This window comes from Helicoverpa zea, chromosome 19 (assembly GCF_022581195.2).
Source record: "Helicoverpa zea isolate HzStark_Cry1AcR chromosome 19, ilHelZeax1.1, whole genome shotgun sequence".
In the NCBI taxonomy this organism is placed as follows: domain Eukaryota; kingdom Metazoa; phylum Arthropoda; class Insecta; order Lepidoptera; family Noctuidae; genus Helicoverpa; species Helicoverpa zea.
The window spans coordinates 9,957,235-10,029,323 of NC_061470.1; the positions used below are offsets into that span (position 1 = coordinate 9,957,235).

At 36.8% G+C, this 72,089-nt stretch overlaps 5 protein-coding genes and 1 pseudogene across 12 annotated transcripts in view; 4 read left to right on the top strand and 2 right to left on the bottom strand.

Moving 5' to 3' along the window:
• The window catches only part of LOC124639275 (cytochrome P450 6B5-like), a 2,880-nt gene extending 1,346 nt beyond the window's left edge, over positions 1–1,534 (top strand). Inside the window, exons 1-3 of the mRNA XM_047176540.1 lie at positions 1–49; positions 367–791; positions 1,021–1,534. The exon at positions 1–49 is cut by the window's left edge and continues 1,346 nt beyond it. Coding sequence (XP_047032496.1) covers positions 1–49; positions 367–563 — 246 coding nt within the window. The 3' untranslated portion in view covers positions 564–791; positions 1,021–1,534. The remainder of the gene's footprint in view (positions 50–366; positions 792–1,020) is intronic.
• Positions 1,535–3,871: 2,337 nt separating this feature from the next.
• Positions 3,872–5,833, top strand: LOC124639276 (cytochrome P450 6B5-like). The gene is made up of 2 exons (XM_047176541.1): positions 3,872–5,273; positions 5,531–5,833. The coding sequence occupies exons 1-2, from the start codon at positions 3,902–3,904 to the stop codon at positions 5,725–5,727; spliced, it is 1,569 nt and encodes a 522-aa protein (XP_047032497.1). The 5' UTR covers positions 3,872–3,901; the 3' UTR covers positions 5,728–5,833.
• Positions 5,834–8,305: 2,472 nt separating this feature from the next.
• Positions 8,306–10,889, top strand: LOC124639274 (annotated as a pseudogene).
• Positions 10,890–24,407: 13,518 nt separating this feature from the next.
• On the top strand, positions 24,408–29,605 carry LOC124639900 (protein unc-93 homolog A). Its single transcript, XM_047177412.1, has 6 exons — positions 24,408–24,697; positions 24,989–25,720; positions 25,794–26,060; positions 26,293–26,556; positions 26,983–27,175; positions 27,512–29,605. The coding sequence occupies exons 1-6, from the start codon at positions 24,551–24,553 to the stop codon at positions 27,535–27,537; spliced, it is 1,629 nt and encodes a 542-aa protein (XP_047033368.1). The 5' UTR covers positions 24,408–24,550; the 3' UTR covers positions 27,538–29,605.
• A 1,632-nt stretch (positions 29,606–31,237) lies between these two features.
• LOC124639457 (proline dehydrogenase 1, mitochondrial) lies at positions 31,238–59,123 on the bottom strand. Its single transcript, XM_047176825.1, has 11 exons — positions 58,827–59,123; positions 44,236–44,357; positions 43,502–43,588; positions 37,969–38,150; positions 37,311–37,375; positions 36,847–37,025; positions 35,552–35,831; positions 35,227–35,364; positions 34,667–34,777; positions 34,206–34,368; positions 31,238–33,828 (listed from the first exon to the last, which is right to left on the bottom strand). The coding sequence occupies exons 1-11, from the start codon at positions 59,028–59,030 to the stop codon at positions 33,623–33,625; spliced, it is 1,737 nt and encodes a 578-aa protein (XP_047032781.1). The 5' UTR covers positions 59,031–59,123; the 3' UTR covers positions 31,238–33,622.
• A 5,921-nt stretch (positions 59,124–65,044) lies between these two features.
• LOC124639795 overlaps positions 65,045–72,089 on the bottom strand; it is a 16,075-nt gene continuing 9,030 nt past the window's right edge. For all 8 annotated transcript variants that reach the window (XM_047177271.1, XM_047177266.1, XM_047177270.1 and 5 more), the window contains 3 exons: positions 72,003–72,089; positions 71,260–71,420; positions 65,045–70,889 (listed from right to left, as the gene is read on the bottom strand). The exon at positions 72,003–72,089 is cut by the window's right edge and continues 90 nt beyond it. In XM_047177271.1, the coding sequence (XP_047033227.1) occupies positions 71,260–71,420; positions 72,003–72,089 (248 nt within the window). In that variant the 3' untranslated portion in view covers positions 65,045–70,889. The remainder of the gene's footprint in view (positions 70,890–71,259; positions 71,421–72,002) is intronic.

Here is a 72,089-nt window from a genome sequence, read left to right on the forward strand (position 1 = left end):
AAACCATACACGTACATGCCTTTCGGTGACGGCCCCAGAATTTGTATTGGTAAGTTTTTCACACTTCTACATAAAACATTGTGGGCAGTTAGCTAAGCTAGTTACTTAATGAGCACACAATGTCAGGGCCGTTGCTCAAGGTCTGAATACTTAGCATGTTTCATTACTTCTGATTATTAAATACTGTTTTACAATTTACCACAGCTAACTGCTGTCGATAACTGTTTTAATAAGCTTTCATTTATTTTTGCCTGAAGTTTGAAAATATAGTATAGATAGAATTAGGAGATGTTCGCAATCTCTAACTTAAAAAAAATATGCGCATTGAAATTATATAAAAATAATCAAACTAAACTTTGTTCCCAGGTATGAGATTCGCGAAAATGCAAATGGCCGCTGGAATAATAACGTTGCTGAAGAAATACCGCTTGGAACTGGCTCCAGGGATGTCGCCAAAGATTGAGTTCGAACCAAATTCTTTTGTGTCGCAAGTCGTGGGAGGAATCAAACTGAAGATGATTGAGAGAGAAGGTTGGGAGGGAAGAATGTTGAAGAACCTGTAAAGGCATATTTAAAATTGGACGTTGAGTTATATGATCTTGTTTGGCTGGTTATATTTATACTTTTATCTCTAGACGTAGGTAATCTAGCGGAAGGACTTATCTAGCGATATCAAATGTTTTCAGTGTTTGTTTCCTTTCTTTTTAAAGTTACATCAGACAATGTTTATCGGGTTTTTGCTAATTGCTTACTTTGGCCAGATTCGTAAAAGAGAAGGTATATTAAGAATTATAGTTCGGCCATTCAGAGAATGCGTTCCTGACACGTCGCGATTGAACTGACGACGTAACTACATTCATTGATTATTGATATAATAATGTTGTTTTAATGCTCCTCAATTGTTAAAACGGTAAACAACCAGCAAAAATATTTTTATCGTAACTGCAACGCCATTGCAAAGTTACGTCGTCAGTTCAATCGCGACGTGTCAGGAACGCATTCTCTGAATGGCCGAACTATAGTGTTTATAGATTTGGTATGATTTGATTCCGTCTATCGACCATGAGCTATCTATGTATGATCCTTTAGGGCTGGTTTAAGGTTTTTTTCAAAATAGTAACTGCTTCCCAAAGCCTCAAAGGGCTCCAGAAGTATAAAGGGTTTGTTTTACAATCGTCTCCATTATTTTATTTATCTGTCGATTTGCTTAAAGAGATAGATATATAATTTTGACATTAGCCCCATACAAATAATATCAAAATTCCTGTCTTTAATACAACAGCTAAATAAAATATTGGGAACGACTGTTAGTCAGTAAGAGTCTGACATTGCCTTTTACTCCAACAACAGTGGAAGTCAGAAGATTTTAATGAGGACCAATAGGAGTGGGTTCTTTGGTAGTAGAATAAGGAACATGTTATGAGTTTTTCAATCTGGTCATGACTACTATGCGTGATATATTATTATCTTTAATCATTGTGATATTATTGTGATAAAAATTTGTTTTTTGATAATAAATGAAAATTGTACATAATTAAGTGTTTATTTTTTTCTATGGACCATACCCTGCTACACAAAAGTAGCCTATCGCTCACTTTCTTTAGGGCACCTATAAGCATAGTTATTAGTTTTACTATTTTCCTACTTTACAGGCAAACATTAGCTTTTGTACCTACTATGAAATATGGATGCTATAGCATTTTTAGTGTTCTGAAGCAAAATAGAAAACTTCAGAAATGGTAAATATTTTATTTCAAATCTAGAAGTTAAAATAAAACCCGGCTTAAAATCACCACATGATCCTCATTTCTGCCCATAGGTACTTATGATGACAGCTGAGTTTTCACATAGTTTTTCGTAGTACAAAATACTCTAATGTAAACCCGCTGTTATTAGGTTAATTATACGCTCATTAATGACTTATATCAAACGTAACATTAAACAAATTAAGTAACTATGAAATAATAAGTGCTTATTCATCATTGATAAGGCTATTAAGTAAATATTTTCGAGAGATCAATGAAAACTGCCAATCATCATGTATAGGCGTAAATTAAGATAAACAACGATTTGTTAACTTGTTATCATAACCTTATTTTAATGTGAGATATTTATAAACATAAAAAAGACATATATTGTCACGGGACCGGTTTCTGACTAAGAATGTAAACAGTCGCTGTTAGCCATAATGTTTGCACATGTACTTATTTAGTGATCCTTAATAGTAGGTATAGTAATTTACTTAAATACTACTTATGTATAAAATGAATAATATTTTGTTTGTTTGTACCACATTGCTCGCAGAGCACATAGCCGATGGGGTCGAAAAGTGCTTGATCTGGAGGCCACGGACTAGCAAGCGCAGCGTAGGACGTCCACCAACAAGGTGGACTGATGACCTTATAAAGGTCGCCGGAAGACGCTGGATGCAGGTCGCCTCCAACAGGTGGAGATCTAAGGGGGAGGCCTATGTTCAGCAGTAGACGTCCTAAGGCTGAGATGATGATAATGATGACCGCTTTGTTCCAAAACTACAGAGACATTTTACTGTTCAAAGTCAAAAACGTTTATAGAAACTAGGCTAGTTTTTAGCACTTTCTCACGTCAAGTTTACAAAAGGACAGCAGCCCCAAAGCCCCGCTTTCACCACTGTCTCGTATTATGGCTGGGAAGAAGAAGCGGTGCAGAACAAACTTCCCAGCAACACAGTTGTTAGGAAGCTAGACTATCTCCAAGTAACGCTTGCTATATTTTATCCCGGTACAGGCAGTAATTCCCATGGTACGTGGGTGAAACCGCGGGAAAACAGCCAGTAGGTAAATTACATTTTTGAAAAGGCTACCTACGTAAATAGTGATCGAAGAAATTAGTTCTCATGTTCAGACGTTATACTACCCACTTAACATAAATTGTTTGTAAAGTTCCTTTGCGTAATAACAGTTATAATAAGTTTATTCATTTGTTGACAATTACATAGGTACCCACTACTTAAGAAATGTGCATAGTCATAATGCACGCTCGCGTTGTAATGCATGCACTGAAAGTACATTTTGAGACATTCCTGAACGTGTGTTGTAATTTTGTGGACATTTCTGATGAACAGCTTCTGGCTAAGTCAAAGCCGGAACGAAAGATCATAAAGTAAAGCACGTTCTTCCCACAATTTCCTCTGTGTTTCGGTATACACGATGAACTGTAGGTTCCGGCTGTCATTTGAACATCTTTAGCAGTCGTTATGGGTAGCCAGAAAATTAGTAGTCAGAAGCCAGTAAGTCTGACAACCAGTCTTAACAAGCGGTATTTGGATGGTGGTTTGCGGGGTTAGCTGGCTTGAGGAGGTCAGATAGACAGTCGTTCATTTTAAAACACTGGTAGGTACTCAGCATGATCCATTTAAATGACATAAAGGTCCAGGCACAGATTACTAGTCCATGTTTAAAAACTTCATATATAGACAGTATTTAAAAAAAACTGAAATTTATCGGTGAACTTGGGCCAAATAGTGATAAATATGAAGGACGAGTATTTAAAATACGATCTTCTTTTTCCTATCGCCTGACGGCCTTTGACGTGGAATTGTAACAACAACTGCTTCTGGGTAGCATTCTGGTATGCCGGCTTCATGTGTCCTCACAGGCACGGGGGTGTAACGTCTGTGGCATTAAGGTAGTTTTAATTCCAAACCTAACACGTAAACGAATAAAATTACTTAAGAAGTAAACAACCAATTCTTACTAACTCAATCAACTTCTAAGTGGCAATATTTGTGCAGTCATTATCGGGACTCGCCGCTTATCAATTACAGTGTTACATAAACACTCTGGCCTGCACCCCTTATCTTTAAAGCTATAAATACTCCAACGCACGATTAGCATCGTTACATCAAAACAAACATCCAATCATGATAGTCTTACTATCAATCGTGTTGCCTTTGATTTTCTACGCCTTCTATCTCTTTACCACGCGAAAATTTCAATATTGGGAGAAAAAGAAAGTGCCATATATAAAACCGGTTCCTATCTTCGGGAATTTCTCCGAATACATTCTACAGAAGAAGTTCATCGGAGAAGTTGTCAAAGAAATATGCCAGAAATTCCCCAACGAACCATTAATCGGTGCCTATTATGGCACAGAACCAACGTTGATCGTCCAAGATCCCGAACTCATCAAGCTCGTGATGACAAAGGATTTCTACTTCTTCAATGGCCGTGAAGTTTCTGATTACTCTCATAGAGAATTGTTCTCACGTAACCTTTTCGCTACACACGGAGACCAATGGAAGGTGCTGCGTCAGAATCTGACCCCGTTGTTCTCTTCCGCTAAGATGAAGAACATGTTCTATTTGATTGAGAAGTGCTCTCTTGTGTTTGAGAAAGTTCTTGACAAGGAAACACAAAAATGTGATGAGATTGAAGTGAGGGCTCTAATGGCTGCCTACACTATGGACTGCATCGGCTCCTGTGTGTTTGGTGTTGACACGAACGTGATGGAGAAAAAAGAGAATAATCCCTTCAAAAATGTTGGTGATATCATCTTCGAAGCTAACAAACTCAGAGCGTTAAAGTTAGTTGCTCGGTCTATTTGGCCAGCCATATTCTTCGGGTTGGGATTTAACACACAACCCGCAGAAGTCAAAAACTTTTTCACAAACTTAATGACCGGTATTTTTAGCGCACGTCAATACACGCCGACGAACAGAAATGACTTTGTTGATCTCGTATTAAAACTGAAAAACAACAAAACAATGGTAGGCGACAGTTTTAATAACGTGAAGAGCGATTCAGCGGCGAAAGTGACGCTCGACGTGGATGATGAACTTTTAATAGCTCAGTGCTTTTTGTTCTTCGCTGCAGGATATGAAACCTCAGCCACCACATTAAATTATACCTTGTATGAATTGGCCAAGAATCCCGAAGCTCAAGAAAGGGCTTTAGCAGAAGTGGATGAGTATCTGCGTCGTAACGATAATATGTTGAAGTATGAATGCGTCGCGGAGACTCCGTATCTTGAAGCGTGTACAAATGAAGCTCTTCGGCTGTACCCAGTGCTAGCAATACCGACTCGTGAAGTAATGGATGACTATACTTTCCCTTCAGGGCTGAAGGTTGAGAAAGGTCTTCGAATACATCTCCCAGCATACCACTTGCAACGTAGTCCGGAATACTTCCCGGATCCAGAGAAGTTTCAGCCAGAACGATTCCTTCCTGAAAATAAACAGAATATAAGACAGTACACGTACTTCCCTTTTGGTGATGGTCCAAGAGTCTGTATTGGTAAGTATTTATAATATTAGAACTTATTAGTCGCAAAATAACACTGCAATTTCCGATGTTTAATTTAGATAAAAATAGTGAACTCCGGTATAATGTAAATCTTGAACTTGACCAATTTTATCCACTATCGTCAATAAATAGTCCCTGGTTGTCAGACTAACTGGCATCTGACTATCCGTACCCACTGGCAAAGATGTTCAATGACAATAACTGAAGCATAGATAAGAATAAAGAACTATGGTCTCCATTTCCCTCAGGTATAAGATTTGCAAGAATGCAAATGGCGGCGGGTCTGATCACTTTGCTGAAGAAGTATCGAGTGGAACTGGCTCCAGGGATGAAGAGAGAAGTGGTCCTCCAGCCTACATCTGTAATCACTCAGCCTATTGGTGGAATCAGGCTTAAGTTTGTGGAGAGAGAGAATTGGGAGCAAAGATTGCTGAAATCATCTTGAATCATAATCATCATCATTGTTCTGTTTTATCCCAGTTTTTTATTTGTTCTCCTTTTTTCATAAATGTGATGTTAAGTCAGTTTGAGAAATATAAATGTTTCATGCAGTTGTTTAGTGTAACTCATCCAAAGTAAATAATTAGTGCACAATGCACAGCGTCCTAGCTCCGTTGCTATTCAACATCTACTCCAACGACCAACCATCTACCCCAAACACGACTCGCTTCCTGTACGCTGATGATTTGGCCCTGACATCACAGGGATCTTTTGAGGAGGTAGAGGAAAACCTTAATAAGGCACTCGAAGATCTGAGTACCTATTACCAGGAGAACGGCCTAAAACCAAACCCCTCAAAAACTCAGTCGTGCGTATTCCACCTCCGCAACAGAGAAGCGAGGCGAACCCTTAACATCCAGTGGCGAGGTTTACCTATCAATCATTGCAAGCTACCAAAATATCTGGGTGTAACTCTTGACAAGTCGCTCACTTTCATGAAAAACTGCGAGAATATCAAGCAGAAAGTTGCCTCCCGCAACAACCTGTTGCGAAGGCTGACGAGCACGACCTGGGGAGCCTCACCAACGGTGCTGCGAGCCATTGGCCTGGCACTCTGCTACTCCGCGGGCGAATATGCGTGCCCAGTGTGGAGTCGTTCCGTTCACGCTGGGCAGGTGGATGTAGCACTGAACGAAACGTGCCGCATTGTAACTGGCTGCCTCAAGCCGACCCCGTTACATATGCTGCACCCACTAGCCGGCATTGCCCCACCAGATGTTCGTAGAAGCGTAGCTTCTGGCATCGAGAGAGCCAAATTCGAAATAGACCAACGACACCCCATGCACTATTACACCCCTGTGCCACAACGGCTTAAAAGCCGCAGGGGTTTCTACAAAACCGTTGCTCCTGTCGATGGTGAAGTCTCTCGAGCCAGACGGGATCTTTGGCGATCGAGGAGTTCACTGCCCTCCCCGTTTGTCCCGCTCTTGGACACGATCTCCCGAGAAGAGTCTGGCAGTCTTTAAACAGACTCCGAACACAGGTCGGCCTGAGCAAAGATAATCGATCCAAGTTTCGTTTATCGATCGAAGGGGTTTCGTGGGCGGGGCGGACCTTGGGTGCGTGTGCGGGGCTGCCGTGCAGGCGATGTCCCACCTAATCGCATGTCCACTGTGCCTTGAAACTTGCTCGCGGGAGGACTTAATGAGCGCATCCGGCCGTGCTCTCGCTGTGGCGGCATATTGGGCTGACATAGTGTAGTCTCAATATATGACATGTCATCGACACGAAAGAAGAAGATCAACATTAATGTTAATCTAACCTCTGATAACGAACAGACGTGTTCGTCTTTTGATTGTTTTTGTTCTCGATCACACGATTGTTAATATATACAATGACAGAAAAAGACTCAGACGCGGGTGCAATCGTGGTAAAACAGCTAGTACCTAAGTAATAAGTTTTATTTATTAATTCATCTGGTCCAATGTCAGTTGTATGAATAAATGATTAAGTAGGTAAGTATTTATCTCTGTGTCATTTTTACTCATGTGTACGAAGTAGGTATATATGTAATTAAATACACTGACTTGGTTTTTTTTATCCGCTCCACCAAATTGTTTGGACGGCGACCATCCGTTGGCTATTTCCATTTTTTAAATTTATTGAAAGGTATTTATTTATTTGCTACTAAATTTTGATTCCCACACCACACTAATACTCATGATTCACACAATAAACATATCCACTCACAACATCACAACACAATACACATATTACATCACTCGATACAATTTCCGCCATCATAATTGCATAACAAAATATCTCTCGTGCAATTGGCCGGTTAACCTAGATCTTTGACATTTCTGACATTTTACTTGCCGCGCTGTCTATGGTCTGAGCCGCTCACTATCTAATATTCACAAGTTTTTGTCTATGTCTTTTCTTGATATTCTCGTATTGTGTTTTGTTTTGTCTATGGTTTGTTTTGTATTCATTGTTACTATATATTAACTTTTACTACTTTTCTGTTATTTTACTAATTATATATATATATATATATTTATTAATTTACTGGATTCGTGCCGAAACGGCGTCTTGATTGTATAGTCCCGAGGCAAGTCATGTGGTGGGTCAGCGCTGAAAACCAGCGCTGTTGTCTCGTGCCTGCGTGTGCGAGACACAGCATTATGCTGAGCGTTGCCCCTTTTCACGCATAAGTGACGCAGCTGCAGCGCTTTTCTTTTTTGTTTCACTGTTTGTTTTGTCCATTGTTATATTTGTTTGTTTTTGTGTGTGTTTGTTTTCTGCGTCATTTGTGTGTTAAATAAAATGGTTTCTTTCTTTCTTTCTTTCTTCTTTCATGAATGCAATTAAATAAAAAAAATATTTTCAGATACTTGTGGAAAATCAATGTAAGGCATATAATCTCAATCAATAGCAATGATTTTAGGCAAAAGGTTATTTGTTTTATTTGCATATCTACTAGCTGACCCGGCGAACTTCGTACCGTCTTTTCCTTATTTGCTCACCGTTTAGACCTACCCTGGACTACGACAAACATTTTAAAACCAAAATCAGCTCAATCGGCCCAGCCGTTCTCGAGTGTTAATCAGACTATATAACGAACAACAATTCATTTTTATTTATATAGATGTGTAAAAAGTTCTAACAAGACTTTTTATTAAGACCTTTAGTTTAGTGCTTATTCAAATAGAGTATAGCTTTGATGCCTTTTACCAACCCCAGCATTTCATCACAGCTGAGCGATTTATGGCTGCTTGTTCAATTGTTTTCAAGGCACAAATAATATCACTTATTATTTTCATATTATTTACGGAACTGCCGCTTTTATATGTTGAAAATAAGGAATATGTTTAAAAATATTTCAATATATCAAAAAATATACAGAGAAAATCCAAAAACATTATAAACGTACTGTCACCCTATTCGGCTTATTATCTCCAGAAAAATGTATAAATAGCTCGAGCATCTTCAGATTCGACTAAACGTTCAAAATGATTACTCTACTACTGTCGCTCGTTATACCTTTAGTCTTTTTCGCGATATATATCACATCAAAGAGAAAGTATGAACATTGGGAAAAAAAGAAAATACCGCATTTGAAACCAGTCCCCATTCTGGGTAATTTTGGCGAATACATATTACAGAAAACTTACCTAGGGCAGGTAGCACAAAAAATATGTAAGAAATTCCCCAACGAACCATTTATTGGAGCCTATTATGGCACGGAACCAGCGCTCATCATCCAAGATCCTGAACTCATCAAGATCGTGATGACAAAGGATTTCTTCTTCTTCAGCGGCCGTGAAGTTTCTAACTACTCGCATAAAGAAATGTTTACGCAGAACCTTTTCTTCACTTACGGAGACAGGTGGAAGGTGCTGCGTCAGAATCTGACTCCGCTGTTTTCTTCCGCGAAGATGAAGAACATGTTCCATTTAATTGAGAAGTGCTCTCGAGTGTTTGAGTAAGTTCTTGACAAGGAAACACAAAAATGTGATGAAATTGAAGTGAGGGCCCTTATGGCTGGCTTCACTATGGACTGCATCGGGTCCTGTGCGTTTGGAGTTGACACAAACGTGATGGAGAAGACAGAAAACAATATTTTTAGGAAAATTGCTGACCTTATCTTTGATATTCAGGGGTTCAGAGCTTTCAAGAATGTTGCTCGGGCTATTTGGCCATCTGTATTCTACGGACTAGGATTCAGAGCATTTCCAAGAGAAATCGATAATTTCTTCAATAATTTGATGAGTGGAATATTCAAAGGACGAGAATATAAGCCGACAAATAGAAATGACTTTGTGGATCTCGTATTGAAATTGTCGAATAACAAAACTATGACTGGAGACAGTTTGTTGAACATGAAATCTGATGCAGATAAAAAGGTGGTTCTCGAGGTAGACGAAGAAATGTTAGTGGCCCAGTGTGTGCTATTTTTTGCTGCAGGATTCGAAACTTCGTCGACCACATTGAGTTACGCTCTGTATGAGTTGGCGAAGAATCCTGAAGCTCAAGCAAAAGCTTTGGCAGAAGTGGACGAGTATCTGCGTCGTCATGACAACACGTTGAAGTATGAGTGCGTGTCGGGGACTCCATATCTCGAAGCTTGCGTAGATGAGGCTCTGCGTCTGTACCCAGTACTAGGTCTTCTGACTCGTGAGGTGGCAGAAGACTACACGTTCCCTTCTGGTCTGGAAGTAGAGAAAGGTCTGAGGGTGCATCTGCCAGTGTATCACTTGCATCATCACCCAGAGTACTTTCCGGACCCTGAGCAGTTCCGACCTGAGAGGTTTTTAGCTGAGAACAAGCAGAATATTAAACCATACACCTACATGCCGTTTGGTGAAGGTCCTAGAATTTGTATAGGTAAGTTTGGAGTTTTATTCTAGATGCTTTTAACCATATAAAACAAAGTAATTCATGATAAGTTTTATTCACGTTACACTCATACTATTTTTTTTTGTAAACAAATATTTCTAAAAGATTAATCTGACCTCGTCCTAGACTTGTTTGTCTTCACTTGTGAAATAAAACTGATAAAGGTTTTTTACTACCAGATAAGAACCGTGTGTTTTGTTATTATTTAATGTTGCTGTGTATTGTCTTGTGATTATTGTGTTGTATATGCCTAGTAACAAGGACTATAGAGTCCCGAATTCTTGGAACCGAACGTGGGGCCAAAGCCAACACGCTCAAGCCCTTTTGAGACAACTTTAAAGTAACTGCAAATAAATTATTATTATTATTTGTCTCCAGGAATGAGATTTGCCCGCATGCAAATGGCGGCAGGTCTGATAACCTTGCTGAAGAAGTATCGAGTGGAACTGGCTCCAGGCATGAAGAGAGAACTGGTCTTCGAGCCAGGAGCTATCGTCACGCAGCCCGTTGGTGGAATCAAGCTGAAGTTTGTAGAACGAGAAAACTGGAAGGAACGGCTTCTGAAGACGCCGTGAAAATTTTTAGTAGTAATGAAATTTATTTATTTGCCAGAATATAGCTACATGATAACATGGTCGATATGGGTAATAAAAGATGGTCTCACTATATTCGACTTGATTTGTTTTATATAATGTTTATGAAAACGAAGTAAAACTATTTGATGTAATATAAGTTCTTATATAAAGTTACTAATTTTAAGGTGCAGTAGTAGTTTTATTCATTCATTTACAACCATTTTAGAGAAAAGAAACTGTTGGAAATATGTCGATATATTATTAACTTATTACCTCAGACTAGACTTAATTATTTATTTCAGTAATCTAATAAACGTTGGTATAACTTGGTCTTTTTTCTAATTTTACTATTCTTAGTCGATCTCCCTTATACTTTCTATAAGACTCTGTGGTAAGGTACTTGCTTTCTTAATTATCTTATTAACACTAAAGCCACGTATTCACTGGGAAACAATGTTTCAGATACACAGTTTCTGAAACATCACGTAGATGTTTACAGCAACAATGTTTCGGAAATTCTGCCGTCCACATCGTCCACAGAAACAAAATTATATGTTTTTGAAACACGTATATATTGTTTCTGAAACAGTGTTTATAAACAATTGTTTCTACACATATACATGGCTTTAAGCCATGTATTCACTGAGAAGGGCATTACTATAAACATAACTCACTTTCGGACACTGTCGCAGTCGGTTGAAAAGTGTAGAAAATCAATCAGATATATAAATAAAGCTTGTGATGGGCGATGTCGCGTGACTTTGCCATAACATTCAGTGTTTCTTTGTACTTAATTCATGTGCGTGAGAGGTGTCACTGTGGGGGAAAGATCAGAAAACCCATTCTGTACAAAGGAAAGAAAGAAAAAAATATATCTTTATCTTCCGAGCCTTTTCTCAACAATGTTGGGGTCGACTTTCAGTCTAACCGGATGCAGTTGATCGCCAGTGTTTTACAAGGATCGACTGCCTATCTGACTTCCTCAACCCAGTACCCAGGCGACGAAATACCCCTTTTTAAAACTGGTTGTTAGTCTTACCAGTCAGCCTTAATATCCCTAGGTTCGACTGGTTGTCATACTTACAGGCTTCTGACTACTGGTGACGACTGCCTGACTGATGTTCAATGGCAGCCGGGACCTACAATTTAACGTGCCATCCGAAACACAGTCATTGATGTTCAAAGTAGGTACACCTACTACGAAACTTGCCTGACCTAGAAACGAATCCACAAACTCATACTTGAGAGGTTGGTTCTTTACCCACTACACCATCACGAATTTTTGTCATTCAATAGCATACTAAGATGCTAAACGGCTCAACAAAATACCACAAATTAAGTATCTAATGGAGGCTTCACGTGGGAACATTCGACAATAGTTTAAATTATCTCTCGAACGACAATACTTATTATAGAGATACCGCCTTCCTCATTACATGACTATCTGTTATAACATGACAAGAGCATTTTATAAGTGCTAGTACTTACTGAATTACGTCCATATTGACATGAAATGCAAATATTACACCGTACCTTAATACACTATAGTAAGAGTGATTATTCAATTGCTAGAAAATCAGATTCATTTGTCAGAAAAATCTCAGTTTACCTGTTAAGGTACTCTCAAAACAATCTTGAAGTTGAAGGAATTATTATTTCATACTTTTGAACATCTTTACTCTACACTACTTTTATTTACATATATCAGTCAGCCCTTCAGTCTTAAATATATTGTTCTTGAAAGAACTAACTCTCACCCTTGTATGGAATTTGTTTTATGTCTTTCAGGTCATGTCTTAAACAGATTAACTTTTCCTCTAAAATCGCAACAAACAGAGTAAAGAAATAGTTTGGCACCCAAAAAAAACATATTTGAGTGATAATTTAATTATTCAATTAAGTGATTACATGTAATTTTAACGCCTTATGTAATAATACATGTGTTTTGTAAACATATACCCATGTTTTAAAAATATTTTTTTTATCTAAAAGATAAAGATAACAATAATGTAGATTTATTTCTTTTAGATAAATATATTATAATTTAGATTTATTTGTATCTTTATCTTTAAATAAAAACAATATTGAGATAAGAGGCCTTCCACGATAAATGGGCTATCCAACACAGAAACAAATGTACAAATCGTCTAGTATTTGCCGACTTTATCGCGTTCTAATAAGCAAACAAACAAATTCTACTACGAAACAAATTCTTCAGCTTTATAATACCTAATGTATTATAAAACTTCGTAGCTTTCGTAGTAGACTGTAGACCATCAGAGGTCATCTGGACTCCATGATCATGCTCAACTATATAACAACTATATAAGATGGAAACTTATTTTTGCATCCTAAAGGCTACGAAACTATTGAACACACCGTAGGAAAGCTACACCGTTCCCAAATAACATAGGCTATAAATATTTTGTCTAGATACGGGAAGAAGTTTTTTTTATTATTTATCTTATTTCACAAAGGTAAGTACATATCTTATAAGCCAAGCCCCACAAAACCGTTGCAATGGTTTGAATGTAGGGACTTGAGTTACCTAAAGACGCGAGTGAAACCGCGGTAAAACACATACTATAAGATACAATACGAATGATCTTGACCCAAAAGCGATGGGCCTTCTGTACCAAGCCCTTAGCATGAGATAAACGTAGCTATATAAACTAATATGTGCTTTCATGCTTCAGACAGATGGGCCGGGGAGAACGCATGCGCAAACCCAGCTCCCTTCTACAGAACCCTGATATTGTAGGGTGACCATGATATTGGAGGTTAAGGGATAATTCCCGTATCAACAGGTTGAGTGGCTCTTAATTGAAGTAATAAAGTTAATGTTTTATTGTTTATTTTGTGGTGTTTATGTTAGATTTACGTGTCAGGGATTTAAGGATTGGAGTTTGTGTTGATTGGTTTTGCTGCGTTTGGTGAATGAAATGCGATTTATTGATTTTATATTTGATATCTCATAAAATGATAGCAAGCGCTTACTAAACAATTATTACGGTCATACTATAATCGTACAAGATACAAATTCAACTTACAAACCCATTGATAAAAAACGATTTAATTAAAACACAAAAAGTAAGTAGAGTCTAGCATAAATTAATTTACATTGAACTAGTAAATGTTTTCCATTTCAAGAGCATGATTGAGAGAGGATTGATTATGAAAATACATTCTAGAATTGCTCACAGAATAAAATACTCATAAACGCGTATCAGCCAATATTGCTATGACTTAACATTCAGGCGCTTAAGTTTTGTATATATTATCTCTGTAACAACGTCTGAACACAAATTTTAGTCGATCATATCCCCCAGCATCCAATTTCATGGTCACCCTACTAATCCCACTCCACGTCGTGAGCTCAGTGTTCTGACGCGGTCCGAGCGTCACCAACGGAGGCCGAACAAAACATTATATAGCTTTCAGACAATAACATATCCCCCACTAAATCATATCAGTACCAAAATAAGAAGATAAACAACCATATTTTGTACCAATTTACCCCCCTTTTTTATTCCCAAGTGATGATGTGAAAAAGTGAAAAAACCGTGTTGTGAATGGAAATAGCTTTTCAAACCATATGTGTTTTAAAAGTGAGTTTTTCTGTGTTCTATTCAGTGTGTGTTTTCAGTGCCTTCATCAAAGATTTAAGCTAACAACAAAAAAAATACCAACGCCTATAGATAAAATTTTCGGTAGGCGCTCGACGTTACTAATTAATTCACTTATTCGACGCCTTTTTTCGACACAACCACACCAAAAACTGTATTAAATACTACATGTATGTGCCCTAGATTAAAGCCATATTTACTAGGTGCGACAAATATCAACAATATTGTAGTAATTGAGTGTTGAGTGGGCGTTTACACGTGCGCCTTGCTTCTATAGAAGCCCGCAGTAGGCCACGGACTCATTAGACCAGCGGTTCCCAAATGGGGTTCCACGGAACCCTGAGGTTCCGTGACTGGCCCTCAGGGGTTCCGTGGAAAATTCAAGATTTCCATATCGTAAATCGTTTCACTTTTGACAATAGTAAATTATTATTCATTTTCAACGAAATTGTTTTAAATATTGCATCCCAAAATTCCATTTAGGCACCATGTAGGTCCAATCGGGAGTGTAAGTACGAGTTCGCGACAAGTGGCGGTGGAAGGCCACGGCCAGCAGATACTTTAATTCAGTTTTTTGCAAATTGTAGATTTACTTAATAACTCCAGGTCTTCGGCAATCGGCAAAAATAGGTAGCGAGCGAGTCGGCCAAAAATCACCGCATTTTTTAGGCTTATTTCATCGCCAGAATTATACGTTTTCATACATTTGACAGGACGTGAAATGACACGGCATACGCATAGATGATACACTTTAAATTAGCTGCATACGAGTATTTCCAGTGGTTTTTTTTACCATGAATAAAAAAGTGGCATTATTGTACCTCCGCGAATCCGAAAATTTCGCGCTCGCTTCGCTCGCGAGTCCATGTTGCGTGTGATGCTTTTATGATCGTTTAATTGCTCAGGTATCCAACACCGAAAAAATTTCGCGCTCTTCCGTCGAAATTTTTTATTTTTTATTCCTCTGGTTCAGAAAAAGCAAAGCCCTTTCTTCGCTAGCTGCTTATTCATTTGCATTTGCTTTTTTGTGTGGATATTGCACTTTTTGAGACCTTATTATTAACCTGTTTATTTTGTGTAGGTACTTAAACTAAAAAAAATGCGCGCTCGCTTCGCTCGCGATCCCGGCTACCACTGAATGTCTTTCAATGCTAGCGGGTGCTTGGAACTTCTCCTTTTAGTTAAAAAAAAATCGCGCTTGCTCGCCTCGCACCTGTATAAATTCAATCTATTTCTTTTAGCGTTTACTTTGCCAGTCTTCAAACTGAAAACTATTCATATAATACACAAAGTCAAGGGTGGCTAAATTGTTTTCTGGCTCGTGCTGCAGATAGCCATGCTATGCCTGAGTATGTCTCTAACCATATAACCATGTGGTGCGCTACCACACGCCACGAGCCGTACCTCAGTGTATTTACGTCTTTAGTTTACTTCTTATATAAGCTAAAGTTCCGCCAAAAAATGGTGAAACGAAAAGGGTTCCGAAGCCAAAAGAATTCGGGAACGGCTGCATTAGACGATCATTTAGGGCGCCTGTACGTAGTGCGATTACTTGTTGCTATTATTAATTTTTAAGGAGTTTGATTTTAATGTAAAGGGTTACAGTTTTAATTTGATTGTCCTTTATTAGAATAATATGTGAACAAGCTAGAGAAGTTGAAATCCAACTGCAAACCTCACAACTGACGAAGAACTTTATTTAGAGCTGAATTAAGCTTTCCAAATAATATTCTTAAGAGACCAATCATAAGAATTAGCTGTCGCTCAAAGCTAAAAAATACCACTTATTTTAGGATATTTATAATGTACATAGGCACAAAATTATATTGTATAACCTAATGCAACTTGGTCGTTTATATTTCATTAACTCGCTCCGTAACAGGCATCATTCACATTATAACGTTAGAAAGGATGTGAAAAATTAACATTGACTTAAACGAAGGTGATAATAATGAGGTATTTAATTGGGATAACAACATAATTATATTCTAATTAGGGTAGTCAAAATGAGGGTGCGTGGTGATTAACTTTGTAAAATTACATGGTAAAGAAAGAGGAATATCCTTATAACGACATTATTATGTTTGTTACAAAACACGAAACAAAGTCTTTTTTTAAGGAAAGAAAATACATTTACGGTAGAATAAAGCAAAATATGAAAGATAGATCGCCAATTACCCGTTACTTACTCTAGCTGGTTTCACAGTCAAAAACTAAGCTTTGTTCTTATATATCATTTGATTTAATAATGTTCTCCTGTTTACTGTTCGTATATGCTTAGCCAAATCGTCATTTTAATCGAAGAATATATGACCAATGAGCACGGATATCACATGACAACTCTAACTAAGCCTTAAGCCATTTCAAACTCATAACAGTAAATTCAGTTCTCCTCACAAAGTCGAAATGTTCTTCACTTTTCATCTATGTCCCATGGGAACTACTTCGTCTACCCAAATAAAAAAGAACCATTGAACCTTTCTCTATGTATAAATGGGTTTTCTAACTCTGAAAGAATTTTTCAAATCGGATCACGGGTATTCAGGCAAACAAATTCTTCAACTATGTTAGTGTGCGTGAGTAGAAATTATACCTGTAGTGAAAAAACTATCAGTATATAATAAGGGTGCTCAGAAAATAGCCATTAGCCAAGTGCAAAAGGGGCGGGATTATTCGAATTTTACCACGACCCTGGTACATAAAGGGCTTAAGAAGGAACATGATGGGTCATGATAGTCAGTAAGAGTCTCACACTCCTTCACGCTGCTAACCCACAGCGAGAGGGGCGAGGGGTCATTTGATGATTTCTCGTGAAAAAAGAAAAGCCACCGTGCAAAACCGTAAGAAAAACCTAGTAAATTAATTACCTTTTTATTTCTCTCGTTACTCTATAAAAGGGATAATACCGATCAATGTTTAGGCCATTTATTTCGATTAAAGAATGCAACAGACCCACGGGACACGGGTACGAACCCACGCGGTACATTGATTAATAGCATTGACTTGTCAATGTATCTCTAGAGAGTTTTCTTATGTAAAAGCCACGTTTAGAAGATGTTTTTAAGTAAAATAATAAGTAATATTATATAGAGTCAATATTTGTTTGTTTTTTTCTAGATCTAGTGAAACAATTTGGTAAATTCTTTTACACCTTATATGAAAGTCAAAGGGTATACTTTGTTCGGGTACGTAAAGTAGTGCGCCAAGTAAAACACTAAAAAACATTTTGTTTGACTTTGAATGTCATACTTACAGAAAACACACATTTCTTATTATTTTAGCTGTTTTATTTTATCTTTAAATGATCAATGCTTAGCCATTTATTTCCATTAGAGAATGCAACAGTCCCACGGGACGCGGGTGTGAACCCACGCGGTACATTGTTATTAGTAGCATTGACTTGTCAATGTAGCTCCAGAGAGTTTTCTTAGCTTTTATTTTAGATTCTAGAATATTCTGTGGACCCTACACTACTTTTCAAGGGAAATAGATTTATCTATCTACATTTCTGTGGATTGTAAATTATAATGAGTTAAAGTTTGTGTGGTCATAGGAGGTAATTTTTTGGGTCTACTGAAATCATCCATCCTCCGAGCCTTTTCCTAACTATGTTGGGGTCGGCTTCCAGTCTAACCGGATTCAGCTGAGTACCAGTGCTTTACAAGAAACGACTGCCTATCTGACCTCCTCAACCCAGTTACCCGGGCAACCCAATACCCCTTGTTTAGACTGGTGTCAGACTTACTGGCTTCTGACTACCCGTAACGACTGTCAAGGATGTTCAATGACAGCCGGGACCTACAGTTTAACGTGCCATCCGAAACACAGTCATTGGTGTCTAAGATATGCTTAGAAAGTACATACAAACTTAGAAAAGTTGCATTGGTACTAGCCCGACCTGGAATCGATTCGTTACTTTATAATAAAGAAACAAGATGGTAAGTACCTAAAGAAAAAAACTCGTATTCTTTAACGCAATTTCACTCCAAATCGACATCAAAATATCATCATTGTTTATGCAACTTTACCAATACATATGTATAAACAGTGAAATATGATAAAACTAACGCAATATAAATGAAGATAAACAACCGTACAAATTCACCTTTACAAACACTCATATTGATTGAATGATACCATTCCACAAGGCTCTTCACTGTATTCCAAACGCACCCAATTTCAAATGTCTACGAAAGTGCTACGAAAATACTACGGAGTTGCTACGCCGTAGCTACGTGACTACGCGACTATCTCAATTTCTTTTTCGAGTTATTTTGCCCATCAATTTGAATTTGCTTTTGTGATTATAGAAATGTTATTTGTTGAACCAAAATATACTAAGTTTGTTATTGTCATGCCGGTTTTAGGACCAAATTCGAATATAAAATGAATATGAGTTTTATCTTTATTCGCTGGAACTTTCCACTAACAATAGTTGGCCAGTTTTTTTTTACTCATAGGTTTCGTACTTACTGCTATATAAGTTACTACTATCAGAATTTGATAATAAGTATTTAGGAAACATCAATATGCCTTAAAATAATTTCCAATTCAATTAATGTAGTGCTTAGTGTTCGTTCGTTTCATCTCTATACAAAAAGAAGTAACTTAGTGAAAACTAATAATACACAGGTATATAAGTAACACAATATACAAGAATTTAACTCCACTTCGTTTCTAAAACTTTATATTATCCCCTTACTGCACGCTGTTGAAAGTTCACATCGTGTGGTATATTCCCATTGGTCCACTGACAATAAGCTTGTTCACTCGCCACTAATATTACTCTAGGTGCTACTGTCCGAGCGTTATTATCTTAGTTATACGGAAAGTTACGAACAAAGTTAGGTAGATATGTTTATGTGAACATCCAAGTTATAATATAATCAATGCAGGTTGGTGATTTCAGTCTATATAGTCCAGGTTTCCTCAAGAGGTTTTCTTTAACCTTTTTATCAGCCATTAGAATACACTTATTTTGAGCAAGCTTGGTGATTAGTGCTCGATCCTTCACCGTGTGCGAGGAGGCCTGTGCCCAGCAGTGGGACGGTAAAAAGACTGTAACAAGCCTAAGATATAATCATATCTAATTATAATGACATCCAGGTCGTTTGTCAGTCGCGAGAACATGAAAAAGAAAGAAACTTTCTTTCTAATAGTACCTAATTGCATTCATTACAGTGCACAAATATTTGCGCAGACACAGGTGCACTCTCTATTCCCTCAGTCAAATGATCGAATAGGGTGGCTATCAAGTCTAGAGAGAGATTTATTAGAATTGTTGTTGATTTAAATGAAGACTGAAAAATGCCTGTTATCTGATTGGACAAGTTAACTCAAATTCGTATGATACTTTCTTCAAATTGTGAGTTCTTTTGCTGTGCCCTAACAGGGTCCATAATATGTACCTAGCTTTAAGCCCCTTGTAACATCAGTTTAACATTATGGTATGCAAATAAATATGAATATGAATATTGTTTCGATATCTTTTCAAGGTAGCCAAATATAGGTCTCACCTGATTTGATTAATATTGTCGTCCTTCAATATTGATATTCTAAAGTGTTTTGTAAAATTCATCAACAGAATCAAATGTTTTGTATTGGATTAGGATGAATGCCACATAAATTCGAGTTCCCTACATGTGTTAAAAAGTTTATGATTCAATTTGGTTTGAACACGGCGTGTCGATAATTGGATTGTGCGATATTTTATTCAATCACTGCCTTGGTGCGAAATCCTGTTACAAAAAACTGTGCAGCGATTGTTCGTACATAGAAACTTCCAAATTAATCAAAGCTTTAATCATAAGCATAAATGTAAAAAAAAAAATATAGTACCTACTTACTAGCTTTCGCCAGCAAATTGACCCACCTCCCGTGCTAACTAATTCGCGCACTGTGACAAAAAGTAGCCTTTTTCAATAAATAAGCTATCTAACATTGGAAGAATTATTCAGTAGTTTTCAAGATTAGCTTGAACGTGCTAACTAACTCTTTAGCTTTGTAATACTCACGACAATACTAAACAGTATAGGTTCATCATCAATATATTAGCTGTAACTAGTTCTATCTAAAAATAGACTTAAAGTACAATAGCAATACCTATACCCATAAAAACCGTCACTCTAGCTTCCACAGCTCAGCATCCCAAAATTTCCATCACATCGCCTCGTGTTCTCCTACTTAACTAAATAAGTATTGGAGGTCAGACGGCCGATGCTCCACATACGATATCGATGTTTACTCCAGTCTAGTCAGACTGGAAACTGAGCCTAGCGAAATAGGGAATACGAGTAGTATAGTTGATGGTGATGTCATGTTAAATAGACAATATGCTGCTAAACACTTTTGGACATAAAAGCAATACTTTTATTTGCGAAACTATACATTGAACGTAAAATAACACTTTGAAAATATAAGGGAATAAGATTTATTTGCGAATATATTTCGCATTAAAAAAGCAAAAATAACATAAAGATAATAAAGAAAGAAAGGAAAACAGGTGTTGCCACCCAAAGGGACAGAATTCAGAATAATGCTTTATGAGAAGCGTCCCAAGACAAAGACTAATTCGTGGGTTAAGAACTATAGTTCGGCCATTCAGAGAATGCGTTCCTGACACGTCGCGATTGAACTGACGACGTAACTTTGCAATGGCGTTGCAGTTACGATAAAAATATTTTTGCTGGTTGTTTACCGTTTTAACAATTGAGGAGCATTAAAACAACATTATTATATCAATAATCAATGAATGTTATAATTCAGTCAGTTCAATCGCGACGTGTCAGGAACGCATTCTCTGAATGGCCGAACTATAGAGTAGCGTAAGGCCAAAATGGCAACTTCTCAGGAGAGCCCGAAAACAACTCAAATTTACTTACTGTTATCTTATAGCCCTTTTTGTGGTAAAATCTATAGTAGTTAGATATCTGATTTTTACTAATAATAAAACTTTATTTATCGACTACAGAATAATGTAACTTTTTGGTCAATTAAAATACGGTTTCATTTTAATAAAATGTATTTTTCAAAAACTGGTTGACATACGTCATTTTAGCTGTTCCATAAATTAGTGCCATAGTAGCGTATCCCACCCTTACGTTTTTTTGGCAGGAAGAAAAATTACGGAAGCTTACGAAACAGGGACAGTAGCGGTACTTTACGTTTATTTGGCACGAAACAAACTAAGCCTACATAATCAAACTTTCTTCGTTAATAACGTATGGCAAGATACGTTATTTAAGCGATTACATTGATGGCATATTTTGGTGTGTATTCGCTCTGTAAATCGAGTTACGATCGTTGTGCTCGTAATTTTTTTGATAAAATAATGTCAAGATTATTGTAAGTAGAAACACTTCATTTTGGCAATAAACAAAATATCTTTTTTTTATGTACGTTATTGTTGTACTAAGCAATCAACACACTATATCGTTCCAGTTTTTTGGCACATAAAAATATGGGGATTAAATAAAGGAATGGTGAAAAAAATTTTTTTTTGTATTTTTGCCCTTACGCTACTCTAGTTCTTAACCCACGAATTATTATCGATTAACATCAACCACTTAAAATATTAACTTAATAGGCATTATAAAGTAATTGCTACGATATATATAGAGTTTAACTACATTACCCTCTCTCAGTGCTTCCGAGGAGGTCTAAAAAGCCCCGGTGACCTCAGCAACAGGGTCGATTGATGAAGGTTAAGGAACGGGTCGACCCGTGATGGCTGTGCACTGAATTCGTCCTGGTTGTAATTTGTAACTTTTTTTGCCGACAGTCCGATAGCTAGCCAGAAGTCACATACTCCTATTATAAATAATATTCTAGTGAAGTTTTTGGTACTTTTACAATTGGAAACTTGAAAGGAAAAAAGAAACCTATTAATATAAAACTAATATTTGGTATATACCTACATAGATAGGTGATACCCTGGATCAACACAGGCTACTTTTTATCAAAAAGCTAGTTATAAATAATGAAGAGTGTGAAAAAATTCTCCTGATTGGCATCAACTGGGACCGACATTTTTTAATGTAAACTAATATTTTTTATTTACTACGCTCCGAAAGTACCGAAACTGGCTACGGCTAGAGCTACGGTGCTAAAGACACACAAAGCAGTAAATCTTATAACATTCATTTTGACCGGGGTAAACAAACTTTCAAAACACAAAAAAAAACATCATCATTAACACGGAAAATGTAGGAAACCTTAATAAAACACAAATTTCACACACTAAATTACCATTTACGAGTACAATAATAGTTCAAACCAAGAGCCATTCAAACTACAATCAATGTTTGATGAAACTTAGTGGTGTTAGAACCACTTATGTAAACAGATAACGGATCGTAGCAATCACTTCAACTAAGCCGCTAAACTGTTTGTACCGGGTACGGATTACGCAGGTACCCGGGTAACTCAGGTACCCGGGTAACTTAGGTACCCGGGTTCACGGAGTAAGGAAAGATGAACGGAGATGCCATAATGCAGGTATGTCAAGCGCCTTCTTCTAGGTCAAATTCGTACAGTAGGCAAAACGATCAGTTACGAGGGAACTAACGAGGCGTTCTATGTAGCATCAACGGTTTTTGGTACATTTTACAAAAGATGGCCGGTAGTAGATAGTAACGTTCCTGGTCATCCTCTCGCCCGCATTTTGGCGTGCTACTTTGCTACTTTCTTAGGCAATTTTCCGTTATGACACCTCCACTAGTCGTTTGGTTCTCCATGTCCGGGTTATATCGACCTGTCTCTGACGTCTAACTTAATGAAGATTTATGGCGTATATTGATTAAGGTTTTGGTTCGTTATGAGGGATGTTTTTTGTTGCAGTTTACTGGTAAATAGTAAGGAAGTCATTTATTTTCTACACATTATGAACTAACCGCTTACTAACTCTTGCCCTTATGAAATTTTAATCTGTCTAATAACAAATGAAGAGTTATGCTTGTATATGCTTATCTCAGGAAAAATGTTTCTATTTTAAAAATATTGCAGTATTAGATCCATTCATGGAACGACCACAGGGAACATGTTTATAATATAAACTGTAGCCAATAGCAATCGGATATCTTAATACAAAAGCTCACAGACATATTGTTATTTGAACAAAGAACATCATATAATAAAAAAAAAATGCTTGATTGTAATGTGCCGCATGACCGTTTGTGCAACATTTTCATTTCTAACTTATAAAATCATCAACGAATCCTAAAATAAACAACATAAACCAAAGAAAACTAATCAAAATATCCTAAAAGAAAATAAAGACCCGTAAGCGTGAGTCCGTCACTAGTTTTATCACCATCGCCTTCGACCCCGAATAACTGAACTATCTAAAATCCAATTGGCCCCGGTTAGCCTGAGTCCCGATATTTCCTCGATATTTTCAGCTCTTGTAAATCACTCGAGAACCGAGTCGAGGTATCGAGTTAAATGTCAAACGATAATCGATTTTAATGATAGGGGAATTGGGTCGAATCCTTTTTAATGTTAGGGATTTATAAATAGCTTGATGGTTAAATAACTTGGTACGATTTTAATCGTATCTTGCTTTTGTAAAATGTTTTAATAGCTGAATTGATTTAATGCTGAATTGGCATAGAATTACAGATTTTTTTTTTCGTTTGGTTAGAGATAAAATACGATGTTCCTAAGGTTGTAAACCACTGCCTGAAGTATATGAAGGTAACTGTATGCAGATCCCAACAAGTTTCTTAAAAATATAAGTGTTATCATAGAAAACAGCTAGTCGTTAAATAAAGACACGACTTTTTGTCGAAACGATACAAATAATATTTTTTTAAATAAATTATTTTTACAATACTGTAGTGAGTAGTCCATCGAAAAGTACCTGTAATACATACATAGATTGGTAAAAATGCTATATTTTGTTGTACCCAGGTATGACAACAAATAGTATGCCAGCCGGTGCATAGCCGGTGCGCTCGCATGGGCAGCCTACCGGACCTGACGGAGCGCTCCCGTCCGACGCCCGTCCGCGCGGCCGTGCGGACCGTGTCCGACCCGCACCGCCACCGGACTGTTATTACTCCGGTAAGCCTATATACATAGTATGCCAGCCGGTGCATAGCCGGTGCGCTCGCATGGGCAGCCTACCGGACCTGACGGAGCGCTCCCGTCCGACGCCCGTCCGCGCGGCCGTGCGGACCGTGTCTGACCCGCACCGCCACCGGACTGTTATTACTCCGGTAAGCCTATGTACGTAGTATGCCAGCCGGTGCATAGCCGGTGCGTTCGCATGGGCAGCCTACCGGACCTGACGGAGCGCTCCCGTCCGACGCCCGTCCGCGCGGCCGTGCGGACCGTGTCCGACCCGCACCGCCACCGGACTGTTATTACTCCGGTAAACCTATCTAATCTACATACTACACACTAAAATAGTAAATAGGAAACTTTGAAAAAATCTTCGAGCGGTGGAAAGGATATGCTATATTTCATCATGGTACGGGAAGAATGTAGTTTCCCTTGGGACGCGGGTAAAACAGCGGAAAACAGCTAGTATTTAATGTTTTACAACAGTTTAACAGCAAATGAACTGCTATGCGCTTGGTCTTAAAATTATCCATTCAGCGAAGTTCAAGAAAGCCTTCTCATTAAATTATCGTAATTATAACTACGGTTTTCATTTTTGCAGATCCCAGTGAGCACAATATACAAGAAAGAATGGCCTTGGAAGAAACAAAAAACTCCTATCCGAGTGGCGGGGTCCTGCATCGGGCCCCGCAGACGGGACTCAGCTGCGTCATCCGTCGGGGCCGCTTCAGTACGGCGACTACTCGCCCGGCAGCCCCCAAAGTTACCAAAACCTCTAGTCAACAGATTCACCCTTCTTTGTATATCGAGTGGCCTCTGTGCGACTGCTCTCCTGCCCTTCACAGCCTTCGCAGGCGCCGAGGCAGGAGCAATGCCACTCTCAATCATGCACACAGCAGCAGCAGTCGTCGCTCCCTTCTCCCCCCTCATACTCCAAAAGACTGGAACGAGATTAGTAATTGCAATAGCACATACGCTAGTCTGTGTGCTGTTGACTGCTCACACGGTAGAAACTCCCCTACCAGTTCTACTTGCTTTATATGGAATCTGCGGCGTGTCGTTATCTCCAATGTCTTTAGCTCTCTCAGCATCAGCAACATCACTTGCTCAAGCGGCGGGCGATGAAGCCAGGAGAAAAGTGGCACTTAGAAGAGCATTAAGAGCGCTTAGAGCAGCTCAGGACCTGGGCCTAGTGTGTGGGTCATTACTTTTAGGCTTTGCTTTATTGATATGGTCTGAGGAGGTGTCAAGGCCTTCTACCCCAGTGCCAACTAATATATCGGTGCCGCGGTGGCCTCCGCCTGAAGAGTACTTCTTAGAAGATGATTATGAGGTCAGTCAAACTTCTGCTACGACATATGTTACTTATAAACTGCTTGAAACTTACCTTTAATTACTCTTTCTAGGAGCGTACTTGCGGGTCCGCTGGCTGTCCAGACATGCAGACGCTATCGGGCACAGTATTAGACGCCGATGGCAGAATGCTACTGGTAGCCATGTGGGCATTCCTAGCACTGCTATCAGTGGGACTGGGCGTGTACGGTGCTTCCTCTGCGCCCGCGCCGCCACCCGATGCGCGCTCCGTCTTCGGAGACCCGAGGACTTTGCTCGGGGTGCCAATGGGTCTGTTTATAGGACTCCAACAGGGATTTATTTATACATCGTATATTAAGGTGTGTATTATGTAGTTTACCCGTGGTACATCATTACTCACTCAATGTCGTTTACCTAATCACTTTTAAAATCGAAAAAAAAACACAAAGATTTCGGAATATTTGGGAACAAAAATGGTTCTGTTGCTCAAGAAAAGCATGACAGTTTTCCATAGGACGCAAGCAAGTCACTACTTAAAGAAAGTAAAATTAGACCTACTGGATGTTATCACAGTTGATTTAACATCCCCAGTGGTACGGAGTATGCGTGGACGGGTGGTGGTGTGCGTGGCGCTCGCTCTGCGGCACAGGGGTGCTGCAGGGCTTAGCCGCCGGCACTCTGTCCATGGCCGCCGCGAGGGGCAGACGTGGCGCACTCGCGGCGGGCGGCGGGGCTGCGCACGCGTCGCTAGTGCTCGCGTTATTGCGCTGGAGAGCTGCGAAGACGGATCTAGCGCTGCCTGCTTTGGCGGCCGCTGCTTGGGGCGCGTGTGCTGCGCTTTGGGATGTGTTACAGGTAACTATCAGATTCTTATTATTTGTTGCCTTATCGAAAAGGATCGCATATATTGTGACGTCAGATTTTGCTAGTACACAATTACTGCGAGGAGATAAAAGATGGAAACCATGCATGGACAACGGTATGAGTATCACGGTTAATCGTGAATATCTTATGTCACAACTAGCACATACAACATATTTAAATAATAAATTACTTTTATAAATATATTTACATCTGTTGGACTCAACCACCTTCTTCATCTTCTTACGGTACTATGTCCTACCGGAGGTCGTCTCTCATGAATTCAATTTTGACTCTGGACACAGCAGCGCGAAATAGGAATCTGTTGCTCAATTTAAACCACGTTCTAAGATTTTTGAGCCACGAGGTGCTTCTTTTCCAGAACAAGTTGACATTATGTATATGTTTAATTTTCACCAGGCTGGCATCTGCATCGGCGGCCCCGGCTGGCGGGGAGCGTGGTCGATGATCCTATCTGCGCGGCACTTAGGACTCGCGCTGGCATGCATCGCGCGAACCATGCTGTGTGTTCGGTCACAGCTGGCAGGGCTGGCTGCCGCGTTGCTGGCGGCGCTGGTCACGCATACCATGCTGGAGCTTAGGTTGCGACGAGGTAGGAACGATCATATTATAAATGCCTGTATGTGTATTTAGTTGGTTTGCCTTGAATAGATAACCTACACCATGACAGGCAATCCCTGTACAATGCAGAAAGTACGTTTCTAATAGAATGCCAATCATTAATTCTTAGGCACACACAGAAATTACTTTATCGGTCAAAGAATATGTACAAAAAAGTTTAGACCAGCACTACGATTTTTCTAAAAGAAATATCTATTTAAGTATTTTAAATATGCGTTATGTTAGATTTTATGTAACTTACTAAATCCTTCTGCACATCTCATACAAATTTACACAAACAAATATATAATTCCTCTCTGTTTTCCAGGAGACGCGAATCGCCAAAGATCCTAGCGAAGACCAACAGCGACGCAACTGGCGGCGCTGGCACCGACGTCAGACGACGTCGAGGAGCACGACGTTCCTGACGTCGCGTGCCACGTCATCAGTTAACGTCGCTGGCAGCATGACGCCCAACGTCGGCCGTCATACGTCGCTGGCAGTCGGATGACGGCAAACGTCGCTGGCAGTCGAATGACGGCTAATGTCGGTGGCGGTCGAATGACGGCAAACGTCGCTAACAAAATATAACGTGTTGTGACACAGACATTGTTCAATGTACAGACAATTTGTCTACTTTTCAAAAGCACTAAACTGTTCTATAAACGAGTGAGATCTATTTACCTTTCTACTACTACTTGATAAATATTTTGTGAATGTTCTTGTGGCGTATGACCGGGTTTATCAAACGCTGACGTCGGTCTAGATCGACTTTGACTCGAAGTCGGTCGGTATGACAGGTGTCGAAGGTCTGACATTGCAATGTAGAAATAATTATGTATTATATGTAACAAGCTTTATAAATCATAATGTACAAATTATATTATTTAAGGCCGACTTCAGCGTTTGACCAACCAAAAGTAATTACATTATTTTTAGTTTTTTATACTTCCGCATTAAGTTAGTTTATACACCCTACAATTTTCTTCAACTCAAAAATTTACATAGAAAAAGTGATAATTTATAATAAGAAACTTCACATTGCACATTACTATGGTATCTCATAATTTTCTAGAAAGCTTTAATGTATAGACATTATAATTATAATATTGGATCACACGACATACATACCTCTATGACTGGTGGAAGTAAGGATAGTAAATGGGAAGAAATCAAAAAATCTGGAGATCTATGGAAGACAACACATTACCATAAAAAATTTTATTGAACTAATTTTCTTTGTTAAACGCGAAAACAAGAGTGAGTTTCACCATTTAACTGTAAGTATAACCAAACCACAACCAGCGCGAAATTATCTTCTAACGGTCAAATCGGTTTGACAAATGAAAATGTTTCAGTTATAGTTAAATTGTGCAACTAATTGCAACTCTATTGGTGTTGTCCCAAATCTCACTAAAACAGCTGGACCAATTACAACTGAATATTTCTTACTTCCACATTCATGGTTAACCGTACAAATCATAGTGTAACACTAAGGAGCTCTATTCTGTTTTATAAAAAATATACTTTATTTTAATACCTACCTGTTATCCTCGACTGACTGTTCACTCTAAAAGTCAATGTTTTATAAATGTTTAGGATAAAGTCGTTGAAATGGTTTTTAGACTGATCGGGTTTGAATGAATTCAGTAATGTTTTGCGGCAGTAAAGATCATCACAAACAAAACGGATAATTATTAATTAAAGTTCAGCTTTTTTGACGAACTCACTTCATCCGATTTCATAAATACAGTTCAGTAATTCAGCATAACAGCGTTTCTATAAACGCATCACTGTCGCATTAAACGTTGCCTGAAATAAAATAATAAAGTTACTGAGTATGAGTATTAAGACTACAAGTCAACGTCAGCTAATAAAGAGTACAAAAATACGATACGCGAAAATGAATCTAGTTGGTTGAAATCAAATAATTGAAATAAACTGAATCTCAATTATGGGCTCAAATTGAGATATCAGCACTAAAATTTCTACTTTGACATGTGGCAAATAGTAATAAATATCAAAATGTAAGACACATTTTACCTGTTTTTTTTTTGTATGAAATTACCTAAGTTACACCTTTGACACGAATCCGAGGCAGAAAATTATAATATAATCATTCAAGCTACGGAAAATAATAACCAAAGTAGACAAACTAACTTAAAGACAGCCAATTCTAATTTAATTTATAAGCAAAATGTTAATTTCCATTTTGTGACTTTGTAAACTAATTGATGTCAGCGTCAATTTGTCAAATACAAATTAAATAGATGTCAAAATGTTATTTTGGTTATAACAGGTAAAAGGAATGGCCGAAATACTGTATAATTGTGCAATATGATTTGGATATGAACATAAAGTAAAGATGTTGGACGTGAATGTTAGGATAAAAGTGGTGTTAACGACAAAAATATGAGAATAAATAATTGTTGACTGAATTTCATCTTTGGATTTTTCACTCCCTTACCACTTAATTTTGATGATGTATCATCACAATCATATCAGTCAATTTGCTGTCCACTACTGGCCTCCCCTAAAGAACGCCAATGCGTTTGGTTAAACGTAGTGTAGGACGTCCTATCTCAAGGTGGACCGACGATTTGAAGAAGATGGCAGGCAGGGGATGGATGCGTGCTGCCCTTGTTGACCGAGAATTATGTATATAAAACTTCAATCAATAGCAGTTTTTATCGAATTTCCAGAGCCGTAACTCTGCCCAATAAATTAGCGGACTTGGCAGCTGCAGAAATAAGTGAAACATTTTGCATGTAATGTTTCTGACTTACCTAGGTAGGTAGGTAGGTAGGTAGGTAGTAGGTTAAATAAAACACACATCTTCAACATTAACACATTATTTTTATTTTTCCAAGTTTGTCTAAGACTAGGAACCCCGTCGCATCGTCGTCACTTCACAACTCCTTAATTTGTTCGTTTGTGTTAAATACATAGCTATGAAACAACAAAGCATTCTGGCATAAACCATACAAAAAGCTTCAAATAAACCTAAAATAATAAGGCAAAGTAAAGAATAATGTTGACGTCAGAAATTCGTATTGAAAAGTGTGTTTAATTTGACATTTTGACGTGAATTTTACATCTTGACGACGTGTAAAACATGTGTAAAACTTAGTATAAATGCTTTTGCCGACGACCACGAAACAGGGCACGTTACATTCATTATAATATGATAGGTGGTACATAGCACTAGTGGCAGGAATCATTGTTACAATCAAATTGGAATAATGAAGATAATCGTTTTTTTTTAAACAGTTATGGCGATTTTTTGTACTCGTTTATCCCTCAGGGCATAAACATTTGTATTTTATTTATGATTTTTTTGTGTCTAGTAGATATTCCAAGCATTTTTATACTTAGCTGTTAAGTTATGCGATTTTTATATTTTTCTGTTAAGTAACGCTAATAACATCAAGTCAAAAAACGATTGTAAAAATCATCTCTGCCATTCATTAACCATAAGTATAAGGATAAAAATACTAACAACACATACATATATCATACTATTATTGTCTGCAATAATCGATTTTATTTCTAGCTGACAAAACGTACAGAAAAAAATGTTCCATAGTGCCTATTTTATTTTTATCTCCTTTAGGACATTTTTTTATTGAAACACTTCATTATTTTAATGTTATTATAAATATGAACTAAACATCGGTAACAGAAAATCAGTCTAGTTTCATATTTACGATTCTGCAAGCATTCGCTGTTATTTTTTAACATAATATGACGAATATGAACGTCCTAGAAACATTGATTTTTAATACATACTTAATTGACATCTAAATAAGTTTTGCAGAAATCAGAAGCTTTTAATACGCATTCGTGGACATTACAGCTACACCGCGTGCTTTTGTAGCATCTTTTTATAATATTTCTTATACATATTACCGTCTACTGATTATTATATATTTCAAACAATAATTCTATAATTTTTATCTCATTTTCAACCACCCACTCAAATCAATCTGTTAAGAAAATTTTCAACGGAAGAAAAAGGTGACAAATTAGGAAAAATAAAAATAAAAGAAACATATCAAAACAAGTTTTGTCTTTATTAAAAGTCTATCCGTAAAATAATCTAAAAATAGCATCACAATTATAATTAATTAGCGCAAGGAAAATTTTTATAAACAGTTTACAAATCAATAAATAAAATCATGGACGAAATAAACGTTTACAAAAACAAAACACAATTTCAGGACTAAAATCCACATGCATTACATTTTTAAAATGAATACACGTTGATTACACTAAGACTAATTCAACAAAATATTTGTTTTGGTTGTGAAATGTCAGAACGTTCGTCTGACACTGCACAACTTTTACTGGCACTGCGCAACTTTCTGACAAAGATGTCGGCAAGTGTATTATAAACATAGGACTGGATTATAAGTACCTAACTAATTTGTAGGAACTGAGCGTAGCTACGGCATGATAAACAAAACAAACAAAAAGATCTTATCGATATAAAAACCGACGTTTTGTTACACCATTTTTGTTCTTTTTGTTACTAAAACTCAACATGTTAAAACTTATTTTGGTAATTATAAGTTTAAATACAGTACCGCAGCTAAAATTCAAAGATTTAGGTCATATATTTTACTTTTCAAATTAAACGTAACACACATAGATTTGATTGGTCACTGCAACAACCCGGTAAGTCGGACGAAACAGGGGGCTATCTTAATTACACAATAAATAACATAAAACTCAATTATAACTTAATAAAAAGTACACGGAACTATGGAAATGCATTATTTCAACGCCCTAACATATTCAGTAGTTATATTTTTCGTCGTAGCTAATTTCTTTCATAAACTTAGGTATAAGAAAAAAACCCGATCGGTTGGGCTGTCATATTTTATGTTGTTGTCTAGCCGAATGTATAATATTCTCCATAGAACAAGAAATTTTACAAGGCTTTTCCGCAGGCCTTTTCTTAAATTGAGGTTCTAATATTATTATTTTTGACATCAATAAAATTAATACGTAAATCAGAACATCATTCTTTATTATTGTAGAACCATGTCCTATAAAATAATAATTTCATTGCATTCCTAATTCAAACGACCGCACTTCAAATTTTTTAATGTTTTTTTTTTATATTTTTAATCCTACGTTTTTTAAACAGCGATCTAAGTTCGATTTTTAACACTATAATTATATAAGCGTCGATAAATAATATACATACTTTAATAAATAAAAATACTGTAAGAAGCATAAACAATCAATACTGTTCGCCATTTTGTTACATTCCATTCGATTTATGAATATTGTTGTCAGTGTTGCCATGTAAATGTCAAAGTATAGACAAGTTTTGTTTTTATTTGCGGTATTTGACGGATAAAGAGGTTGCATGTATAGATATTACACACGAGAGATATATCATTATGAGGAGTATAGTCGATAGAAAGAGACGAGAGATCACATGGCCCACAAAACTAGGCCAGCTTAGTATAATTATATTAAAGGGGGCTATTCTGTATGAGTTTCTTTCTTCGACTAATCTGTACGATATTTTCTCGTGTACAATATCGATTGAACTATACAAGCAACGCTGACAGTTAAAGTAATATAATGAGCATTATACATATATTTACAACTCTGGTTTTATATTTATAAACAAATACAAGATCGAGCCTATATTATAGTAAGTACATGTGATGGATACATTATTTTGTAAGTATTTTCCAATTTGATTTCGGCGACCATAATCATTTATTACCTTTATTTAGCATACCTGTTGCTATTATGTATAGTGACTTATGTACATGTTAAAAAGCTCAAAATCTTGGATAATTAGAAATTTGTAATGCCACATTTTTTTACTTTTTCTCTTTTCCGCCATATTGGCAACCTCCTTCGCTCCTACGGTTCATAAAACCTCTTTCAAATGATTATTTCTAAGCTTAACAATTTGGTATTCAAAGAGCCTGATAAATAAACTTAATTAAATGATAATAATTACATCTTCTTTAACTTTAATGACAAGATTACGATCCCTGAGTTATATTTATCAAACTCGATTAAATTACCTATAATAGTTTTATAATAACCTACACAAACATTGTGTTCTTATTAGAAATATCTGTTCGAAATAGGTTTTAAGGAAAACTTCCTAGACAACCGAATTACCAACAATCACAGTCAGACTACTACCAAGTTTGAACTCGATACGATGATAACGATAAAAGAATAATAATGAGAATCGCAGTAACGACACTACTCGAGTTCTTTACGAGAGACGGAACGAATAATCGAATTATTTTATCGATAAATCGCATCAAGTCATTTCATTCAATGCACTAACGCGTCAACTGTCGACTAGAAGTCTACTCACACACACCGCGTACAAGATTGGCATCCGAACATCCCGCAAAGTAAATTAGACTATAACACGTTGACTTAAGGTGTATATTTACACGGGCGTGTAGTGCCCGACTGGTTTGTAGAACATTTGTCCGGTGGCGACCCGGCGGACGATTTCCTTGAGGATGAGTTTCTTCTCCTTCTTGATCTTCTTGAGGAAGCCTCGGTTCTCGTTGGCGCGTCGGGAGAGGTACGGCAGCACCTCCACTACGGGGCCGTATGGCACGTATTTGTAGGCGGAGTAGCCGGCTTGACCTGAAGATGTTAGAAGACAGATTAGCTATGGAAACCTTTTGTTATTTTTACTGTCGAGAAAGTCGTGAGCATAAAAGCTGGACTTGAAAAAATCGAGTTGAAGTCGAATATCTAAAATTGGTGCTCCACCATTTACTGTAGAAAACTATGAAAAATGACTCCTTACGCTTTGCCCCTGTTCTTAAATACTTTACAAAAAGAATCCCCATGATGATGGAGAATATGACTTGAGTTGCCCAAGAGATGATGATGGACTTGTCCGATCTGACATACGAGTACATACAATTTTAATTACGCCAATTCTTCCCATAGGCAACTGCAACTGGTCATTCCGTTGACAAGTCTACAAAAACCAACTAGCAACCATAGCCACTCACCCAAGGGGAAGGTTATATGATCACACATGCCGAGCAGCTGTCCGAAGCAGACCACCTTGTCCTCGGGCTTGATGTCGTGCTCCTTCATCAGCTGGATGGCGTACCGCACCGTGTCCTCGTTGTGGGACGCCACCATGATACCCAGGCGCTCCTTGTTGGGGCCCTGCAAATAATACAGATATTTGAAGTTAAATCACGACATGTAAAAATAGGAATTTTGAGAATGATAGATAACTGTCCAGCAAAAAGAGTATCTGGAGCTAAAGAGATTTTGATAGATTTACAAAATCACAAAAAGAGGATTACCACATTTGGATTTAAAACAATGATCATATTTTCTCCAAGATACCTGCTTATTCATACCTAGACACACTTATGTATACCAATACACAACATTCAGTTATAGTATTTTAGATTTATTCCATTCGGAAGTAAAATATAGAAAATATCATAAAGCTCACCTTGACCCTGCTGAGGATCTCCTTGAGGCACTTGTGGAAGGAGACGGTGGTGGCGTCCACGGACTCGCACGTCGGGTCCTCGTAGCCCATCGCCGCCGCGCGGGCGCGCTCCTGGAAATTATACACCAGTATGAGTCAAAACAATATCACAAAAATCGTTTATTTTTCAAAATTTTGTTCAAGAATTTCAACTGGCCCCAAACTAAGGAGCAAGCCTCGGGCACCAATTCATAAGTCAGTTTTTGTTTACGAGATGATTTTGTTTCGTGTTAAAAATACAGAATTTATTTTTTTATAAGAGGGTAATGAAACCGTGAGGGGTCTTCATTAGCAATAGGGCCAAACACTTTACTTTTGGTATGGTCAGCGGAGAACTTCAACAATGTTATGGATTTATATTTTAATCATGTATACTTTGGTTGCTTTTAATTTTGTATTAAAGTTTATATTCTGCAGATTACGTTCTGTACAGTTTATGTTCGGCATCTGTAGTATCAAATTTATGTACTTCTCTATCACTAATTTCTACCTAATAATGTCTTCCTCTGTAGTAAACTCACCTGCTCAATATAAGCGCCGCGCACGAGCTTGGCTCCCCAGTAGAAGTTCTGCCTCTGCGCCTGCTCCAGGTCCGTCAGGATCTCCTGGTACGTGTTCTTCAGGTACGTCTGGTACGTGTTGAACACTAGGAACTTGTCCTGAGGGGGCAGATTAACGAGTAGTTAATACAATGCCATCATAAGTCTTGAGGAAAAACTTCCATACTCGAAAATCTACACTGATTTTGCTCACATTTGAAATTAAAATAAACTTGGGAATTTCTTGGAAATCGTGCAGATAAAACTGCAAGAAGAAAATTGTTATTAATTAACACTCAAAACTCACTTTATTATATCTCCTCATCATCTCCAAGCAGATCCTAGATATCGCCGGCTGGAAGTAGGTCTGTTCCGCATCGATCATGATCCTCACATCAGCATCATTAGCGATCTTGATGATGTGGTTCAATCTCCTCAACATATTCCGGAACATCTCCTCCTCCTTCGGCGAAATCTGGGAGATCAGACGTCTCATCTGACCGGTCTTAGGGTCCGGTACTCGGAACGAATCGGATAGATTCATGTCTTCATCTAGAATGTTCGACCAGGGGAACAAGTGGACGATTCTGTGAATTGAAGGGTGCGTGTCAGACTTTTGGAAGTTTGGAAACAGAATTGCTTAATGTTTGTAGTCGGCAATGGTCTTCGTGAGTTGTCATAGCGAGTAAGGATAAGAAATATAATAAGGAGATCAGCGATTCGTCAAATGTTAATGCCAATGGAAGAATGTTGAATGAGTTTCAAAAGTAGGCATGGCTTTGAAATGGATTAAAAACTCATTCGATAAACAGAGCTGAAAGTTTACAAGATATAGGAACAATGATTATAGGAAATTTTCTGTGATTCGTTTTAATGTAGCCTATGGCAAAAACTCGATATTCAACACATTTTAGCTCCACACTGCTGGGTAAAAAATTATATTAGCGATCAAAGACGACACAAGATCACGCTGGAAGATTGTCTAAGGTACTAGGAGATTAGGAGAGACTACAAGTATTTTTATTTCTAGCAACATTTACGAGACAGCGCTTACAAATGTTAAAAGGTGTCGCCACTGACCGGTCCCACGGGAATATGTGGACCACACTGAAATTACCAAATGTAGCCCTCAATATACGCACAGCGGTACACAACCATTTTGTGCAAATAAAGAAAATCTAAGAAAACTACGAATTTAGTGACATAGAGCAGAATTTTGAAAGTCTACATCATGCAGTAAAAGAAATTATAAGAAACCGTGTCACTACGTAGGTCATAGAACTCTCTGGAAACCAAATCCTAAATAATATTAAAACATCGGATAGATTTAATTCACGTAACGTATGACTAGTTATAGTTAAATGGTGCAATCCACCCTTAGTACCTACACAAGATATATTGGGGGCACGCTGTAGTCAAATTCACCCCTTAAAAATCCCTATTCACGGGAAAATAACTTTTTTTTGCAAACACTATGCAACTTTCAATCTTCTTTAACAATCTAATTTCTCCTTTTGAAGCCTTTCTCTTATCCCGTAAGTTTACCTAAATCTCATTATCCCCTTCTCCTCAAAAACCTATTGCCAAAAACAGAATACTAACCCCTCCTTATCCGAGGTGATCTTCTTCATGAACTCCTGGACCTGAGGCTTGGAGCTGTGGTCTCCGAAGTAGCGCTGGAAGTCCTCGATGGTCTTGTGGTGAGTGAGCACGTTGCCGGTACCACCGCCAATCTGCTGCATGTAGTTGCGGGCGCGCATGATCACTTCTGATAGTTGCAGCTGGAAAATAGAAGAAATATTTGGGTTAATAATTTATTCGCGTAATGACATAATTCCTTAGGTGCTTATCTAGTTTTTAAGGGAAAATCATTTCAAAATCGCCATGTTGGCAAGTCACTAATCTTATAGCGTTAGTTGATTGATACCTTATAAAAAAAAATGGTTAATTTCTCGCGACATGTTAGAAAATAGTATTTTCTTATACGCATATTCAATGTTGACATTTATATCCTTTATTTATCAGCATTTTGCTGTCTGTACATTAGTAATTTTTGAAGTACTTACAAGTAACTGCGGCCTGCCGAGAGCAGTCAGCTTGACTGCCATCAAACCCGTACTTTTGGTGATGCCTGGAAAGATAGACACAATGTCTTAAGAACTGTGTACAATAAATATTTTAATGATCTAACTTACTCTCACAATTGACATAATAGTATTGTAAGAATAACCAGAATTCTACAAACCAAAAATCACAATTTTAAAGAACACCGCGATTCTGCTGACCCCTATACAATTCCCTACTAGATCATAACGAGCATAATTTAATCAATCAGGACAAGAACCCATCGCGGATATATCAATTTAACAATAACATCCGACGTGGAAAACATCGTGACATTGCATAGTATTATATAACTTGTTCAGGAGAGACGTAGATTTGAGAAGTATGTCTACTTTTGATTACGACTATAAAACTGGACCACTGAAGAGACTAATTTTATTATTATATTATTTAAATTTTTCCGATGTCATTTACCGTGCGACGGAATCTTATCAATTACCAAAAGATAATCTTAAGATTGGATAGGATTCCCTTTTCGATTACGTATGCTCTTCCTACTTCATTCCATTACCACCCCTAAGCTAAAGCTGTTTCATATATACAGCCAAATGATAAAACACATCTCTTTTAACCATCGAAACTTCTAGAACATGCACTCACCAGCAACAGCATCGATACTCTTCAAGAAGGCTTCCATGTTCTTCTCACAAGACGCCTCATTGAGGTAGAAGTAGGTCCTCGCACTGGTGACCTTGTACCGTCGGTCAGCGAACCTCTGTTCCACATGGTACTGCTTGAGCTGACCCTCCTCTTGCTTGTCGCCGCAGGCTGATATTGAAGCACTGAGGAAACGAAGGTAGGGTTAGAATTTGGGAAGTGACAAGACGAAAATATGCTCCCTATCACATAGTGTAAAATTCTGATTGAGATCTGGATAGGTGTTCAATTTTATGTACCTACGGCTCGAAGTTTCTAACCATTAGGATCTTGTCGATTTATTTGCTAGGGTTAGATATCTAATTTGAGATCGGTTAATACTAGATTGACTATAGAATTTGAAAATCAATGTGGGCCTTCTGAGACAGCATGTTTTAAAATGTACATATGTGTCTTAAAATATGTGTAGTCATTTATCTACTCTTTACAGAAGTCCTTTTTTTATTTGTGTATCACATAGTGAAATGGTGTCAAAAACAATTATATCTTAGAATCTGATTTGCTAAGGGTACATCGAAAATCTCCTCAAACTATAGGAAAACACACTTCGTTTGTTTCGCCCAAAAATACACCTGTCATGCAAGGAATTCATTTCATACACTTCAGCCAGTTATTTATGTCAGAATTGTAAAAGCGACCAATATTATGATTTTACTACCGACATTTTGCAGCTTGCCAACTCCACTGGCACTAGAATCAAATAGAATTTTTGGTATTTTCTTATTCCAAGACGTATAGTGCCCTATAACTCAGATATAAGGAGATAATATATTATTTGCAATGACGGAGGGCAGGGTTTGCTCATGTTCATATTTAGTTCTATATCGTGGCCTATCTTCACCAACTAACGATTCAAATATTCTCAAATATTGGTCCTCTATACGAAGATTTTGTCAGAGAAGGGCTAATGACTACATAACCGCCGTACTGGTGGATCCATTAAGGAAATAAGAACAAAGTGTAAGCTAGCCATCTGCCGCTTTCATATTTTATCGCTTCATCACCTGCTGAAGCGGTCTTTACCCAGCCATGGGACCGTTTTACGCCAATTTATTCCGCTATCAGTTTATCAATGACTGTAGCGCGTGCCAACTGTAGTGGTCATTCATCAATCGGTTGACATTTAAAACGCTACGCATCGTGGTGACTAACAGACTACATGGTCAATCTGTGCTATCTGTCAATCACTGTACAGCTTGTTCCAGTCTCTTCGTCATTAGCTGAATTTGGAACTAAAGACTGACTGTTCTTCTCGTAGAAGCCTAAACCTTAAGGAAACATTTTAACAGGCATTGGAGAAAAGAACCTGTTCTTAACCTGTTTTCTACTATAAAAAGCCGCAAATATCAATAAGCTCCATAAAAAAATCTACTATTTATAAACAGAAGATATCACGCCATTATTTACGTAACAAATCTTCCCATCGTACATTAACCCATATTCCAAACAAATGACTAACGCCTATTTAAAAATAAAACTCCTTAGAATCCACTTTCACTATCAAACCATTGGCACGCTTCATTTTTATTCAACCAACACAATTTCAACCTAATTTCTAAGCCAACAAGGTGCAAATTATCTCGTTTAAAAATCATATCTGCATCCTCAACTCACGTTGACGTATCTAGGTCATCTTAATAGTTCATTGAAAGTTATTTTCGTTTGCTTTCTCTATTATTTTTTTATCTAGATTGTTAAGTATTTAGCTGAACAAATTAATAGGCTGAATAATCTACATAACTTTACTTTCAATCGAGTAAATATTTATGCACGATTCAGATTTGATAACCACCGACGCATACAGCTAAGTTGGGTTGCAGTTACCAGAATAAGAACAGATATGCAGTTGAATACCAGTATAGGTACTACACAAAGCATATGTGACATTCAAAACCAAGTTATTTGGGTAACACAAAACCCTTTGATAAGACTGGTTGTCGGAAATATGGCTTCTTTATACCCGGAACGACTGTTGCGGTCACAAATGCCAACCGCGATCAACTGTTTCGCATTCACCCTATCTCTGATCAATTAACTCCAAAAATGGTACCCTTTATACATCTATAATCTCAAGCTTAATTAATAGTCAGCTTAAACCCTTAAACGTCCAATTATTATAATAAAATTGGTCGAAGTTTCTCGGCCGTTTTTCTACATGACCCAGATTCATGTCTGCCTCGTGGCTACTAGATTTTTTGCTATGCCTATCTCCGATTCAAACATGTTTTATATTATAGCGGATTTTTTCTAAGCATTCTTTTTTTGTCGGCACCTTGCCAGCGAATGTGAATTGAAGTCATTTTTTGTAATGTTCCAGTTGCGTAGAGTACTATGTATACTATTAGACAACTTTCAAACTACGCGGCAAAGTCCGCTAGTTCATTTTAATTTTGTAAAATTTTGAGCCGTATCTTAAAGGTTTTATGCTAGACCTGATCCATTGAAGAAGTGAAACAAGGTTATTCAAAAAAATATAGCTCCACGTAGCTTTTAATTATTACTCGAAGTAGTTAATGGTGCCCGCAACTGTACTATACATTTCAGAAAAATTGATTACCTGCCTACGAAAACAGTCCTCATAAAACCACTTTCTATCATCGAAGCTAACGTTTTACGTATATCATGTATAGTAGTGTTTTGTTCATACATTTTGACTAGCGTAAAATCTCTTTCAGCCAATTTTGAGCAAGTAAAGCTAATTAAAATTGTCTCAGTAACATTCAGAAACAAGATGGCTGTTTCCGTATACAAAAGTAAATTAGTTTAAATATGTTCACAAATTAGATAGTGACGTACGCAACTAGTTAATTTGCCGACATGAATCGAAAGAAGCCCTACCTAGGGACTGGTAGGTGTAATTATATGAGCGTTGTCATGCCTACATGTCTACAAATTATAATGGGTGTAGTGCCTAATAAAACGCTGGAATTCCCTTCTGAGTTTTCCGAAGGGGACAAACTTGTATTTCGGGCGTAAAAATAATAAAATAATTATGAAAAAATCTAACTAAACATAAAAAAGAAACGTAACTACCTGACTAATGGCCCGCAAAACGGCTTTAAATACAAAGTAAAAATAAAGACTACTTAAATAACTGATAATAAAATCTACTAAAACAAAGTTGTACCAATTAAAAAGAACAAATGAACCAACTAAAATGCATAAAGAAAATAAAATGTAACAACCGTGAAAACGAAACGCGAAGGTCAGCCATAATGAAGCTTCTACGTCACAAACGTCAGATGACGTCATCTGACAGTTACGTAATGACAGCTATAGTATGTCAAAAATACCTCTTGTCAGCCAGTACCGGTGACAAGGGAAATAAGACCTTGAGCCACAGGTATTTTCGACATGTTAAACGAACTAATGGAATGATTAAAAAGAAAAAAAGTAAAAACCCGGCTATGACAATTTCTTGCAAATTGTTTGGGCTACGTTTTAGTAATTCCTTCAATCGTTCACTGGTCAAACTGCCACTGAAATAAGGTGGGAAAGGGTTAGGTTTCATTAAAAACAGAGTAAAGAAACAAATGATTATAAAAACAAAATGGAAAAGGAGTTATATTTTTTTTTTGTAAGTACTAAAATGTCACTAATCTTTATGTTTATTTTCTCTGAAATCCTTAAACTACATACAAAAATAACTATAGACAGGTAACCATTATGATAATTTGACCTTATTGTTAAAATAGGCACAAAAAACACACAAAATTACAACCAATTCGAAAATTATGTCGAACACGGAAAATCTTTTTTTTTAACTAATGCTGTACCTATAGTAACTAAACACGTGATGTCTTTATGTAGTTAGAAACAAAGTTGTGGAAGGTTACACATTATCACAACAAAGACTATTCGATGAACATAATAGGCTTTTCATGAAGAGGCATGCGAAGCCAAGGCGTTTGTTTTATGCCTCTAAAACGTATTTAAAATGAGGCGGTATATGCTACCGAGGTAAATGTAATAGCGAGGTAAATTCAGCTGTGTAGGAATTTGACACGTTGGCTTTCATAAAAAAATAAATTTAAAACATTATTATTCTTGTCATTTTAAAATTATTTACACTAATAATTATAAATTGAGAATGGATCTCCATAATTATGTTAATGGGAATATATTAATCAGTTATTTTGATTCAATTAACCCATATTACAAACTTAACTAAATTCCCAATACTACACTTAATTACTATCCTCATTCACAAACGCAGAACAATTTACCCCGAATTTCCATTTCACGTATTTCGCTCAGTACATTTTCTCCCAAATCCCGTTTCACGGATCTCGGTACATTTTACCCCCATTTCTCCCTTCGTGGCCCCACCAATCACGTCTCAGGTTACTCTTGATCTTCGCCTTGAAAACGTTACCATGTGGGACATACGCGAAAGAACAAAATGACTAGCGGAGGTGCCATAACGGAAAATGGCACTAGAAAGTAGCTCGCCAAAATGCGGGTGTGCTGGGGACGAGGAACGTTACTGTTTTCGCTTTTATACGCCTTCTTTGGACCCGATCATTTTTTGTTATACCAACAAACGTTGACAGATGCCTCAAAGAACCCGAACGCTTCGTCAGTTCACTGGTAAATGATCGTTTCGGTCAAGCCCGTGGTACGAATTTACGACCTAAAAAAAGGCGCCTGATCTTCCTGCATTATGGCATCTCCGCTCATTTTTCCTTACTCCGTGGCCATACGTCATAATTGAAAAGGCCATAACCGCCAAGCGATGAAATTGTACTACTCTTACAATAGGCTGCTATTTACGACTTCGCGTTTATGTGTTTTAGTGAAAGATTGCATGCATATTATTGTATTGGCAGTTTCGATATGCGCAATATGTTTTAACTCCGGTTTTAAAAGCAAATGTAAAGATTTATTTATATGATTTTAATTGGACAATTTTTTGTAGCTAATTTGAAGGGCAGTGTCCTAGAATGCTTTTGAGACGAAATACAAAATGGTCACAAATAAAATTGAATACTCTTTAAAGCCAATGTTGGCATTCATGCAAACAATTTATTTTATAACGTACCGACGTGTCGTTTTTAAAGTACTGCCTTTTATTATTTCTTCTCTTATACGTATTACAAAGTAACATGCTACTCTCTTAAATGTTCTAGAAAAACTCTTATCGAAATGTTAATTGCGTTAAAGTTCACATCACGCGATCACGAAGTCTGGAGGAGTTAATTTATAGGTAGAACACAATTTTATTTCTTAAATATGTACCTAAAACTTTTATATAAACGTACTTCAAGAAGTTATAACTTTTTTTCAAGACCCTCAAAAAATAATGTATCGGTGGACACATAAAAAAATCGCTCATAAAGTCACAAGTAACTTTTTATGATCAATCCCTCTTCTACAAAAGATGAGGACCATAAAGTTTATCAATGTTCCTGAAAATAGACGCCTCCACTCTTAAATATTTTTTAATATACAGGTAACATTGTATTGTGGTATTTACCTGACTTCTCGCTTCTCAGCCTCTTCCTGTGACAGATCCTCCTCCACGGAGTAATCGAGGATTGACTTCACTCCAAAGGAACGCAATCTGAAATAGCACAAACACTTCCTTAAATTCTTCAGCACTCATTTAAACAACATCTGAAGAAATTGGTGAACAAGTATCAGACACTGGTCTACATAATCTAAAAACTAAAGATATTTCTAGACTCATCTAACTTATTTTATACGACTATCATTGTCAGCCATTAAGAAAATTCTACGAAATAAGAAAAATCCCCTAGTAATTGAAAAGCAAAGAAAAACTACACAATAATCAATGAGATAGAATAGCTTGCTTGACGTCACCAAACAATGAAGTTGTAATTTATGCTGTCATTATTTGAGCGTAATTGCTAATTGCAGATCGTAAAATCTGAGTGTGTATTTTGTACGATACATGTAATCTATCTGAAGAATCTTCTAAAGAAATATGTTAGCTTCAATTTCCTAAAGCAAGTGTTATAACAAGCGAGGAATTTACTGACTCTAATGTCTAAGTACTTCCCGAAATGCTGTCCATACTTGCAGTTACTCCTCTATCATACCAACTCGCACCCTTAACTTTTTTAAGTCTCGCTTTTCCAAGTATGACATTAGGTTTATTCTTGCCCCTTCATTAACCAGTCCTAACAAGAGACTCCTACAATGTCCTTCCACATTCTTGTTTAAGCCATATAACCAAAGTTCAGTTACCTCTCGATGGTAGGTTTGATGGTATTCTGGTCCTCGCCCGCGACGAACTGGCCGTAGAAGGTGGCCTTCATGATCAACTCGAACATTCGCTGGCCCACCACCTGGCGCAGTCTCTTCATCAACTGAGGACATAGAAGAAGGAGACATTAGGACCTTTGGACGATAGGTACACGCAGATAGAATTTTGAAAAAGTTTCGAATTTAAGCAGTAACTTACCTCCCCACTCAGACACATTTAATAGTTACTTAAGCCATTCCTTAGTGACGGATTTGTATGACATTCCGTCACTATGGAATGACTTAAGTAATCATTAAATGTCTCTGAGTGGGGAGGTTACATGTTCAAGAGAAAAAGTCCTATAAAAGCGAGGTAAAGCAAGATGTATAACTATTTACGCGAATATCTGTACATATGTAAGTCTTTCTTTGGATATAGTAACTAGCCAACAATATAGACATTAGTATCCAGTATATGGAAGTAATATTCCATTCATTATTTCCTCATTTCACTTCCAAGAATATTGTTTATTTCCTTCAATTTAGATAAAAGCCCGCATTTTCTATGACATGTATTTACAGAGTTGTTGCTTACTAAGATGTACCTAAGTGAGTAAACAAGTAACAAAGTTTGACGCTAAAGTAGATAGATAATGTATTTATGACGACAAAGTAATGTTCTTTTAACTTCATGGCCTACAAATATAAAATTAAGGAATGAAATATGTAGATGAAAATGATGGAATAAGTAAAATTATTTGTAATTCGATAAAGCCAGCGCCTAGCATCAATTTTTTCTAGAAATTGACAAGGTTATAGAAAGTCTAGTTCACCAAAACTGCAAATCCATCGCAAATTGAATCCTTATGACGTCAACACAAAACATATATTTGCATAAAACTCTAACTAATAGTTCTTACATCTGTTCAAACAAAGGTAACAATACTATTTAATTTACTGCTGATCACAACAGTTCATCTGCCCACGCAACACGTAAGAATCGCGTGACTAAAGTATATTCTATTTATACATTTGTCTAAAATCCTCGATTCATTGACAATTCATTTAAATCAATCAACTCGTTTAAATAAACCGTCTCGATTGAGTTGTCTTGATTTTGCCGTAGAACACTTTAGGGCGCGTTCACACGACACGCGTACGCCCAGCGCACGCCACCCGCGACCAACTTGCATTGAAATTTGTTAAATAAGAATTTGGGCCTTATAATGCTTCAATAGATCTCAAATTGCATTTAACGAATTCTACACGCGCACGCCATGCGCACGCCCCGCGCCCACTTCGCACCAACCCTGCACTCGCCCTGCCCGCGCTCTGCACCCTCCCCGCGTACGCATTGTGATACCTGGAAGCCGCTATGCCTAGTGAACGAAATAGTCCAGTCACTAGTAGTTTATGTGGGCACGAGGCGTGTGCGAGGCGGATGCAGCGCGTGTGCGGGTTTAACGCGGGCACAACGCGTGCACGGGTGCTGTGCGTGATCGGCGCGTGTCATCTGAATACGCCCTTAGTGTAATCAAATTGTCAATTGACATTTTGAAGTAATGGGATTCATTTCGCAAATTCAATTGTTGACAATGCAGTTTATTTACTTAATTAAATAACTTTATTTATCTAAACTAAAATAGTGGCTTTATTCAATGAATTAGATAGGTAGGTTAAATGGGGATGGATTTTAATGCAAAAATACGACTACAGAAACCCATCCAAGCCTTCGCTAGCAACAAACAGTTTGTGAGGTTACGTCTATAGAAAAATTATAAAATAGTCAGACAGTGATAGTGAATGCCTCATTAATCAAGATACCGTCGCTATTCTTAATTCAACAAAGACCGACAATATTTCAAACTTTCCTCTAATGTTGGCTTAGCACGTGTAAATACATTTTTAGGATTTTTCAATACTTATCCAGCTACGGGATTTTCCGGCAATCCTTTTCACTGTTTGCTGCCCAATTTAATACCTAAATAAATCCGAATTGACTTTACAAATGCGTAAATAATTATGTCTGTCCATCTGGTAATTTGTTATACTTGCATGGATTACCCGATCAATTACGCTTAATATTTTTGCAGAAAAAATAACCTTGACATTCACAATGCAAGGCCACGATAACTCTTCCTAACATACTTTGGACAAAATTATGTAACACCCAGCTCACGAACAATCTAGAATTTTCAGTTCCTACGGTATTTTTCCGTAGTCGCCAAAAAATGCAAAATGAAACCAGCGTGTTGGATATGCCAGAGGCCGGTTTCGTACAACCTTGGCAATGGATGAACTGTCTACATAACGAGCTCGTCACTACAGAACAATGAGTCATATCTTGTGAGCGTATGAGTACGTTTTATTACTACTTGGGTATTTGATTTTAGTACGGAGTAATAAGTGCTGAGGAATTGGTAATACGAGTCGGTAACACGTGTTTTGATTTAAAAATAATTAAACACAAATTCATATTTTTGTTGGTTTATAATGTATTTTTTAATAACAGAGATTTTGATGTATAACGAACTTTTTTTTTCAATTTTATTTGTAATGGGAATTGTGTTTTTAGAAATTCCTATTAGGAGGATTTCTTTTTTTGCATGTTAATAAATATTTAGAACATTTATCTTTATTTAGAAGAATTTATTGTTTTTTTTTTGAGGCATTTATTATTTTTGTATGGCGTCATAAATTGATTTTGAACATAGTGATATAAAATATAAATATATGAAACAAAAACTTCAATAGTTATTATACTTAGCTCATCCATTTGAGCTGTCCTTTAACCAACCTCAAAGTCACTTTGACGAAAACCTGATTTGTGCGGATATGCGAAACATATTGTATCGACATAATATATGTAATACATAACCTTGACAGAATATGACTATGTATAGAAGCATTGGCTGTTTCCAGCGTTGAAATCCTACGTGACAAAACAATATACACTACCATTATGAATTACATATGAACCAGTTTAGCAGTTTTATGCTTACAACCACCAACATAGAAAATTCAATAATTTATGTGTATACTTATATTGCAAAGATATTTTTTTGTTTGTTTGTACCGTCGGAAAGCTACACTCTCCCTGAGTAACAGGTTATATTTTACCTAGGTACGGGCAATAGTTCCCTCGACACGAGAAAATGGCTAGTAACCAATAAAATAAACCTTACTAAAACAAACTGAGTTGTACCATCTGTCCTCAAATGAGGACAGGCCCTTTTTGAAATGAACAAATTCGTAATAGCTGACACAAATTGGTTTGAAATCAAAACCTTAAGCTGGATTAGTGTGGATATCTTATTAAAGGCTTGGCTATGAAAGGCCATGGAAGTTCATTGAACCACGTTACATTTAGAAGGTTTTATTTAAACAGAAATGCTCCTTTCGAATAGGGGTTTCCAATACAAAGTATCTACATATATTATTTTCCTGATGATTGAAAGTAATAATGCTGAGCGTATAGTGTTGAAAGTCGATGTACCTAATCTGGTTAAATTTTAGTATTTTGTTACATAGCAGTTTCTTCCACTAAGCATGTCAAATTCTTATCTTAGGACACGAGTAAAACCGGGCGACGCTGCGAGTACCTTCTGATCTATCACCCGCAGAATTAACCTTGACAATAATCCAAAAACGTGTTCTTTACGTAACGAGTATTGCGTAAAAAATTTGCTAAAAAGCCAAGTTTACTAAACCCGAACTGTTTGTATACCGCGGCTTGGATTACGCAATAGTAAACAAAATTCCATACTGCAAGATTGATAGGTGCGCTAGAAAGATACAAGTCGTGCATACATACTCTGATGTAACTATATTTTTTAATAAAAAGAACTATTAACGTATTTTTTTTTGTCGTTTCCAAATTAAAAAATGTGGGGGGTGTAAAATCGCAACTCAACTTATATATGAAACTAGCTTCCACCCGCGGTTTCACCCGCGTCCCGAGATAACTGCCTCCCGCAGCTGGATGGTGATAAAAACTATCCTACGTCCTTCTCTCGGGTCTGAACTACCTCCCCTCTATTTTTTATAGGTATAAACAAATATCGCAACAATACCTCTACGAATACTTTTAATTCTATGTTCGTCTATAACGCAATTACACAGGTGTGTTACCTATTGTCCTGTCACCATTTGGGAGTGTTCTTATTTAAGGATCGGATGTCCTTAATTGAGGCCAACACAATTCTTCGCGAATCAATTACGTGAATACACAACCAGGTGCGATTTACCGACTCCACACTCCACAATTATAAAATTGTATGAAAGGGAAAATTGGCTGGAAGCAACGTTTACATCTGTTTATTAAGATTAAGTAGGTATTTCAGTTATTGAATAAACACATATGTTGTTACATTAACAAGACTAGTATTAAATAGTGCTATTTATAAGTTGTTGATATTTTAGAACAAACTGGATTGCGAACAGTCCAGTTCATTAATATGGACCTGATTCTGCGATTAAGATTTAAAATGCTTACCTATTATATGAATATTAAAGAAAGTATTAGTTATTTCCTACAACTTTCAGGCCAATTTGTCTTTGGAATTGGTTTTGACTTTGGAATTTGAAATTGGTCTTGCTTTTTTACGATCAAACTAGACGATATACTATACTTGCAGGGGTGTTTTTTTTTGTGGCTATGAATAATTTGGCATTAAAACTTAAGCAAAAATAACATGTCTGCTTCTACCAAACGCGTCTTTTGTTCCCGAATTAGCCTTAAAACACGGAACATGCCACTCGAGTTTTGACGAGCTTTTTTATTGAAAAACTCTTCAAATCTTGCCAAGATTTATCATAGACTGACTGACTATAGAAAATATCGTGTTGCCGAGAGCGTCTGCTAAGAATATGAAACATTAGGTAACTACCGATATTTTTTGTTTTTGTTGTCACGTGATTTTAATATTCGAGTAGCTTTGTTTATTTATTTATACATAGGTATTTTACAACAAGATTTATTTAACACCTACAAAAAGAAGCATTAGAACTAATAAGAAGACCAACCATAACTTTATTTCACACCTACATCGACTTTCTTAATTAAAGGTACTCAACTAAAGGACCCAATTAACCCAACGAATACACATAAAAGTAACGACAAACCAGCTAATACCAATAAACCGCAAATAGTTCATAAAACTTCAATGTGCCTCATTTCGAGAACGTTCTAATTCCACGACAAAATGCTCAGGGCACACATGAAATAAACGTAGAAGTCATTCCTTTTGATAACCTGAAAGAAAAATGTCAAAGGTAACTAAGCTGTGCTGAGATTTTCTTGAAAAGATTTGCAGAAATAGGGTTTCATTCAAAAGTAAGGAAAGATTTTAATCAACCTTATAGAATTAAGCTTTGAATTCAACTTGAAGAAGATTTTGATAAGATCAAGTCTGAGTTTGTAGAAAAAGATCATACATCCACATTTAAAGAAAGTAAAGAGACGAGAATTAAGACTAAGACTGAGATTGGGTGGCTGATTGAAAGGGTTTTCTTTGAAATAAAAAGAAAAACTCTTTATAACGCTTCCTAAACTGTTATTTGAATACTACCCAATAGTAATGGAATATTTTACACCTTTCTATAAATCTAAATCAAAAATGTTCTTGAAAAGCATCCAAGAGTTACTAACAATGTTAGATACAATGGCATTAATGCAACAAATAAACGTTATGTAAGAGCTTTCAAATTGTCGGAAAACCGCTTTCAAGAAGAAACTTATGCCAAGAAATGCAACGAAGCCAAACTTTAGGATGCTGACACAAACATCTTCATAGTACTCCTGTTAATTAGTCAACTTGAGTGATATTTGGAAGCTAGAAAGTGATTTGGCAATGTATTCTCATTTCAAGGCTATAAGCTATTTACGTTTGTAGTAGGGCAAACACCTCTTCATACACGTACAAAGAATGAATAATATCCAATGTTCTTAAAGTGTCTATTTTTATAGCTAAGAAAAGCGTTCATCCTCGGAATAACGACCACATTTACGTATTGTCTGCAAACAAATTGTTGCACCTTGGAGATAAACACAGTACCAGTTATGAAAATAACGAAATGAATTCAATATATAACACTGAATAGGATAAACAAAATAAAGCAGACGATGGAATTGAAAGTGAAGTGTAGAATAGTAGTAACAGAGAAAAACATCAAAATCATCCAGTTGTCGTCAATTTAAAAATACTGCACTATCTACCCTGACCTAGGAAAACGTCTCGAAGCTTCTGCATTCTTCACTAAAAATAAGCGCAGTGGTATCTCGGCCATGAACTAGGTATATCTAAATACAAATTGTGTTAACGACTTGATCTTCAGCTAGACTCGCTTTTGTGGACCCAAAATTATCGAATGATCGCGAAAATCTGTTTATACATATTTAACGTGTCTAAAAGTCAAAAACTAGTTTCAGATGGCAACTTTTGCATCTTGTAACCTAAGTCGAATGACTAAAGTCCGAATCTTTATATAAGTTTTTTTGCTATCCTCTTCAAGAAATCCAATCCTACGCCTATAGAGGTCATTAGACAGTTAGTTCGCCGTTTTTTTGTCGACACCGACACGTCCTTCACTATCGAGTCCCTAGCAACAAGAAAATTAACATACTCTACCAGTTTCAACCGGTTTTCTGCATATTTCGGGCGCTTCCTTAGCTTCTATTATAGTTTTAACTGGTTCAAACTAGTTCGGCTCGACAGCTGACGCACACGCACGTGGATTTTGACGTTACAAAAGGGGCCACAGTATGTTCGGATAATTCAAAGGAAAAAGTTTATTAAGACCTGTTTTGATGATGCAATGATTAAAGTTTTTACATGTGTGTCTGTTTTGAGAACAGATTTTGATCTTATGCATATATTGTTTTTTTTTTATCTTTCAAATAGTTTTGAAGACCATAATTTATCTTTCAAATAGTTTTGAAGAGAAAACTTAGACTACAACTTCTAAAGATACATAGTCCCTTCTAACACCAACGCCCAAGCCCCAAATCCATCCATATTATTTTTCTAATCGCCTTTACTGCCTACGTCGAGTATTTAACACTTAGGGATCCATTATAATCCAATATAATCAATCTATCGGCTTGGGAACCATCAGGTGTAATCAATGCTGCTATCTCTATTGTTTGGCCACCAGCTATTGTGTGAGAGTTCTTTCAATTTACAAGTACTATCATAACATAAAGAGCTGTGTTGCTGGGAAGTTAGTTTTAGTTCATCACCGCTTTTTTTTTAAATGCCAACCTAATTAGCCTATTTTGATATTACTTTAAGGGAATTTCGTTCCTAGTATTATTTTCATTTCTTTATTCATTGTTACTTGCTTATCCCTTGAGGGGTATTTCACTGTTTGGATAGTAAGAGAGAATGCCCCATTATTATTTGCTATAGGAACTTCTCCTGATTCTTTTATATTTTGAAAAGGGGTGCGATATTGTATTGCAGTTGTTATTTTGTTCTCCCAAAAGTCATCATTGCTTGCAACACGGGCATGTTCTAGTCATTTTTGTTATATCTATAGTCATCTCATCTTGCAATAGACCTATTCGTACAGAAAAAGCCGACTTTTTTCCTTATCGTTTTACATATTACACGCAATAAATCACCTCACTTCAAGAGTCAAAGTAAGTGCGACGGCTGACCAAACCGTTAGATTAACACAAGTAACTAATACAATGTTTAAAAACGCCTATGATGACGAGAAAACAATAGTATTGAGGTCGCTAACCGCTATTCTTAACTAGGTCATGAGGATTACTAGACGGTACTGGCAACACTATAAACGCGGATCAAACAAATTAAAAAACAGTGTTACTTTCTTGCAATGGCAACCCTGGGCTCTATCCATTCGAATCAGAACTATATTCTCTAAACATAAGATTAAATTCACCTTAACACTGCAATTTTTTACAGCTCAAATCACATGCCATTCCTCTTGTTTTTCAAAATTGCATCACAACTCAATTTCAACTTTCAGTAAAGGACCATAAGTTGCAAAATCAATTGGCAATTTATTTCTAAATTGTGAACATTCTTCATCCGCTTGCAAACCAGTTTCAGAGTTTTTATCTTGAATGAGAAGTTCATTGACAGGGTCCTGTTATATAAGACGTCTGACAGACCCCTTTTCTTTCTGTATTCCTGGTACCTTTCTTTTTGCATTGCAGTGAAGTTTTTCAACATTTGCATGTTTTATTGTATGAAGTTATTCAAAACATTTAACAGGGCTGACATTCTACGGTAAATCGTGATTACAAAAATTATTATTTTAACTGGAAATTCAGTTCTACGTACTATTATTATCAACGTATCGAGTATGGATTCTCTTCCTTTGAACTACACAATCACGTACGTCATGCAGGTTCTGTTAAATCACTGAATACAATGTTCATAAGGCCACACAGAACCCATTTACTAACACATAGTATAAACTTTGACGTACAAATAGACTTTGATACAGATTAACATCGATATAAAAAAAGAAATCACAAGTTCGCAAAGACAGACCTTGGTTTTTATGATATAATCATTGAATGTCCTTCATAGGTTATTAACACATGGGCCGTGACATCTAAATATTCCACAGTCAAGCGCCATTCGATCACGCTTCCATTGTGCCGAACCGGTTAATTCGCCAGTTTAAGCTAACTGGCAGAAAGTGATAATAGATATGTAACAAGTATGTAAATATATATAAAACATTATCGTGAAGAGCTGGGGAAAATCGAGCGGTTTTGGAAATTTTCGAGAGGAATTAGAAGTGTGTAAGGAATGGTTAGTAACTACAAAATCATGAGTCTCAAAAAGCTGATAAATTATAGAACAACTGTTTCCAAGGGGCTGTCTATGGAAGAATCACATTCTTTAAAGAACAGGAGAAATCTAAGCCAAAGCGATAGAGGAGTGCCAAGAAAATGTGTTACGTAGGAAGAACTGTTAAAAGTAGATGAACAAGAAGTATTAAAAACAGTGAAAGTAAGCACAGTCTAACTACTATTGCTCTTGAATGCGTATGAAAACCATATAATAAATCAAACCATGTGAAACAGTATAATAAATCAATCGCTTTTAACACATCAAGTTCAAGGTGTGAAGCATCGTGGTCTAACGGATGTGTTTGCTCAGACCAAAGGCTGGTCTCGGCCGGACTTGACATTGGCCAAAACAGCTGACAAATAACGCGATGGAAATGACTCTGCAGGATTCATTCACATTGGTAGGAACAGTAACAAGCGTATAGAAATAAACCTTGTTTTCTGGACATTAATATCTTGGACTGAATGCTTTCTTATCCCAAAATTCACGGACTTCTTCACCGTACATACCTTTGCTTCAATAGCTTTTGGGAGACGAAGATTTAAAATGGGTCAATTCACCTTTAACTTTTGCACTTCCAATCTTTGCTTTTTTGCGTTCTTCGATTTTATTCAAGCCTTCGCTAAGCCCTAACTAATAAAAGTTCTTCCTTTCCACCCCTCTGACGAAAATAGTTCCCATTGCCACATACCTAACTCTCAATCACTACGGTGTTTTTCTTCTTCTAAACTTATTATTACTTCAATAATCTCTTCTCCAATATGAATGGGGCCTTATTGTTACACGACCAAAATTCTAATCAAGCGCTAACAAATAAAGTCACGAACCTGAATCCCACAACTGGTTTTTATCTACTCAAGTATAATACAGTAAAGTCAAAGAATATCTAGCGAGAGCTGGATCCGCTTGTTTCACGTTCGACAGACATGATTTTATTATAATTTTGATTGTTTAGCTTATCACAAGTCGTATAAATGCACATACTTGTAACAGGACGAAGGCTTAACTTTTATTAAGATTTGACTTAAGAAAACAGAGTGAGAATCAACTCTCAACATCAGATTTGTCATAGTCATAAAAATGAAGCTACATATTTGAATTTTTCAGTGGTACGAGTAAAAAATCGCAAGCAATTTTAACGTAATTAGCGGAAGCTTGTCGACGTAGGTAGTAATTGCATATCATGATGATGATGATGATAGTGCCATGAGTCATAGAATTACAAAACTAGATGAAATTCGGTATTCAGATACAGAGACACTATTAAATACAGACCGATTGACCGCCACGGCGCGGTTGTTTGCGAGTGCAAAAGCATTAGTTCAGAAGACAGTTGTGCTCTCTATTCTTCCATATCAAAGCCCGAAACAGGATCTTACCATCACGAAAATGATCTGCATCAAAGTACCGGTTCCTTATCATACTTATATACAAGCAAGCATACAATTTCGCCAACCACATTTGAATCAAATCCACTCAATTATCGTACAATACAGTATTCACGTGGTTTCTGCAGACTCCGTCATGGTTACTCAATAAACACCTTTTTTATGCTTATTGATTTAATACTTACTGCTTATTTTATTCATATTTATAACCTAGGCTTTGTCTTGTGATAACGAATGCTATTTCGAGTCTCCTCACGTTTTGACTTTGCTGGTGTTAGTCTGTATTTTGGGCATCATATTTTTGGCGTCTAGATCATTCTTATGGTACCGTTCAGTAGCAACAGCTAACAAATCTAACAATCAATTTTAGAACATATGTATGTAATTCTAAAAAATAATCCTACTAAAATGGTTTATCCCACCAATCCAAGACAGCAGATAATATTTTCCCTACAATACTCCCCATTTCACTAAATACAACATGCATTAGTGCCTTAAAATCCCTTTTTTCATACACATCTTATTTTCCATCTCCCGCCATACCTATTTATTTTCCTTCTAACATACATGTGACTGTGACCTTCAATCCTCAGTTGTGCAAACATGCTCCTAAATCACTGGCGTTTGAAGTTCGCGCATGCAGCGCGGGCGCACCGTTCGGAAAGCAATGAACGTATTTAACGGTTCTTTTATTGTAACAATAACCGGACCGTTTGAACCGTAAACATGTAGCACTATGTGGGCGAGGTCGCGGTTTATTGCTAGCTAAAGCTAATCACATTTTCGGAAAACTTTTAGGAACAGGGTATAAGTATGCAATTTTATTTAGGGATTTCAATTTGTCAGGTCAGGGCATTGCAAAGAGCTGCGGGATTGTTGTTGCGGGTTCGTATTATGTTTTTATTCATATCTATTCATGACTTTCTCCTTTTCTTTTGTACTACCTATTTATTTTCTCCCTTTAACCCGATGGTTGACTGGAAGAGAATGCCTTGAGGCATTAAGTCCGCCAATGTACCTATTTTGTACATAAAGTATAAAAAAGATTGTTCTTAAGAGTAGCCAGAATCCTGTTATTTAGAGGGCTTAAGAAAGAACATGGTGGGCTCCAGTCAGTAAGAGTCTGACACTTGAGGGAGTCTGACGCTGCACCCATAGGGGGTCATTTGATGTTTTCCCATAAAAAAGGGAACTGCAAAGATACCCATTAAAAGGGAATTGTAAAAATTTGATTGAGAATACACCAATTTAAAGAGTTACCTTGTTTTTCAACCACTAATTTGAAAAAAATGTTGTGGTAAAAGACAGCATGGTTTTTCGCCAAAGATAAAACATAAGTTCAATAAATCACTCGCGGTTTTCCTGAAGTTGACACCATTAGGAAAAGTGATTTAAAAAGGGCGACTAAACAATGTGGTTATTGTTTAGATAATACAGAATATTGCAAATAGGACATGATTTATTTTAATTAACAAAATTCCCAATTGTCAGTTATTTTATCCTTGTATTGGTATTTCTATGATGTAGTTTAAGAGATGACAAATTGAACGTCAATACATTTTCCTGACTGTGGTTGAATACACCTTTATAAGTTTAAAATCACGTGAATATAGGGTGATAAAAATGGATCAGCACAGTCAACATTAAGGATACTTTATATTGCAATTCATATTTTGACGCATTAAATATTATGTAAGTAGTTGTGTTTGAGTTAGACAATCATGAAAACACACATTATGTGTTTTAAAGCCAATACATAGCCTATTGTAATATATTTGTATTAGATGATTCCAAACAATAAGAAGGATATTTAATCATATCTACTGTTTATTGCTGATTACATCATATCAAAAAAACTATTTCCCGTATTTAAACAACCAAACTGTCAGATGCAATTCAAACCATTACATCGCAAAGCTCTGATTTACAACTCCACATACATATCACAAAAAGATAAGAAAGGTAAATACGAATAAAGATATCAGTAATAAAAGATAACACACCGACTTCGTGTCTGTCGTAAGTCTAAGTTCGGTTACAACCGGCTTCCCTGACTGTGTGTTTACCTTTTAATATTTAATCAGTACACACTGAAACGTATTTCTTACTGGAATCATAATAATAAATCCTGTTTTACGATAAACCGTGTTTTGCATGTCAGGTACACCTGCACGTGCTCGGGGATTTTTTTTCGGTGTTTTCCTGGCTGAAAACTATCTTCTATTTCATCTGATCGTGTTTAGACGTTTTATCTTTAGAGTTTGCAGGACAGGCAAAGTTACATTTGAGATTGGACTTTCATGTTCGTACCTCAAATCTCGATCACACGGGGCGCAATCAATATGTGCGAATTACAAGTCCACCATGTATAGACCTACCGAGCCGGCTGTGCAGTTTGTAAAATTGGAATGACAGTTTAACTGACCTCATCTCAATCAACAAGAATTTGAGGAGTATGTAGATTCGATTGTAAATTCCCTTGACTTTGAACTCCAGTGTTTTTGGTTGTCTTCAAATGGCAACATCGAAAATCAAAGCTAGCAGCACTGATTTGAACAAATTGCTGTTGAGTCTATATCTACATATATTGACAGAGACAAAATCCAAGAAGAATTATCTCAAAAGCCAAACACTTAAAATACAAGGAGGTAATTACCTAAACGACTTGTTAGCAACAGAAATCACAGCTAAACATCGTGAATGCCGTAAAACGCTTAGTGAATTCTTACTCGAGACTGGATTTCTTTATTACGCGAGATTAGAGGTTGGCGGCCATGACCGATTACTGAAACTTAATTACGGAAGGCTTATCAAGCCGTGTACTTTGTTGAATTATACTAGTGTCTGGCATAAATGAAGAATGTGATGGGTGAAAAGGATTTTGAGGAAATTGAAAAGGGTAGGTGATATTAAAGTAGAAAGGCGTTGAAAAAAGTGCTCTAGAGAATTTATTAAGATTATTATTGTAATCCTAATAAGTTACGTCTTTTAACGCCATGGCCGATAATCAGTCGGGCGGGTCGCCATTATTGTAATGGCTATCGCGATAGATTGATCAACGATACAAGAAACGTGGTGAGAAGTGGATGGCTTGCTGGATGGCGAACCTTTTTTTTCTGGTGAAGATAAGCCGCCCTGACTTTGGGTCTTAATTTTATTGTCTCACTGCAGGGCACAGGAGTCTTCTTACACAGAGAAGGAATGAGCGCTAATCACCTCCATGCGCATTAGCGATTTCAGACTTGTAAAGTCCAGGTATCCTCAATTTTTATTTCTTCACCTTTGCTAAGTCATTGGTGTAGTTACAAGATATAAACTAAGAAAAGTAACATTAGCACTTGCTCGTACTTGAGAGGCTGGTGCTTTAACTACTAGCAATTGCCTGATAAATCCTTACACATTATACCGTTGCTAGAAGGCATAAAATAAATCTTTTATGACTTGGCATTACCTACATTTAGCGACTCGTTAGACCTGTCAAATACTCCAAAGTTTGCTTGCAATGAGGAAAAATTTACATTATTTACTTTGGCACACTATTTTCCTTCCTTTATCTAATTTTGGGGCTATTAATATAATTATTGGTATATACAATAAGTAACTTAGTAATAAGCTAAAATTGTAGTGAAATATTTTGTAACAGTAAAATATTTTCTTCTACCCTCTGGAGAAAGATAAAACTAAACATATTAATTGAACAGCAAGAAAATTTATTTTTAAATTAAACATAATAAAGTCATGTAGCATGTGCTTACTATCTATGTACTTATATCAATAAGCCAAATAGGAGTAAGTAAAGGCTTGAAAAAAACTTTGTAGGATAAGTAATGGGTCCGTTACTTTTGAATTTCAAATTCAAAGAAATTTCTTTTAATACAAACTTATGCGCCGTTAACCATGGTCAAGACCAGGTATGCAACATTGTGCAGTTCCAAGTTATCTCAGCTACAGACGTGTGCATACCGCGCAGGGCGTCGCGACGCACACGAGTGGCGCGCCACGCCGGCCGGCGAGCAGGCCTGGCCCGCCGGCACGCATGCGCGCTACGACCCGAACAAAAATCCATTCCACCCATTCATTCCTCTCACTGTTACCTAACACGCTTCGCTTCGCCCTCACCGACCCACATGCTATCCTCGTCAAACTCGATCTCTATTCCCCCGACACTCCTAATTTTAAAACCTTCCTAAAACATCTCAAGAAACCACGCCGCGTAATTCTAATTACACACTCATCAATCAGCAGCATGTAAGTCAGACGCAAGGACGCCAACCGAACTTATTTTAGAGCAGTTGGAAAACGTTGCCGGCGAGTAAACACTACTATGCAGATCTTACGTAAGCCTACAGCTGAGGTGTATCGATCTACTCACCATATCATTGTTCTCGACCAGCCAGTTGACTGAGCATATTTGGTACACGAAATACGCCCGCACGAGTTCGCTCGTCTTCTTACTTTTGAACGCATCTTTGGGGCTGTTGAAGTTCAGGTCGAGGTCGTCCCGCGACGGTGGCGAGGAGGACAGCACACGTACGCTCCGGGGCGCGTTCACCGCAAGCCGTCTGAGCAGAGCCATGTTCGGAGCTCCGCGAAATACTACACGTACACAACACGCGCCCGTCGTCCGCGACTGACAACTGACAACTGACACTGACGTCCGCTCGATACCGAGTCGTCTGCGCGCGCAGCCGATCCAATTTTAAATCCGTCGGAGCGTCGCGGAGGTGTGTCTTGCACGGGCGCCGCGATTGGACGGCGGCGGCGGCGGCCAGCACGCGAAGCCGCCGTGACGCGACACATTACGAACAGCATTGTGCGGTAACCTCAAGGACCGGAACTCAAGGGCAGACCAGAGCGCAACAAACTGCTAACCAGCTACTTTGATGCAATCTCGCTAACTTCACTAAGTGTTAGCAAACTGCGCAAAACTGTCTGTCGCCACGACCACAGTTCTCATAACGTGACACCGCGTGCAAATTTTCAGTTCGCCAATAAAAATGAAAATGGGGGGTTATGTAACTAGCCGGGGCGAGGGAGGTTACGTAAGGCGCTGGGTTCAAGAACCCGGGGCGACCTGCCGGCGAGCAGTCGAGCACTCGTACTTGAGTTATTAGTCACGCCAGTTATTGCTATCTGACTGCAGCGCCTGGTACTAGATTCAAAGCTGTTCTAACTTGCTCCATGACAGTAGGGATACAAAGTTGCTTGGCGCACTTCATTACTATGTTTTCACAACCATTCAATAATTGTTCGGTGAACATGGCGTTTGATAAAACCTGAAACATTGAAGTGCATTAAGATGTTAAATTCAGTATTGCTAATCCACATAATACAACCATAAACTAAAAATTAATTAATTCAGAGCTAAATACTATAACTCCGCCTTCCTGTTACGGTATACTTTGTAGTACTTAATTATAAATTTTCCAATAGAACCCGCGGAACAGAGACACTTAGATTCTGTGATATTTCTTCTGCGGCTTCCACTAATGCTACCTAGGACCTCTGCTGACAGAGACCCTGCTTTCGGAGTAGCCTGCAAAAGCAAAGTCAACAATGATTTATTGAAGCCATAGACTATTATAAGCTCAGCCACTTTCCTTCCAGCTGTAAACCCTGTACAGTAATTTGATGAAAAATACAATTTCGTAGAACCCTTGTCCACAGTCCTTGAACACGGGATCTGAGCAACATGATTTTTGCTCCATTCTTAAAAAGAAGCATAAAAACCTCTGATCGTCAGTTCTAAATGGGAATTTTTTGCAGAGCGTCGAGAAAAACCCACCATAATTTGCAAATCTAGTCAGCAGATCATAATTAACTCACCTCCTGTCAGTTCGTATGGCGATTTTATACCGTTTTTCCCATACCTATGCTTTTTCGTAATTTACCTAGATCCTACAGTTCTCACCAAACAACTTTTACCTCTCTGAAGTCAGCCATTTGACGCATTGCATACGTAGCAGTGTTTTGTGCATTTTGACTAGCTAAGCGAACTTCAAATTGGGAAAGTGAAACCGTTTTTGGAATTGTACCAGCCGTTTCAGAGATTACCGCTACATAGAAACATACAACGTTTTATCTCAGTTTTAATAGTTTTTTAATTAAGGCAACTTCAACATGGCAATGGAAAAGATGATGAAAATGATTTGTTAGAAATATTGTACTGTTTTGAAAACAGTGATTCAAAATTATTATGAGAGATGGCTGACTACATTTTTAGCTTGCGTCAGGTGAAAACCCGACTTCCTGTTGTTAATAACAACGTTATTATTTCATTGTGACCAAAATAGGTAATTCGGTACTTACACAGCATTTGGTAGTACATATTAGTTAGCTTAGCTGTTAATTTTGGTAAAGGTCCATGAAAAGTAAGGAGAGGATTTTTTTCAAAATATGGTTAATGTCATCTGTAATGTTCATTGCCCAAAAACAATATTCATGGAAATGTATGTTTAAAACTTGAAGGTTTGTCACAGCAATTAACGGCTGGTTCGGAGTAATAAAATAATTAACTTTAGGTAGGTAATGTTAGATAGAAACCACACAATTTTTGTTAACCACTATGAAAATGAAAATACGAGTAACATCAGTAAACTGACATCATTTGCGTGCGTAAAGGGTTGGGCAAAATGGCTAAAGCCCATAGGACTATAAGGCCTAAGTATTTATAATAGGTATTAGCTGCTTATCTTCTGCCAGTGGGTTCACCCCCTTTCTGAGGGAACTATTTCCCACGCGTCGACAAAAAGTAGCATACATATTATTATGTATGTAATTCTGATGTGTTTTATTTAACTACATTATTGCCAAGTTTCATCGAAATCCATTCGGTTGTTTTTGCGTAAAAGAAGAACAAAATCTATACGTAACTTTAGCGTTTATAATTTAGTCGTATGCACAAGGTTTTCCTTTCGTCTGACAAAATATAGTTTATTATCCAACGGAGGCAGGTACCTAGACTAGATAATTAATGCGGATAATGAAAAGGTTTCCTATGTCCTTACTTCGGATCGAGTTAATCTCCGTGCTAGATTTAATTACATCAGTTCAACTGTTAAGCCACAGTTTAGCTGTAAAATTGTTACAAGCACATAGTTTCATGATAACATCACCATCACATGTCTAGCCATTTCCCAACTCTGTTGGCGTCGGCTTCCAAGTCTAACAGGATGCAGCTGAGTACCAGTGTTTTAAAAGGAGCGACTGCATATCTGACCTGCTCAACTCAGTTACCCGTCCAACCCAATACCCCTTGGTAAGACTGGTTGGCAGACTCTGACTTCTGACTACCCGTATTGACTGCCAAAGATATTCAAATGAAAGCCGGGGCCTACAGTTTATCGTGCTTTGAGAATTCTTAAGGATATTCTTATTTTGCTACATACACATCTCTTGTAACGTAATGAAAAATTCAATAATGGAGTTAATTATATTAAACTGTATAACCGACTTTATAAGGTAAAAGTATGTTAAGGCATACAGCATTATCCTCAAGAAATGACGTACTTAAGTTAACCTACGTAAGTCATTTAAACAATCATTCAATACAAGAAGTATTGAGTACCTTTAGGTACTTACGTGTGTAATACAAAAAATATCATCACGCGATCCTATGATCTCATTATAAGTAACAGTTAGCAAATAATATTTATTTTTTATGTAGAATAAGGTACCTTAGTGATTCGCGACTTTTCCTTTAAAATGTAAGTACCTCAGTGTGCATTAGGTAAAACAATGACACATAGGACCTATTACGCATTGGAATATTGGCACAGATTACTAATATTGGTAAAAACATGACTATTATTCCTGAGATATGTAACTGACTTTCATTAGAACGCAATAAGTGATCTCATTTCATATTTACGAAATATTATAGAAAACCCAAAACAGTCACAAATATTTTCATGTCACTAATCAAAAATTACTTATTTGTCCTGGTATCTTTATGCTGGGGCTACTCGATTTCTATAAGAAAGTTCTTTGTAGAGGGTATCATCTCTAACACTTATTTCTCTTCCCCAGGATCGGAAATAGCTCCACTTCAGTCCACATTTGACGTACCTATAATCTGTCAGTTTACTGCTCATAATTGAACGTTAGCCTCAATAAAATTATACAAGCTGTTGATTTGCATCCGTGCCACAGTCAAGGACGTAATTATACTAATGATTCTCAACCCAAATCAACAAAAAAATTGGCAGGAAATTTTTGATTTTAATTTTTTTTCGGAAGTCCGTCAATGTTATCTAGCCGTATTTAAACTTGGCGCGTGTGTTACTGGCTTTAAAACCGTGCTGCGCCCTCACACAAACCCAAACAGAAAGCATACGTAACGATCATTCATAAATTTCATTCATAAAATTGGATTACTTCTGAAATACTACGACATTACAATGACAAAAAAAGCAGTGCATATTAGCTATTTCCCGTCTACTGTAATTCCAATCGATTATTTACGTATTGTATGTCCTCCTCCTGAAGTATGGCACAAATGCAAATCAACACCTTGTATTATAGTAACTTTAGGCAAAACCCAAAGGCGTATGACTGTCGATCGATAGGTCATGGGTTCAAAACCCCGGCCGTTGCCTTGGGAACCTAATGCTATTACTGAGCTAGCTGGCAGTTTGGTAGACAATTAGCATTGCCATTGAACGGCAACGATGCGGCAAATGTCACTATTCTGCCAGTTTTAGAGGAACTAGTCTAGACTGTGTTTCAGTGAAGTAAGTGTAAGGCTATGTTTCAGTCATAAGCTTCAAAGGGCCGTTTGGTTTTAAATTATAGGTACATGTTAGCTTGAATGGTGTCCTGACGTATGCACGTAATCAGGAATGATGAAATACATGCTACAAAAAGTGTGTTTAGTAGGAATGTAGCTTGATGTAGAGGGAGAGGAAGACTGACGGAAAGATGCGGAAAACATATCACACATAGCAAATATACAATATACAGCGAAATCATAGCAAAAACACATAGGAAGTGGTGAAGGGCGGGCGTTTTGGAGGACCTGCGTTTTGTTAATTTCTGACATTCAAAAAGTGCTATTTTGCAGCCAAGTTTGAATCATGCCGATAGTAAATAAAATTGGGAACAGGGCCTGAAGGAGCTTGAACTTTCAAGCCTCATCCATTATTTTTTGGACTAGTGACTACTAACCAATGTTTAGACTGCGATAAGCGGTACTTAACCTCATGATATATCGACTGTCACAACTTAGCTACAAACAAGTTAGGTATCTGTCTAAAACAAAATTGATCCAACACAGCCATGGCGATACCTTAACTCAACCAGACATGAATCAATTTACATAAATAAATGACAATCGCATTGTACCAAAACATGTCATAAAATGCTAATAGGGTTTTTCCTTGCACTGTTTACATCTAAATATTTGTCATAGGTAGGTACCTAATCTTGAGGTATTTAATCAATGAGCCACTTTTTCGATAATCTGAATCATAGCCTTATATTAGTTGTATTATAATGATAAGATAAGCAGTATTTTCATTCATATTCGTAACAAATGATTGACAGTATGAATCAAGATGATTATTTATACCTACTTTGATAAAGAGAAAAACATTTTTCTGTTTGTTTGATTGTACTCTAAAGGTTCCGAAACAAATGAACCGATTTGAAAAATTATTTCCCTGTTGGAAAGCTACATTATCTTCAAATAACATAGGTTATAAGGTTATATTTTATTCGGGTACAGGTAGTAGTGCCCACGGGACGCGAGTGAAACCGCGGGAAAACAGTTATCAATACAACTGCTTTTATTTTCAAGTATTGAATGACGAACTAACAAATTGACGTAATAGAATGATCAAATTAAGGATGTTTTTACAGAAATTACCTATATAGGTGGACTAATTAATAGATTTAAGACTGTTCAAATATTATATCAATTATAACCACAAACTATGAGAACATCAAACGGTGCCAAGTCTAACGAATTTCCACTTTAATACAACAGCAGTAAAGTCTATATTTCTCTGGCAAATAAAACCACAGAAAATATGAGCGAATTCTTCATCACCAGATCTGAAAACCATAATTCGATTTACTGAAGCTAGTCATAAGGAAATTTCAGATGATTCACGAAAAATGGATTATATTATTGTTTTCGCCAAATTGGAAAACCCGGACTGAAATAGACTTGTCGATATTACATATAATAGCAAAGATTTCCTTAAATCGGTAAGTACGCTGTTAGAGAAAATAATTAGGTCAACGTGTAGCAAAATATTGTTCGTGTATTTTCCAAACTGTCATTATGGTACATATAAATGTACATTTTTGCAAAATTTGATTACAATATTAAGTTATAACTTGTTTTTTTTTTGTACTGCAAAATGACACTATTTATTGTAATAGTGTACCTGAGTAACATGAATAGTGTAAGAGAGTAACACATCCTTAAGGGTGTGGTGTTGCACAAATCGATGTTTTGGTCCTTACTAAAATATTTTAATAATAAATTATATCAAGGATAAGCTTGAAAAAAAAAACTAAAACAGGATAGTCCGGAAAAATACAATGATACGGACAGCTCCTATTGTTAAAATAAAACAATAAAAATAATGTATACATAGATATTTTTATTTGAAAAATATTTCGTGTCGCTAACAAACTAATCACAATATGGCATTCTACATCCGAATTAATGTATTTATACAAAAGTTTATCTTACGCAAATAATATACATCAGCCGTTTAGCTGTCACCGACAATTTCACATGTTCGCGAACATACTATTCCGGCACGCACGCGAATATGTACATCAAAAATGGGATATTTGACACCAACAACCAACTAGACTTCTACCACCTTACTATAACACGTGGTTTAAAAAAAGTACCAGTTTTTGTACCACCTTCCCGAACAAAATAAGTGGACTAAGGCTGCGTTCAGACATGCGGGAATCGTGCGTTTACGAATCGCGCGGTTTGAAACCGCAAAATTGTGATGCTATTTAGACACGCGCGGTTAGTATGCGATTTCGTGCGTGTTAAAGACTCCATAGTAATAGAAACGCGCGGGAGCAGCGCGATTCTATTTTCTGGCGGTTGGATTGCGGTAACCGCGCGGTTATGTCTGAACGATTACTAACTAACTCATAAATAAGACCCGCGCGATTTCCGTGCGATTCTATAATCGCGCGGTTCCCCCCGTGTCTGAACTAGCGCTAAAGCTATTACTAAAGCAGGTACTTCTAAATCACGTTTTATAATAAGTTGGCTAGACTTTATACACCATATTAAAAAACCGTGGTCATATAAAAATAACCGGGTTTTTAGTACCAGGTATAAACCATGGTCTTGAACAAAGAAATCTAGTACCTACTGTACTTTTTAATTTAAGACCAAGTTCTATAATAAGGCGGTTTCAGTCTAAAACATTATTTTTCCAGTTCCATTTTTAATTGATTTTTAGCTGCATCAAAAACTGAAAGGAAAAAAAAACAGTTGACATTGCAATTAAATTACGTTAAAAGCTATTTTACTAATTCCATATTTATTTCAAAAACTATTGCACATATTGGTTGGAGGTGTCAAATACCAATAAAAAAAAGCTAAATTATTTTTCGATCACAATCCAATATTTATCAATTCAATTATATTTACATTGTCACCGCTTGAAGAAAGGTACCACTCGAAATGACGATTTTATACAGGGCTACTTTCTTTTAAATAACCGGTAGCGTGAGAGCTTTTGAGCTCTTACATTTGCAAAAAAAAAACCGGTATCGGTTATTCTGGAATAAAACCGGTTTCGGACGTTTTGAACACGTGTCCCTCAGGAATTATTGACCTTTAGGACCTGTCTGTAAAATATTCAATTTTTTTTATAGCAGATAGATTTTTAAAACAATAATTTTTGAAAAAAATTAACGAGACCTTTTATTTTAGGTCTTTTTTGTTTTGTTTTGGGTCCATTTCAACTGAGGAAAAATTGGCGATAATTAAAGATGACGGAATGCAAAATATTATTTATTTAAATAATTTGTATTTACCTCAATTGGTTTTCTGACACATTGGGTATTGCCAAAAAGATTAGTCGCGTATTAATATTTACAGCAAAATAAGACGTTTATCAACGTTTATTCGTCCTGAATACAATATAATTAAATACGAGTGTATTTGTATGTAAGAATTTTACATAAATTTATGTATCAGACTTTTAGTATTCTTCCACACTTTCCTCAAAGTAAACAATGAGTTGGTAAAATCATGTTTTTTTTTCTACTTGCTATCAATAAATACACTTCAAAAAGGAAGACATTATATTGGCCAAATATGTTTTAGAATAATAATTAATTAATTGCCTTTTTAAATTATAATTATCGTCATTTATAGTGATACCTTTCTATAAAATACAGCCTTAGTATTGCCACACCAAAAAGTTTGGAACTAAAACGTTCGTAAATTGTTGATTTCCAAAGGGAAATAGACCAAATACAATCAAAATAGTTTTGATTAGGCTGCTAGGAACTTTATTTAGTAAGTTTTATTGCCATTATAATCAGCCATAATATCAATACTTTTGTATGACGACAAAACTATTCTGATATTTGTGTTGGCTGCCGGTGAAACAATTGATTTTAAGTCCCATTAATAAAAAAAATATTTTAAATATGATTTTATCCACAATTAGCAATTTGTGTTTATGTATTTTTTTTTAATTCTTCAATTAATTGATTGATTTAAAACAGATAAGTATTGATTACTTTTCCAATTATTGATTTATTATAATTTACAGAACAAAATATGTTCAATCGATTTCTAGTATTCTTCCCTTCAAATATTCGGTGAAAGCCTTTAAATTGAGTAAATAAGAAAAATTCTATACGCCTCATGTATTGGCAAGGAAAATATTATCTATAAATATTTAAAAAAACATAGTTTGCCGGCGAAAAGCATATTCTTATACTAAATATAATATATTTTTATATATAGGTGACTAATATAACACGGCCGCGGTAAATAGGCTGAACACTGAAAGCTAACCTTCTTGCTCATAGACTTTTTTGTTAAGCTTGTCTATGGTAACAAAATTTCAAACTTGGAATCTAAGCTTACTGTATTATTGCTAAGACATAAAAATGGCTGACTACTGTTCTATGTTTAAAAGATTGCCGATTCATGGGGTCATTATGTTTCCTACGATAGTAGGTAAATTTTTATAATACAGCAGTATATCGGCCTTCAGAAAATATGGAAGGCATAGTTGACGATGTATTAAAAGTTATTTAGTCTGCTCAAATTATTCCCGAGTTATTGAAGAGACACTATTTGTAGTTAGAAATGCAATAATTGAAATGCTTTTATTCTATGGAAATATTTTTACTACCAAAATTACCGTAGCCGTCAATTATATAATATGGTAAAAGAAACACATCTAAATATATCTTACAAATACAAATATCTATTACATCTTAAAATTAATAATAAAACTTAAAACTATAACTACGTCTAATATGTACAACTCATATAATTTTAATGATATCGTGATCATTTTCACACTTTATCATTCATTATTTATTAAAAATCATTCATATTCATTAAAAATCACTTTCCATAGATTTTACAAGCATTGTTTAATGTTTTAAAAATACTATTTAAACTCTTGAACGCCAGCGTCGTAGATTTATGACAAATTATTTCACGCTTATACAAAATCATGTGAAATTAAAGTTTTAGTAGAAACCGCAGCGTTGGTCACCCCAAAAAAACTCTCTTAATAGCACTTAATATTTTAACTATAAAAAAGTATTGCATTATTATTGGTGTCTGATTAAGGCGATTATAACCGATGTTCGCACACATCTGCTAAACCATATAACTATACAATTATCAAAATAACGACACCGATACATTATACATGGTACTTATTATGAAAATCTTTAATTTTGCTCTTAGTACTCCCGATTGAACACAAATATTAAAGTCCCGTTGCGTTCATTGAGATTCTTATATCCGATAAAATAATAAATAAAAATATAAATTCGTTCTTCGGCTAAGTTTAGCTCCTAGCTGTTAATATGGGAACAAAATCATAAAAATCATCACATTGAAAAAAATTGCGAGCGTCACCCCCTATTTATACATTTAAGGGGGTGTTTGCAAATGACAGTGTACTTAAAAATTGGTCGTCTCGCACCACAGTTTAAAAACTAAAGTAAGAGAACTCAGTGCCATCCTCATTCGGCTATGTATCAGTCACCCATATTTTTGCCTCCATTCATTCGCTAGCGTATATACAAAGCCGATACCATACATCATTTCGGCAAACCTGTACAAAAATAACGCAGGACACACAATATTATGTATTTTTCTTTAATATATACAACATCTAAATTTAATAAATGTCTTGGTGTTACCAATTTATTGATATCAATAATAGTTAATATTACTTTTTTTGTTATATAAACTAGAGTATAAAATTTGACTCCAATCATAATACAACGTATTCTGCTATTTAATGAAAATTATATCTTTATAATGTAAGATTCACACAGATAGAATTATATATCGTTTTTTTATTAGTATTATAGGCACAAATGAACAATATTGAGTGCCTTAAGCTTCTACCACTACTTAAAGTAGGCGAGGGGTTTTAGTCCTACAAATATAATATTCACTAAGGAACGCCTTTTTCCTTCAGCCACCATTTTCTAAAGCCAATCCCTTCCAATTTTAAAAAGTAATAAATAAAGCTGCCAGATTAAAAAATATGCCGACTTGTCTTTTTTCAATAATTTCTATATGTTTTATGACTAGTGTTCCAATCGCAGTTTTTTAATATAAAATTAGGAGAGATCGAATGTTTTGTGATATCGCGATTGCTTTAGGGCCTAATGATAGGATTTCATGAGTTTTCAATCATCAATTAACTTAGCTATCTGTGGTACAAATATGGCGGTTTGGCATATCTTTACAAAGGCTGTCAAAACGTCAAACTCATTCTACAGATGAAAGTGATTTGGCGATTGAAAAATCGGCCCTTAGTATACTACAACATGTAGTTTTATAAAAGAAAGTAGGTTTTTTTAAGGCTTGTTTCCACTGTTGGTCAGTGATATAAAAACACAATATAAAGGGGTTAGTAATAAGCCGTGACACCGCGCCAATATAATGGAATGACGTCATTAGTGATCTGTATTGCGACATTAAAATATAAAGCACTATTATTAATTCATACTCTCTTAACTTGACTCCTTTTTGGAAGATTCTAGAACACAGAACCAAGAAATTCAAACGAAATATTCGTTTTTAATGGCCGTTCCCAATATTGTCTGAGTATCTACTGTTTTGCTTGCTAAAGATAGGATTTTGAAATTAGTTGTTTGCGGCTAATGTCAAAATTCTATCCATAGTAAGTAAGCCAACAGACAGATACAATTTTGGAAGTGGCCTTAAGATGACATGGTTATATTATTTCTTTGGAAACTAAAATCTTTCAAAAGGAGATCCTAGATATTTCTAAAACTCTTTCTTCTATACTTTCATTTGAAACTATTATATCAGCTTTGTTCTTCAATAACACTGGTATTCTAAGATATTCCTTAAGACCCAAGTTCACCGACAGCAAAAACGTCCGTGTATCTTATAACAGTATAATATTGGCTGATGATAACTTATAAAAAACTGTTTAAAACCAAAATAAATTTGTAGAATGACGAGTGCCTATCAGGACTATTTTGTTTTCCTGTTACGTTAAATAAATTTAATAGTGATAGTATTACTACAAAGTAAACTTCGCGTCATTATGCCTCGACATATCATTAAAGGAATATCTGAGTACACCAGTTTAATTACCACCTCCTATCCCTACTCTACGGCTAATCACGACTGTGATGATAAATTATGCTGTTTTACTATATTGTCACTGTCGATAACTTAACGTTGGCTACGCTTTCATTGCACTCTTATAATCAGCATATATTGAGGCCGCGGTGAAACGAAATTCCGACATAATTTAGATTGATTTTAGATTGAGATTTACGAAAATTTATGATCTTTTAACTGTTCTAAATATGTAATTATTAACTACTAATAGCTAGCTGGTCTTATGTGCATACGAAGTATGTCTAGCAAAAGAAATAAGTACACCGACAATATACATATTGCATTCTTCAGTCAAGTTACAAAATAGCTTGCATTTTTACTTGCCAGCATACTCATATTTTCTGCTTTTCAAATCCAACATCGTTTCACCCCGCCATTTTGTTATTTCCACTACCACACCGCTAATTATGTAATTTCGACGCAAACACTAATATTAGTAGGAAGTAGTCACTACGGCTAAGTCCGAACCTCCGTCGAAGCACTTTCTAGAGGTCACTTGTGTTCACTGCCCGAAGTACTCTCGTACTATTGTACTGTCTATTGTATACTCTTACCAGGCAGAGATGTGTCGACTACCTGGAAGGAAGAAATAAATATATTTTACTTTCAGGAACGACAAAAAAATTAAGAAAAAGTGGATATTTACAGTGGGAAGATAATTTTTAACTGAGGAGTGGACTTATTTGCTCACGCACTTTAGCATTTCAATTTTAGACTCGAAGGACCTTCGCTCTTATGTTTTACAAACACGGCAGGCAGTCGCGGACTTGTAGACAAGCGGAGACTGTCACCTTTCCTGTTTTGTAGGTTCAACGGCTGTCCAAGTCATCAACGTAGTCGGGAGTTGTCAGGGCTTGTCGGTTCTGAGTCGGTGCCTCATACACCTCCTCTGGACACGAGATGACGATGTTGCGGCGCATGTACTAGCTACACACGCAGTACGTACCTAGTCGGAGTCGGAGTCGTCGTTGAGCGAGGAGCGCAGCTTGGAGAGCGTGCGCCTGGCGGCGGGCGTGTCGTCCTCCTCGTCGGACGAGATCACGATGCGCTGTCGCGGCTTCACGCCCGTGGCTCCGCGCGTCATGCGACGACCGCCCTCGGGGGTCGCTGTATCGACAATAAACAAACATAAGACAGTTGTAACACAAGGTTCCTTCGCCAATCGTCGATGGGACGACATCGGTGTACCTAAGGATGGATTTAAAGCACGACCGTCGGTAAGCGTGTACCGTCAGCGATGACGGGACACTGAGCAGAACTTGTTGCAAAAACTTTTCGTCGCGTGTTCGCTCGGTCGCTCGGATGGCATTAAACGCACACATAATATGTACCGCCATAGCGGATCAGCCGATTGGCAAATAGCGGACAACTTGAAATATTGTAATGTATGTCGTATTCGCTCGAGATACGTTTGCATACCCATTCTTAAATAATTAAAAATGCAAACATCCGAATTAAGAACCTCTCCATTTTTGAGAAATCGGTTAAAAATGTGATTACTTTTTTATCCGGAGTTCTAACGAAACACACGCGCTGACGGAAGCTTATAAGTACAACATAAGACTAAGACTGAAAAAAGGTGCTAAACAACGGCCCGTGCGGTCATCCTTATATTACTTTTTTCGTTATAAAATCAATATTCTTCAACAAAAAAGTACCTAGAAAGCAACAAAACTAATATCCACTCACCGGCGACTTCTTTGTGCTTAACTTTAGCCTCTTTCTTGGCCTGTTTCTCTTGTTCCTTCTTCTCCATCTTGGCCTTCTTCAGCGCTT

Coding starts and splice junctions, on each gene's coding strand:
- LOC124639276 (XM_047176541.1), top strand. CDS start 3,902: ATGATAGTCTTACTATCAATCGTGTTGCCTTTGATTTTCTACGCCTTC. Junction 5,274..5,530: donor TGGTCCAAGAGTCTGTATTG/GTAAGTATTTAT, acceptor CATTTCCCTCAG/GTATAAGATTTGCAAGAATG.
- LOC124639900 (XM_047177412.1), top strand. CDS start 24,551: ATGTACGTAGTATGCCAGCCGGTGCATAGCCGGTGCGTTCGCATGGGC. Junction 25,721..25,793: donor TCTTAGAAGATGATTATGAG/GTCAGTCAAACT, acceptor TACTCTTTCTAG/GAGCGTACTTGCGGGTCCGC. Junction 27,176..27,511: donor GGAGCTTAGGTTGCGACGAG/GTAGGAACGATC, acceptor TCTGTTTTCCAG/GAGACGCGAATCGCCAAAGA.
- LOC124639457 (XM_047176825.1), bottom strand. CDS start 59,030: ATGGCTCTGCTCAGACGGCTTGCGGTGAACGCGCCCCGGAGCGTACGT. Junction 35,365..35,551: donor TGATGAGGAGATATAATAAA/GTGAGTTTTGAG, acceptor CTGCCCCCTCAG/GACAAGTTCCTAGTGTTCAA. Junction 34,778..35,226: donor GCGGCGCTTATATTGAGCAG/GTGAGTTTACTA, acceptor TATAATTTCCAG/GAGCGCGCCCGCGCGGCGGC.